This window comes from Leucoraja erinacea, chromosome 12 (assembly GCF_028641065.1).
Source record: "Leucoraja erinacea ecotype New England chromosome 12, Leri_hhj_1, whole genome shotgun sequence".
Classification (NCBI taxonomy): domain Eukaryota; kingdom Metazoa; phylum Chordata; class Chondrichthyes; order Rajiformes; family Rajidae; genus Leucoraja; species Leucoraja erinaceus.
Genome location: NC_073388.1, coordinates 2,784,531 through 2,856,619, shown reverse-complemented (window position 1 = coordinate 2,856,619; position 72,089 = coordinate 2,784,531). Strand labels below are relative to the sequence as shown.

Sequence of the window (72,089 nt, the reverse complement as noted above, 5' to 3'; positions counted from 1 at the left end):
TCCCCACCACCGCTGTCAGGCTAACTGGTCTATAATTCCCTGTTTTCTCTCTCCCGCCTTTCTTAAAAGTTTCCAAAGTACCTGTTCAACTCATCTGCCATTTCCTTGTTCCCCATAATAATGTCATTCATGATATGCTCCACGTTAGATTTCAGTCACAGAGCAGGTTCATCGGCCTATCAACTGCACCCTGACCATGAAGCAGTCAATTACACTAATCCTATTTTATTTTCCTCACATATCCTTCAACTCCCTTGGATTACACACCTCGCATATACACTGAGAAATTTACAGTCAACAATTGTGTAGGAAGAAACTAGTTTAAACTGAAGACACACACAAAATGCTGGAGTCACTCAGCGGGACAGGCAGCATCTCTGGAGAGAAGGAATGGGTGACATTCTTTCTCTCGAGAGATGCTGCCTGTCCCGCTGAGTTACTCCAGCATTTTGTGTCTGTCAACTATTAATCTACCAAACTGATGTATGACACAAAGTGCTAGAGTAACTCAACCGGTCAGGCAGCATTTCTGGAGAACATGGATGGATCATCTCTCTGGTCGGGACTCTTCTAAGCTGAAACTGCGCCTATGTAAATGAGATTGTGAAATGTTGATGTACAACGTCATCTGGTGTCCTTAAACATTATTGAATGCAATATGAAGGGGTAGTAAGAAGTTCAGAAGGAAGGTGATACGTTGGCCTTCATTACATGGGTATTGCACCTCTTATGATTGCAAGCAAAAGTGCCACGGGTGAGGGGGTGGGATAAACAAACCAGGGAGTTATGATGGGAATAGTTTGTACTGAAAATATCAGGGGTTGGGAGGGGAAGATGTGGCTGGTGGTAGGATCCCTTTGCACCTGGCAAATCCTCTCCACATCGATGAAACCAGGTGTATTCCATATGACTATAGAACACCTGCACTCAGCTACATTGGCCATCTCAAGTTCCCAGTTGCATACCATTCAAATTTCCCTGAGGATGAAGCCAAATGCAAACAAAAAGAAACACTACCTGGGTCGTGTACAACTTAATGCTATGAACATTGAATTTTCCAATTTCAGGTAACTCTTGCTACCTGTGTTCCTTTTTCTCTCCTTTTGATCCATTCAGGATGGACATGTCAGTGTGGGAATATGAAGTGAAGTTTAAATGGCGTACAACCAGTAGTTCAACCATAGTAGACACGGCTCGGGTGCTTCGGAAAGCAGTTGTTGAGTCCATGCTGATCATTCTGGTGTATAGGCTACAACAAGAGCACAGAATGCGTCAGACAAGGTTGGAGGAGGTCTGCGTAAATCATAGTGATAGTGTGGAAACAGCCCCTTCACCCCGACTTGCCTACAGCAGCCAGCATGTCCCAGGTACACTAGTCCCACCGGCCTGTGTTTAGGTCATGTCCCTCCGAACCTGTGCTATCCATGTACCTGTCTTAACTGGTTTTAAAATGTTGGGATAGTCCCAGCCTCAACTACTATGGCAGCTTGTTCCATGCACTCACTGGCCTTTGTATTTAAAAGGTTACCCCTCAGATTCCAATTAAATCTTTTCCCCTTCAACCTATGTCATCTGGTCCTCGATTCACCTGCTCTGGGCAATATATGTTACGATAGAACTTTATTTATCCCAGGAGAGAAAGTGGTCTGCCAACAGTCAAACAGTCGTCAAACGCAACAAGATACCCGAACCTTGAAATTAAAATGACGATTGGGAAGTCCAGGATTGGGGATGTGTAAAGATTGGAAAATGGTGGGGAGTCAGTCTATCCCACGACAGAAGGGGGTGAAGTTGTATAGTTTGATAGCCACAGGGAAAAAAGATCTCCTGTGGTGTTCTGTATGTCATCTTGGTGGAACCAGTCAGTTGCTGAAGGTGCTCCTCGGGTTGACCAGTGTGTTATGGAGGGGGTGAGCTGTATTGTCCAAGATGCTCCGCAGTTTGTGGAGCATCCTCCACTCCAAGCCCACCTCCCATGAATCCAACTCCGCCCCCAGAACATCGGCAGCCGTTGATCGGATGAGCTTGTTAATCCTGTGGGCATTCATGGCCCAGCATACGACAGAGAAGAAGATGGTACTGGCCACCACCGATTGGTAGAACATCTACAGAATCTTACTGCAAACGTTGAAGGAGCGGACCCTCTTCAGAAAGTACAGCCGGCTCTGTCCCTTCTTGTGCAGGGCCTCAGCATTCCTGCACCAGTCCAGTTTACTGTTCAGGTAAACACAAAGGTATTTGTACTCCTTGGTAATGTGCACATTCGCACCAAGAGTCAAGAGTCAAGAGTCAATTTAATTGTCATTTGGACCCCTGGAGGTCCAAACGAAATGCCGTTTCTGCAGCCATACATTACACACAAATAGACCCCAGACACAACATAATTACATTTAACATAAACATCCATCACATAGCTGTGATGGAAGGCCCAATAAACTTCTCTCTCCACTGCACTCTTCCCCCCCCCCCCCCCCCCCCCGATGTCAGAGTCAAAGTCATAGCCCCCGGCTGGCGATGGCGATTGTCCCGCGGCCATTAAAGCCACGCCGGGTGGTGCGAGGTCGCACACCGGGTCTTGATGTTGGAGCCCCCGGTGTGTGCTCGCAGAGTCCGCGGCCATTCCAGCCGCGCGGGGCAGTGGTGTCAGGCCCCGCTCCAGGAGCTCTTCGACCCCGCAACTCGGGCGGGAGAAGTCGCTGCTGCAGAAGCCCCGAAAAGCGGTCTCCCCCCAGGGAGCCGTGGGCTCCCGGCGCCGTCGTCCACAGACCTGTAGAGAGCCTTCGACTCTCCGGCAGCAGCAGCAGCAGCAGCAGCAGCAGCAGCAGCAGCAGCAGCGCTCCTCCACCGCTCCGGACTCGGCCAGCTCCGCGACGTCAACGGTGAGTCGACACCTGAATCCCCGGTCTCTTCCTGTTGGAGGCCGCTCCTCGTTGCGGCCTCAACGACGACTGAGACCCGACGAGAAAAGGTCGGGTCTCCAGTGCAGGGAGAGATTCAAAAAGTTTCCCCACCCCACCCCCACCCCCCCACACACACACCCCAACATAAAATAACAAACACTACATAAAAACACCGACAAAAATAATAAAAACGCGGACAGGCTGCAGAGGCCGCTGCTGGCCAGAGCCGCGCCACCTACCGGGAAAAAAAAAAAAAAAACATTGATGGAGGCAGGGGACAGGGGTGTTCCTCTCCTTTTAAAGTCCACCACTAATGCCTTAGTCTTGTCTGTGTTGAGTTGCAGGTGGTTCAGCCCACACCACTCAACAAAGTCGTGGACTACACCTCTGTATTCAGCTTCCCTCCCCTCCCGCCCACAATTGCAGAGTCATCCAAAAACCTCTGCAGGTGGCAGGAGTCTGAATTATAACTGAAGTCTGAGATGTAGATGGCGAACAGGAAGGGAGAGAGGACTGTCCCCTGTGGGGCCCCTGTGTTGCTCACTACCATGTCCGAGACACGGTTCCGTAGCCTGACATACTGTGATCATCCAGTCAGGTAGTTGGTGATCCAGGACACCAATGGAGCATGCACCCGTATCTTCGTCAGTTTGCTCCCTAGTAGTGCAGGCCGGATGGTGTTAAAAGCACAGGAGAAGTCATAAAACATGACTCTCACAATGCTTCCCGGCTTATCCAGTGTATCCATCTGATCTATACCTCTCATGTTTTTGTACACCTCTATAAGATCACCCCTCATCCTCCTGTGCTCCAGGGAGTAGAGACCCAGCCTTCTCAAATTCTTCCTATAGCTCAGATCCTCTAGTCCTAGCAACATCCTCGTAAACCTTCTCTGTACCCTTTTCAGAGTGACAACATCTTTCCTATAACATGATGCCCAGAACTGAACACAATACTCTAAATGCGGTCCCACCAACGTCTTACACAACTGCAACACGAACTCCCAACTTCTATACTCAATAGGTACACAAAAATGCTGGAGAAACTCAGCGGGTGCAGCAGCATCTATGGAGCGAAGGAAATAGGCAACGTTTCGGGCCGAAACCCCTCTTCAGACACTCAATACTCAAAACTCTGACTGATGAAGGCTAATGTACCAAAACCTTTTTTGACCACCGTATCTACCTCTGACTCCACCATGCACCTGTACTCCTAGGTATTCACAAAATGCTGGAGTAACTGAGCGGGTGAGGCAGCATCTCTGTAGAGAAAGAATGGGCGACGTTTCGGGTTGAGACCCTTCAGACTGAAGAAGAGTCTCGACCCAAAACGTCGCCCATTCCTTCTCTCCAGAGATGCTGCCTCACCCGCTGAGTTACTCCAGCTTTTTGTGTCTACCTTCAATTTAAATCAGCATTTGCTGTTCTTTCTTACACACCTGTTCTCCTAAATCCCTCTGCTCTACAACATTACCCAGAGCCCTATCATTCACTGTAGGTCCTGCCCATGTTCCAAATGCAACACCTCGCATTTCTCTGTATTAAATTCCATCAACCATTCCGCAGCCCACCTGGCCAATTGATCAAAATCATGCTGCAATTTTTCACAATCATCTTCACCATCTGTAAACACACCCACTTTTGTTTCATCTGTAAACATGCTACCCTTTGCAGAGGAAAGACCCAAGGGTCGGGGAGGAATGGGAGGTGAAGGATGAGTAAACTAGGGAGTTACAGAGAAAGTGGTTCTTGCAAAAAGGGGAAGGGAAATTGCGATTAGTGGTGGGATCCTGTTGCAACTGGTGGAAATGATGAAATTTATGTGGATGCTGGCAGGATGAACAGTAAGGACCCAGCGAACTCTATCTCTGTTCTGTCAGAGTGGGAGCACGAGTGTGGTAAAAGAAAAAGATGCAGGTGAGGGCTCCATCAAACACAGCAAAGGAGAAGCCACGTTGTGGAAGACTTTTCGGAGGTCCTGGAACTGAAAGGCTCAATTTCAATAACAGGGAAGTTGGGGTTGGGGAAACATTGAGCAAGGGATAGCATCCTTACAAGAGATGGGATTGGGGTTGTGATCGGAGACTAGGTAGCTGTGAGTATCAGTAGGTTTGTTGTGGAGAATTAGTCTCCTTGGATGGAGACGGAGGGAGTTAAAAAAGGGGGAGATATGTCAGAGTGGGCCAAGAGAATTTGAAGGCAGATGCACGTTTGTAGCGTAGGTGAGAAAATTGACCAGTTCCGCAGCAAAAGGTATTGTCAGTGTAGTGAAGAAAGACCTGGGCAATGATGCCAGAGTAGGCTACAAACAAAGACTGCTCCACATAGAGAATGAGCTAAGACCATGCAAATGGCCCTGGCTACTCCTTTCATTTGTAGAGACGTAAGAGTGTCAAATTGTCATATATACTGAACAATGAAATTCCTCAGAACAATTAAATTCTTACTTGCAGCAGCATGACAGGCCTCTAAATACAATTATTCGTAGATAACATAATAACCAAAACAATCAATAAATTAAAAAAATCCAAAGTGCAAAAATCTCAAAATCCTTAGAGCAACCAGGACCATCTGTCATTTATAGTTTAGTAAGTGTTCAAGTAAGTAAGTAAGTTTATTGGCCAAGTATTCACATACAAGGAGTTTGCCTTGGTGCTCCACCCACAAGTAACAACATGACATTCAGTGACAGTTACGAATGACTCAGAAAATACTAAACATTAATAATAATAAAACATTAATGATAAAACACCATTGATCAAGCATGTGAACCAACAAAATACCAGATCAAAGGGAGGCTACAGATTTTTGGCTGTTGAGTAGAGCAACTACTCGTGGATAAAAACTGCTTTTATGTCTGGCTGTGGCAGCTTTGATAGTCCGGAGTCACCTTCCAGAGGGAACTGATTCAAAGAGTTTGTGGCCAGGGTGAAAGGGGTCAGAGATGATCTTGCCCGCTCGCTTCCTGGCCCTTGCAGTGTACAGTTCGTCAATGGAGGGAAGGTTGCAGCCAATAACCTTCTCAGCTGATCGGACGATTCGCTGCAGCCTCCAGGTGTCGTGCTTGGTGGCTGAGCCAAACCAGACCATGATGGAGAAGGTGAGAACAGACTCTACGATGGGCGTATGGAATTGGACCATCATTGCCTGTGGCAGATTGTGCTTCCTCAGCTGCCATAGGAAGTACATCCCATGTTGTACCTTTTTGACTGTGGAGTCGATGGTAGCCCCCCACTTAAGGTCCTTGGAGATGATGGTTCCCGGGAACTTAAAAGACTCCACAGATATGACTTTGGTGTTGTTGATGGTGAGTGGGGTGAGGGGAGGGGGAGCTATCCTAAAGCATCAAGAGCCTGACGGTTGTTGGGAAGAAGGTGTTCTTGAACCTGGAGGTTTTCAGACTTGTATCATCTTCCCAAAGGGTGTGACCAGGTGCTGTGGGTCTTTGATGATGCTGGCTGCCTTTTTGAGGCAGTGCCTCCTATAGATCCTTTCAATAAGTAAGTAAGTTTATTGGCCAAGTATTCACATACAAGAAATTTGCCTTGGTGCTCCACCCACAAGTGGTCAATATCAGTATCGAAAGAGGTTGTTCACGGTGAGTAACAGGTTCTGCAGGTAGGTGAGAGGATTAGTGGAGGGGAACTAGTTGGATCTATGTTACAGAAAGAAGTGGCGGTGCCTTATCTTCTTAATGGTGGATAGAGGTGAATGAGTCCTGGTCACCCACAGTGAAGATGAGGGGAAAGAAATTCGAAGTTGTCAAATGAGTGGAAGGCACGTAAGGTGTCCTGGATGTAGGTAAGAAGGGACTGACAAGAGGGTCAAGGTTTGCAGACATAGGCTCAATGTGGCAAAAGCAATTTATGAACCCCTAAGATGTGAGGGGTTGTCCTTTGAGGAATAGAAAAATGCAACACACAAAATTTATGGAGCTTTTCATAATGCTCCTGAAATCCGGGGCAACATGGTAGCGCAGATGTAGAACCGATGCCTTACAGTACCAGAGACCCAGGTTAGATCCTGACCTCAACTGCTGCCTCTGTGGAGTTTGCAGGTTCACCTTGTGACCAGGTTAATTTTCTCTGAGGGCTGTGCCACATCCTAAAAACTTGTGAATTACTTGCAGCAAGTGAATTACTTCCACCTGCCGAGTCACTTGGAACAGTTTTTCTTCTTGGTCCAGAGTTCATCGTCTTCGATGCTCTAGAACTGCACCTTGAACCCTTACTTTCCAATATCTCCTTCTTTGATTTGGCCACTGCCATCTTTGTGTCTGGTTCCAGCTGTTCTTTTTGTCGCCTCATCTTTTCCTCTTGTCGCGTCATCTCTTCTTTCTGTCGCGTCCTCTCTTCTTTCATCTGTTCTACTTGTCGCTCAACTCGTGTTTCTTCTTCAAGGCATCCGCTTCTATTGAGAGAGCGGCTAGATCAGCCTCAACTCCCAATCGAGCAGAAGCCCTTAATACCGAACTGGCTATAGAACCAAATTTATGTCCTGATCTTCATGTAGATATGTTCGCGATACTATCTCGTGGTGTAATCTCATTTTCCAATCCAGCACCTTGTTGCATTGCACTTCTAGCTGTTAAGCACGTAAGTTGTGGTATAATTTCAGATAACCACTTCTCTGCTTCATCCATGAAAGCATTGAATATCTCCACCCTTGCTTCCCACCACTGGGTGTGTCTTTCGCATTCTTCCCGAGGCGGCTGTGAACACAGCAGCACATTTTGTTTCTTTCCAACCTCTTGGCAGAGGTTCCATAGTTGGCCCAGATTAGAATCTACTTTGATCGCGTTCTGAACAGATTCCATTAGTTTCTTCTATTTCTCAATTGATTTGGTAACCTGTTGCATAACTTGTTTCTCTCCTTCTCGGTTTCTTTCAGGTAGGCAGCTTGGGTATTATCTGCATCTTCTCGATACATGAGTTTTCTGTAGCTTTCAATTGACTTGTTAACTTGTTCCCATATCGAGTTTTCCTCCTTCTTAGTGTCTTTCAGTTAGGCAGCTTGTCCTTGACTGAGCTTGACCGCCACCTTGTGGTTCCTCAGACGTGGCTCTTTCTACATCTTCTTGCTCCATGGATTAAACAGGTCTTGGCAAATTGCCAAGTCTTTAAATTGAACGAACAAAGACTTCTTCAATTTTGCTCCAATTTTGTGTGAACATATTTTATCAGGAACAATAATAAATTGGATTTCCAGACAACAACCCTCAACATCCACTGTTAAAAATGACATTAGTTCAAAAGGAATGTGTCTTATCTTGACTTCAAAACAATCCAAGGTCGAACATCTGGATTTTTCCAGGTACGTGGAAAAACACTTTATTGGCTTTCTTCCAAGCCAGTGGCAAGCTTTCTTTAACCTTACAGAAGCCATTCAAAATTAACGCTTTTCTGCTTCAATTCAAAAAAACAATAGTCGATTTCAACTCACGATTTCTTGATAATGTCTTCAATCTTCAGATGTCATGTCACTGTTGATAAACCTCTAGGCCATCTCTGGCCGAGATCTATTGTCTTCAGTTCCTCTTCAGGCCAAAACCTCCTTTGAGATCCTAGCCAAGTCTTCTGTCCTACTCTCGGGGACCGGCTCTCACCTCCTGTCAGAGGTATCCTTCGACATTATATAGTGGCAGATTTTTATATCGTTCAAGAGATTAGATTCAGATTCAGATTCAGATTCAATTTTAATTGTCATTGTCAGTGTACAGTACAGAGACAACGAAATGCATTTAGCATCTCCCTTGAAGAGCGACATAGCAAACGATTTGAATAAAAAATAATAAGTGTCCGGGGGGGGGGGGGGGGTGATTGGCAGTCACCGAGGTACGTTGTTGAGTAGAGTGACAGCCGCCGGAAAGAAGCTGTTCCTTGACCTGCTGGTTCAGCAACGGAGAGACCTGTAGCACCTCCTGGATGGTAGGAGGGTAAACAGTCCATGGTTGGGGTGAGAGCAGTCCTTGGCGATGCTGAGCGCCCTCCGCAGACAGCGCTTGCTTTGGAGCGTGGAACCGGTGATGCGTTGGGCAATTTTCACCACCCTCTGCAATGCCTTCCGGTCGGAGACAGAGCAGTTGCCATACCATACTGTGATGCAGTTGGTAAGGATGCTCTCGATGGTGCAGCGGTAGAAGTTCACCAGGATCTGAGGAGACAGATGGACCTTCTTCAGTCTCCTCAGGAAGAAGAGACGCTGATGAGCCTTCTTGATCAGAGTAGAGGTATTGTGGGTCCAAGAGAGGTCATCGGAGATGTTGACTCCCAGGAACCTGAAGCTAGAAACACGTTCCACCTCCGTCCCGTTAATGTGGATGGGGGTGTGCGTGCCGCCTCTGGACTTCCTGAAGTCTACAATGAGCTCCTTGGTCTTCTTGGAGTTAAGGGCCAGGTTGTTGTCAGCGCACCATGCTGCTAAGTGCTGGACCTCCTCCCTGTAGGCCAGCTCATCGTTGTTGCTGATGAGGCCAATCACCGTTGTATCATCTGCATACTTGATGATGGTGTTAGTACCATGTACAGGTGTGCAGTCATAGGTGAAGAGGGAGTAGAGGAGGGGACTCAGCACACAGCCCTGAGGAACGCCGGTGTTCAGGGTGAGGGTTGAAGAGGTGTTCTTGTCTAACCTCACAGACTGGGGTCTGTTGGTTAGAAAGTCCAGTATCCAGTTGCAGAGGGAGGGGTCGATGCCCAGGTTACCGAGTTTGGTGATCAGTTTTGATGGAATAATGGTGTTGAATGCTGAGCTGTAATCGATGAACAGCATTCTTACGTAAGTGTCTCTGTTGTCGAGGTGGGAGAGGGCGGAGTGAAGTGCCGTTGAGATGGCATCCTCCGTACTCCTGTTCTTGCGGTAGGCAAACTGATAGGGATCCAGTGTGGGGGGTAGGCAGCTTTTGAGGTGTGCCAGGACCAGCCTCTCGAAGCACTTGGTGATGATGGGGGTAAGTGCAACTGGGCGGAAGTCGTTGAGGCTTGCCGCAGTGGAGTGTTTTGGCACTGGCACGATGGAGGTGGCTTTAAGGCAAGTGTGGACCACTGCTTGGGCAAGTGACAGGTTGAAGATGTCAGTCCAGACGTCTGTCAGCTGCGCAGCACAGGCCCTGAGCACGCGCCCGGGGATGCCGTCAGGGCCAGCAGCCTTACGTGCATTAGTCCTACTCAGTGCCACGTACACGTCGTAGGGGGTGAGTGTGAGGGGTTGGTGATCGGCAGGTAGCACAGCCTTGATGGCTGTCTCTAGATTGTCCCTGTCGAAGCGGCCATAGAAGTGATTAAGCTCCTCAAGGAAGGAGGCGTCGCTGGATGTGGGGGTGATGTTGGAGGGTCTGTAGTCCGTGATGGCCTGGATGCCTTGCCACATGCGTCGGGGGTCGGAGTTGTTGTTGAAGTGCTCCTCAATCCTGAGCTTATGGCAGTGCTTGGCCTTCCTGATGCCCCTCTTCAGGTTAGCCCTGGATGAACTGTAGGCTCGAGCATCGCCTGACCTGAAAGCGGTGTCCCGTGCTTTCAGCAGTAGCCTGACCTCGCTGTTCATCCATGGCTTCTGATTCGGGTATATGGTCACCTGTTTGAGGGAGGTGACACTATTGATGGTGGAGTTTATAAAGTCCAGAACAGAGGATGTGTAGGAATCAATGTCCGTGTGAGAGTCAAGGGTGGCCTGGGCTGCAAACGCCTTCCAGTCAGTGTTTCCAAAACACTGCTGAAGTGTGAAGTCCGCTTCCTCTGACCAGACTTTAACTGTCCTTACAGTTGGTTTAACCCGTCTGATGAGTGGGAAGTACTTAGGGAGCAGGAACAATGAGACGTGATCAGACTGACCAAGGTGGGGGAGGGGGTTATACAGAAAAACTGGAGAAACTCAGCGGGTGCAGCAGCATCTATGGAGCGAAGGAAATAGGCAACGTTTCGGGCCGAAACCCTTCTTCAGACTGATCGGGGGTGGGGGTGGGTCGGGACAAGAAAGGGAAAAGGAGGAGTAGCCAGAAGGCTGGAGGGTGGCTTTGTAAGCTTCAGCCATGTTGGTGTAGACTTTGTCCAGTGTCTTGTCTACTCTAGTGGGGAAGGATACATGATGGTGGAATTTGGGGAGTACAGTCTTCAGGTTGGAGTGATTGAAGTCACCCGCAACAATGAAGGCTGCGTCTGTTGTTTGCTAATGGCAGTATGCAGCTCTTTCATTGCAAGCTTGGCATTAGCATCAGGAGGGATATAGGCTGCAGCCACAACAGTGGAGGTGAACTCTCTGGGCAGATAGAACGGTCTGCATCTAACCAAGAGGAACTCAAGGTTAGCTGAGCAGTGACTCTCGATGATGGTGGAGTCCATGCACCATGCTTTGTTTACATAAATGCACAGACCCCCCCCTCTGGTCTTACCAGAGTCTGATGTCCTGTCCGCTCGGAGTAAATGACGCCCCGATAGCTGGATGGCGCTGTCAGGAACGTCAGTGTTGAGCCAAGTTTCAGTGAAGATCAAGATGTTGCAGTCCTTGATCCGGTTGTGGGAGGTGATCCTTAGCCGGAGTTCATCCATTTTGTTTGCCAGTGAGCGCACGTTGGCGAGGAAAAGGCTAGGAATCGCTGCCCTGTGTGGGGCTAGCTCTAACCTGGCCTTTAACCCACCTCTGCGTCCCCGGCGGTGTTTTCGTACCCGTCGCCGTCTGTTGGTGCTTCTGGTGCGCCGTCTGTTGGTGCTTCTGGTGGGCCGAGCTGGCTTGGTGCGCGCTGGTGTTCTGCCGCTCCGTTGCTCCGCGTCTGCGTTACTCCGCAGGCGGTCTTCAGCCCCGCGGCTCTGCTGATGGTCTCCAGCCCCGGGGCTTACCTGGCATTCTCCAGCCCAGCGGGTCGGGTGGCGTTCTCCAGCTCCACGGGTCGGGTGGCGGTCTCCAGCTCCACGGGTCGGGTGGCGTTCTCCAGCTCCATGGGTCGGGTGGCATTCTCCAGCTCCCCTGGTCGGGTGGCGTTCTCCAGCTCCATGGGTCGGGTGGCATTCTCCAGCTCCCCTGGTCGGGTGGCGTTCTCCAGCTCCATGGGTCGGGGGGCATTCTCCAGCTCCCCTGGTCGGGTGGCGTTCTCCAGCTCCATGGGTCGGGTGGCATTCTCCAGCTCCCCTGGTCGGGTGGCGTTCTCCAGCTCCATGGGTCGGGTGGCATTCTCCAGCTCCCCTGGTCGGGTGGCGTTCTCCAGCTCCATGGGTCGGGTGGCCTTCTCCAGCTCCACGGGTCGGGTGGCGTTCTCCAGCTCCACGGGTCGGGTGGCGTTCTCCAGCTCCTGGTCGGGTGGCGTTCTCCAGCTCCGGGGTGTTCTCCAGCTCCACGGGTCGGGTGGCGGTCTCCCTCTAGCCACTAAAGAGATTACATGGTTTAAGGAGAATGTCCTAATATGCATGTGAGCTCTCTGAGAAACCTTCAGAGCTTCTTCACAGATACATCTTCATAATACCTGTACTGTCTTTTGATTAATAGTTTCTTTTTTGTTGAAGAAAAACAATAAGATCCAACCTTCTTCTCTGACTCATACACTTTAATCTTGTTCAAACTCCAGCATATTGCTTTAAACGTTAGAAAACTCCTTGTGTCTCGGTTAAACTTCACAGGGTTGAAGGGTATTCCTTCCCCATGTAGCTCCGAGCTAAGCAACTGCTTAGTTCAGCACCAAACCCGCCCTTGACTACGTAAGAAATCCCACCCACGTAGTCTAAAATTTAAAGGCTAATGCCATAATTAATGACACACAAAATAAGCCAAATGGCCACGACACAAAATGCTGGAGTAACTCAGTGGAGTAACGTTTAGATGAGTTATTCCAGCACTCGTGTAGAAAGGGACAGCAGATGCTGCTTTTCACCGAAGATAGACACAACGTGCTGGAGTAGCTCATCGGGACAGGCAGCATCTCTGAAGAAAAGGAATAGGTGATGTTTCGGTTGAGACCCTTCTCCAGAGATGCTGCCTGTCCCAATGAGTTACTCCAGCACGTTGTGTCTATCTTCGGTGAAAAGCAGCATCTGCTGTCCCTTTCTACACGAGTGCTGGAATAACTCATCTAAACGTTATTCCCTTATCATGTATATATATATATATAGAGTGTAAATGGCTTTATTGTAATCACATATTATCTTTCTACTGACTGGATAACAGGCAACTAAAGCTTCTCACTGTACCTCGGTGCATGTGACAATAAACCAAACTTCTGTGGAGGGAAGAGAGCAAAGCTCCTCCAGTATCTTTGGAAGAGAGAGTGCGCCGGCCCCGCGCGCGCGCACTGGCGACGTTGCCGGCCGCCTCCGCGCGTGCGCACTGGCGATAGCGCCGACCGCCCGCCCGCCTCCGCGCACGCGCATTGGCTGTTGCTGGGGCGGCAGCGGCGGACGGACGGACGGACTGACTGACGGACGGCAGCCTGAGGTCTAGGGCCCGGCGAGCGGCCTGAGGGGCAGAGCAGACCGGAGACTGGCAAGAGGCAGCCGGTAGTGGGGAGAATCACCGGCAGCAGCGAACGGTGCGAGACAGCTGGGTGTGTGGTTCGGTCGGGGCTGGGGCCTGGGCCTACTCTACCCTGGGCCTGACCCGCGCCCACGCACGAGCCGGCGGGGACCGGGGACCGGGGCTGCTCTGGGCCACAGGTGGCTTTCGAGCCGATGTCCGTGTCGCTGCGTATTCAGACTGGTGGGGGGGGGGTCCCTCCCGTAAATATCCGGCCCCAACTCCAATTCCTTCCCCACGACCACCCTCACCCTCACGCTCCTTCGACCCCACCCCCCAATTAAATTGGGACCCACTGTCCGCCATCCCCCACCACATTAACTCGACCCCCCCCCCCCCCCATTCCCATTTAACGCCCCCCAGCATTCACCGCCTCACCCGCATCCTCATTCACCCCCTCGCATCTCCATTTACCCCTCCCCTCCGGCATCCCTATTCACCTCGCATCCCCATTCACCACCCCCCCCCCCCCCCCATCCCCACTGAAGAATAGCTCATGGAATTTAATGCAGATAAGTATGAGATGTTGCATTGCGGGGAGTCAAAACTTGGCAGGACCATCCCTGAATAGTAAGGCCCTGAGGAGTGTTGTAAAGCAGACCCATTTAGGAGTACAACAACAAATAGACAGTTCCCTGAGCGTGGCGTCATAGCTGGATAGAGTGGTAAAAAATACTTTTGGTACTTTGGCCTTCGTCAGTCAGGGTACTTGAGAATAGAGTTTTGTCGGAAGGAACTGCAGATGCTGGTTTAAATGGAAGACATACAAAAAGCTGGACTAACTCAGCAGGTCAGACAGCATCTCTGGAGAAAAGGAATAGGTGACATTTTGGGTCGAGACCCTTCCTTCAGATAGTCTGAAGAAGAATTTCGACCTGAAACGTCACCTATTCCCATTCTCCAGAGATGCTGTCTGACCTGCAGACTTACTCCAGCTTTTTGTGTCTGCTTGAGTATAGTAGGCCCTTCGAGCCAGCACCGCCATTCAATGTGTTAATTCCCAATCAGTACCCAGTTCCTGCCTTCTCCCATATCCCCTGACTCCGCTATTTTTAAGAGCCCTATCTAGCTCTCTCTTGAAAGCATCCCGAGAACCTGCCTCCACCGTCCTCTGAGGCAGAGAATTCCACAGACTCACCACTCTGTGAGAAAAAGTGTTTCCTCGTCTCCGTTCTAAATGGCTTAATCCTTATTCTTAAACTGTGGCCCTGGTTCTGGATTCCCCCAACATCAGGAACATGTTTCCTGCCTCTAGCGTTTCCAAACCCTTAATAATCTTATATGTTTCAATAAGATATCCTCTCATCCTTCTAAACTCCAGAGTGTACAAGTCCAGTCGCTCCATTCTCTCAGCATATGACAGTCCCCCATCCCGGGAATTAACATTGTAAACCTACGCATTATTGTAGAGTTGTACAAGAGGCTGCATTTGTAGTGTTGTGTTCAGTTTTAGTCGATGTCAAAGGAAGGATGTCGTTAAGCTGGAAAGTGCAGAGAAGATTTACCAGGACATTGCCAAGACTCGAGGGCCTGAGCTACCGGGAGAGATTAGGCGAGATAGGATTTTATTCCTTTGAGCGCAGCAGGCTAATTAGTGATTTTATAGGGATGTAATGTTGAGGCTCTATAAGGCGCTGGTAAGGCCGCATTTGGAATATTGTGAGCAATTTTGGGCACCATATCTGAGGAAGGATGTGCTGGCTCTGGAGAGGGTCCAGAGGAGGTTTACAAGAATGATCCCAGGAATGAGTAGGTTAACCTATGAGTGTTTGTCGGCAGTGGGCCTGTACTCGCTGGGACCTCATTGAAACATACAGAATAGTGGTGGTGAATTTGTGGAATTCTTTGCCACAGAAGGCTGCGGAGGCCAAGTCAGTGGATATTTTTTAGGCAGAGACAGATAGATTCTTGATTAGTACAGATGTCAGACATCATAGGGAGAAGGCAGGAGAATAGGGTTAGGAGGGAGATATCGATCAGCCATGATTGAATAGTGGAGTAGACTTTATGGACCGGATGGCCTTATTCTACTCCTATTCCATATGAGGTGTTTAAAATCATGATGGAAATAGATGGGGTGAATACACAGAGTCTACCCAGGGTAGGGGAATCAAGAACTATAGGACATGGGTTTAAGGTGAGAGGAGAAAGATTTAATAAAAACCTGAGGTGAAAGTTTTTCCTCAGGATGGTGTGTATATGGAATGAGTTGCCAGAGGAGGTAGTTGAGGCAGTTGCAATAACAACATTCAAAAGACACTTGGACAAGTACACAAATAGGAGATACTAGACCAAGTGGGACCTGTTGGGTCCCTTCCCCTCAACTCGCGGTGCGGGGGGGGGAGGGGGGGGGGGGGAGAGGGGGGGGGGGGGAGAGAGGGGGGGGGGAGAGAGGAGGGGGGGGGAGATATTCAGAGGGATATAGGCCAAATTGTGTAAATGAAACTGGTTTAGATGGTGCATCTTGGTTGGCATGGATGAGTTGAGCTGAAGGAGCTCCATGATGTATTTCTCTTTGATTATCTGGCTCGTGTCTTTATGAAGAGGAACTATACAATTAATCCCAATCCTTTTTCTACAATTTCCTTGAAATTTTAAATATTTCCATCTGGTTATTGATATTTCTGCTACTGGAAAAAATGTCTCCATATTTATACTACCAAAACTATTTACAATGTTGAAAATCCCTCAATTTTATCCTTTGACTGCTTCTACTCTAAGGAGAACAATCCACGATAGTCATGCTCCCATGAAGTAAAAGCCTTTCATCTCTGAAAACATTCCACGTATTACTGTGACACTGACCTCTTGGACATAATGGACAAAATATTTTAAGTGGTGGTTTATAAGGGTTTAGCATTACCTTTTGCATTTGTTTGATTTTATGCCCTTTCAGTGAAGCCAAAACCAAGGTTTTGAATGATTCTTTAATGTGCCTCCAAACTCGATCTATCACTTTCAATTTCTATATTTATTGAAGATGTTACATCTTCTGCCTTCTAATTAAGTATTTCTGAACCAGATCGGCCCTCCTTTCCTTTGTAATTATTTATGTTGATAATAAACCTTGGAGTTACTTTACAGATCCATTCTAATTCCTTTCCTCTTCTTGCTTCTTTTTTGATTTTGCCATTGTACTTTATGCATTCTCATCTGAATTACAAACTTGATGCTTGTATTTAGTGTTTTTGTCTGTTTCACTTTAATCTCTATCCTTGGCTTTTGAACGCCCTTCCTTTCCTCTTCATAAGATTTTTTATTTTATGCATCTGAACTATACCTTAAAAGCCTCCCTCCCCACCCAAAGTTATTCTTTTAACAGCCAGCCTTCCAAGACCACTGGAACTTTCAACTGCAGTTCATTATTTCTTGTCATTTCCATAAATTCACCAAACACAATCATTATCAGCATAGATTCTCAATTTCATTCCACTTTTTCCCCAAACTAAACGTAGACTAGGCTGCCACTTTGTTGAACAGTTGCTCTGTCTGCCAGAGTCAAATGGAGCTCCTGATTCCAGCCACTTTAGTTCCCATTTCCATACCAAGCTGCCTGTCCTTGGCCTCCTCCATTGCCAGCATGAGTCCACAAGCAGACTGGGAGATCGGCACCTTATATTCTGCTTGGATAGCCTTCAACCCAAGGCCATGAACATTAAATTCTCCAATTTTCCCCCTCTCTTCTCTTTCCTTCGAACCCACTCAGGTTCGCTCATCGCACATCTGCCTTTCCATTCCCCTCCTGCCCCCCCCCTTACCCTGCTACCTTTTCCCTCCTGCTCTCCACCCATCCCTATCTCCTGCAGGTCCTCTATTTCATCCCTTCCCATTCCCATCTGTCCACTAAACCTCCCTCTGGTTTTATATTTCACCCCTCACGCTTCTTTCTTATCATATTCCATAAATTCACAAGTAATTGCAGAATTAGGCCATTCAGCCTATCGAATCTACTCCGCCACTCAATGATATCTGCCTCATATTCTCATTTTCCTGCCTTCTCCCCATAACCCTTGACACCCATTCTAATCAAGAATTTGTCTATCTCTGCCATAAAAACATCCACTGACTTGGCCTCCACAGCCTTCTGTGGCAATGAGTTCCACAGATTAACTACCCTCTGACTAAAGAAGTTCCTCCTCACCTCCTTTCTAAAAGAGCACCCTTTAATTCTGAGGCTATGACGTCTGGTCCTAGACTCTCCCGCCAATGGAAACATCCTTTCCACATCCACTCTATCTACGCCTCTTATTATTCTGTAAGTTTCAATGAGGTCCTCCCTCAACCTTCTAAACGCCAGCGAGTAGAAGCCCAGTGCTTTCAAACACTCATCATATGCTAATCCACTCATTCCTGGAATTATTCTTGTAAACTTCCTCTGGGCCCTCTTCAGAGCCAGCACATGCTTCCTCAGATATGCAGCCCAAATGTTCTCACAGTACTCCAAATGTGGCCTGCACAGCGCCTTATAGAGCCTCAGCATTACATCTCTGTTTTTGTATCCCAGTCCTCTTGATATAAATGCGAGCATTGAATTTGCATTCCTTACTACCGATTCGACTTGCAGATTCCACCATCTGCAGCCCCTTGACTATTGCCACTCTTCTCACTCGCCCTGACACATATCCTTTACTGGATCACTTGTCAACTCCTGCCGCACCCTATCCCCTCACCTCTTCCTGCCAGCTTCTCCCCTCTACTCCAGTCCTGAAGAGTCCTTACCCAAAACCTCATCTGTTCAGTTTTCCTCCATAGATGTCTGACCCACTGAGTTCCTCTAAAGGGCCTGTCCCACTTAAGCGACTTTTTAAGCGAGTGCAGGAGACTCATGGTCGCCACATGTTCGCTGTTGGTTTCTGGAGAGTCTCCTTCATGGTTGAGAGGAGTTCCCGCTTTCTGGGAACTAGTTGCGGCCTCAGTATGGTCGCACAAACTTTTTCAACATGTTGAACATTTTTCTGCGACCAACAAATTGGTCGCCATGGAGAAAATCGATACTTTTGTAGTCGTAGGTGCAGTGGTAGTGGGGCTGCCATGTTGTTGTAGGTAGTCGAATAGCCGTAGATAGTTTTAGTTAATCTCCTTTGCTGACCGGGCATTTTCATTGGCTCATTGGGGAAAAAAACGTTAGCATGAGTTTTCAGAACCAAGGAAAACCGCCCGGTAATGTTAAATGCCCGCTGAACTTCACAGCTATGTCGTTGTGGCTTATTAAAAGTTGTCTGGCTTCTTAAAAGTGTCTCCACTCCTTCTCCCCCTCTTGTCCTCCCTTCTCCCCACCTCCCCCTTTGTCCCCTTCTCTCTCCCCCCCCCCCCCCCCCCCCCCCCCCCCGCGCTCTTTTAAAGGACTTACCGTACACTGTGCTAGCTGTCTTTAACCTTCCTGTTCATCGCGGTGTGCGTCTGTATCACCTTGGCTTTGCACCGTGTGAATTTCAGACAGCGCTCCCTCGCTTTCTCTGTCCCCCCCCGTGTGTTCCACTCTGACGGTTGCCGTTCCAGTTCGCTTTTTTTCAGGCGAGTGCCGCGAGCTTGAAGGTTGCAGGCAGTCCGCTGAAAAGTCACCTAAATGGGACAAGCCCTTAACAGTTTGTTCTTTGATCAAAATTCAATACAGCTCCTGTTCATGTAGGGCTGGCAGTGTACAATCAAGATTTTCTCTTAAAAATATTGAAGGTTTTCTTGTCATTCTGTCCTTTACTCTATCCCTACCCTTATTTACAGTAGATTTGAATTGTTTCCCATCATCTCTATAAATTCTTATATTTATTTTGCAATTTCCTGCAGATTAAGACCTCTAGCTTTTATCAACTGATCAATGACTTACTCTCACCATTTCCTCAGTTTTTCCCCTTTCATGAATATATTGTACCCAGAAATTTGAATTGCCCATTCCATTATTTTGAATCAGTGCCTTGTTTCTGCCACGGTGTGCTAATTCCTTGTGGCTACTTTTGTTTTCAGATATCCAACCTTATTTACCACACATCGTTTGTCGAAGGCATTTAATTTTAGCCTTACCTGAATTTCAAGTGTCCAATCTCCAGGTTAGGTGATGCGTATTCTAATTCTGTGTCTCTTACTATTTGTGTGTCATATATTCTTCCCTTGATCCGTCATCCTGCTTTTTCTTAATCTGCCAATATAATTTAAAATCTAACCATTAACATAGTGGTGTTTACGTTTCATCAGAGATTTGAATATAGTGCCAGTACCTCATATTATCTGAGACAGTTTCATCAGTTGAAATGTGCTTTTAGTTTGGCTTTCCCAGTTGTATAATTAAATTTGCCACCGGGCATGAGACAAAACAGATTGCGTCTAATTCCTAGTCTGAGTTGAGCTGACATTACTTAATTGGGTAGGAAGGAACTGCAGATGCTGGTTTAAACTGAAGATAGATACAAAAAGCTGAAGTAACTCAGCGGGGCAGGCGGCATCTCTGGAGAGAAGGAATGGGTGACGTTTCGAGTCGAGACCCTTCTCCAGTCTGAAGAAGGGTCCCGACCCAAAACATCACCCATTCCTTGTCTCCAGAGATGCTGCCTGTCCCGCAAAGTTACTCCAGCTTTTTGTATCTATTGCTCAATTGTGCTGGACTTGCATAGTTGTACTGTTTTTGATTTTATGGACATGCATCTGCTTAGTAAATTGGTGAGTAATAGGTTAAATTCGCTCTACCGACTACGAATGTACTACTTGTTGTTGATGCTGCAAAGGCACCTGTGAAGTACCTCACCCAGAGTACATTCTGTGCCCTTACCATTGTGTGCTTTTCAATATTGTTCAACATGATCGAGCACTGATTCATGCACTAATGGGCAGAGAGAGGCTGGTAACTTAACAGGTAATCAATAGGGCGATGTTTCCCTGCCCATGTCTGACCTTCGGCCATAAGAATCCATGAGGTCTAGAATTGATCTTGAGGACGCCAAGGATTCCTATCGATATACCATCATGCTGCCACTTCTGTTGGTCCTGTTCTACCAGTGGGAACAAGTGGTACCTACCGTTTGTAATGGAGGAGTCTGGCACATTACCTGGAAGGAATGATTCGGTGAGTGCAACAATATCAGGCGGCCAAAAACATAATAGATATCTAGCTCTCTCATCCTTCAAACTTTTGCCAGTAGAATCTAGTGCCTCTGAAATCCTGAAATCTCCATGAATACCGACATTAAACCAACTTTCCAAAATATCCTGGCCCATTTCTCCAGGTTTTAATTCATAATTGGATATCAAGCTGATGGGAGGAGATGACATACAAAATCTGACTTGGGGATGGATTTAAAGAGAATGATAAAAGAAGGAAGATTTGGGGCAACCACCCCAGATCCTGGTGCTTCAGTGTTGAAGGAATGGCCATCAACAAAGATGCAAAGATAAGACAAGGCTCACAAAAGATCCAGTCTAGCTGAATGGAAAACAAAAAAGCTGGAGGAGGAGGATTTCATAAAGGATGAAGTTGGATGAGATTTGTTAATTGAAAAGTAAGGAGAACAGGTGCTATAAATAGGTGAACCTGATTTTAGATGATGGAGGATGTGGTATTAACGACAAAATAGTTTATTGTTCTATGCTATGCTGAGGGAAATCTATACAATTTGTTAAATGCACTGAGCAAAACACAAAGTGTTAATAGACAATAGGTGCAGGAGTAGACCATTTGGCCCTTCGAGCTAGCACTGCCATTCACTGATCATGGCTGATCATCCACAATCAGTACCCCGTTCCTGTCTTCTCCCCATATTCCTTGACTCCGCTATCTTATAGCGCTCTATCTAACTCTCTCTTGAAAGAATTAAGAGAATCGGCCTCCACTGCCTTCTGAGGCGGATAATTCCACAGATTCACAACTCTCTGGGTGAAAAAGTTTTTGCTCATCTCCATTCTAAATGGCCTACCCCTTACTCTTAAACTGTGGCCCCTGATTCTGGATTCTCCCAACATGCTTCCTGCCTCTAGCGTGTCCAATCCCTTAATAATCTTATATGTTTCAATCAGATTGCCTCTCATCCTTCTAAATTGCAGTGTATACAAGCCCAGCCGCTCCATTCTTTCAACACATGGCAGTCCCGCCATCCCGGGAATTAACGTGGTGAACCTACGCTGCACTCCCTCAATAACGAGAATGTCCTTTCTCAAATTTGGAGACCAAAACTGCACACAATACTCCAGGTCTGGTCTCACCAGGGCGCTGTACAACTGCAGAAGGACCTCTTTGCTCCTATACTCAACTCATCTTGTTATGACGATCAACATGCCATTAACTTTCATTACCGCCTGCTTTACCTGCATGCTTACTTTCAGTGACTCATGTACAAGGACACCCAGATCTCGTTGTACTTCCCCTTTTCCTAACTTGACACCATTCAGATAATAATCTGCCTTCCTGTTCTTGCCACCATATCAGCCAGCATCTATAGAGAGAATAGACAGGGTCCTTCAACCCTGTCCTGAGACATGGTCTGTCCACTCCCTCCACAGATGCTGCCTGACCAGCTGAGTTCCTCTAGCACTTTGGGTTTTGCTCAAGATTCCAGCATCTGCAGTTCCTTGTGTCTCCTCTATAAGTGCACTGACTAATACCAACTACTTAGCCAGAAAGGAAATATTAAAATTTGTGGCAGATGTAAGGTAAAGTCATTAGGTCAGACACTAATAATTCAAGCTATTGCATAAAAGTTCAAGTTTGCACAGCATCTGCTTCTCCATGTTGCAAATTATGTCTGGAGAGGAATGTGTCAGTGTAAGTGATGTGAAAATCTGTTTGCTCATGGTGTGTTGATGTCATAGATATAATAATGTATTTTTGCTACTAAAACTGAGATTTTTTTTCTTGTGCTGTTAACTATATAGAGACCAAATTTAGTGATTTATTGCTGGTATTCTACTTTTTTAAAGTAACTTTTTTTTCATCAGTAAAAATATGCCTAACTTATAGAAATGATTCCTTTAAATTTTATTCCATACTGGTTCTCTTGGAAGAAATGTACATTCTTGGCAAGAGTCGACCTTTCATCTAATCTTCTTATGCAAAAAAATATATGTAAATCGTTTGAGAAAAGGATATCTTAAATTCTGTGCATTTAGAATCAACATTGAAGGAGAACACTTAGCACATCATTACTGTCGAAAGTTGGGAATAGTGTAACTTTTTCCCTCAAACTTGGATTACCATAAAATAACCATTAAAATCAGCTGTTTTTTGATCAAAAAGTTTCCTGGCAATTCTTTTTTTTGAGTCACATGCACCAGGTCTGCGTTTTTTCTCGGGACTCCATTGGGGGCAGTTGCAGTATTTTGCGTGATGTTTTCTTTAACCACTAGTGTCCAGTCATGACCTACGTAGGAACTACATTAGAGCCTCCAATCATTTACCAAGTTTCGTAATTTGCATTCTTGATGTTAAATCAAGTGTTTAACCGTTTTAAATGATGCTTTAATTTGACTGTAGAAAATGGCAGAAAACAAGCTGAAAAACTTGGCTTCAAAGAGGACCCTAAGTAAAAAGGGACAGGAGGAACTAAGAAAGAAGGTTTGTGCTGCTTTTTCAATTTGATAGTATTTTGTGTAATCTTTCTATCAGTTCAAGATTGTGATGTGATGAAAAGTAAATCAGATGTGCTCCAAATAATTAGTAGTGAATGTATTATAAATTTGATTGATGTACAATAACGAAGAATTGTAATTTGTAGAAAATATCTACATTGAACTTGTAAATTAGGGAAATACGTAACGTTGATCACAATTAATGTCAGGCATCACAGGTACACAAATATAGGTACACAAATAGTATTTCTCATAAGGGCATAAGCAATAGAATAAGAAGTGGTCTATGCAGCCCTTCAAATTAGCTCCATTATCCATCAAGATCATATTTGATCTTTTATCTCAATTAGTATTTACCTACACTATTCCTGGATCGCTTGACTGCCTTAATTTCCAGAGAGCTATTAACTTCTGCTATCGGAGTATAGAATTCCAAAACTCTGCTCTAAGTGAAGACATTTCTTCAAATCAAAAATTTTCAAATGCTTATCGCCTGAGACAGTGATCCTCAACTCTACACTCTTCAACAGGAGAAAACATCTTCCCTGTAACCAGACTAAGAATTCCTGTAAAGTCAATTTTATGACTTTAAATGAATAGATCCATTTTGCAAAACTCTAGATGGTATATGGCTGGTCACTCGACCACTCCTCATGCACTAAAGCAGCCATCCTTAGAACCAGCTTCATCAGACTGATGAAGGGTCCTGACCCGAAACGTCACCTCTCTATTTTCTCCAGAGATGATGTCTGACCCGCTGAGTTACTCCAGCATTTTGTGTCTGTCTTTCGTGAATCTTTGCTGGATTCCCTCTATGGCAAGAGCATTCTTACTGGGGTAAGGGGACTGAAACAGTGATTAATACCCGAGTGCTCACTAAGGCCAAAAACGTTTATAGTAAGATTCCTTACTTTTGTGTTCAAGTCGCATATCATAAGGTTACCGAATCATGAAGCTTCCTAATTACATCTTGTGCCAGATGTTAATTGACAGTGAACTGTGCATATGCATACCTTGGTCCCCAACATTATCTAGTCTTTTTCTACTTTAAAATGTCTGTTTTATCCCAAATATATAACGTTCCACAATAATTCAGTTTTCAATCGTCATGCTCAACAGACTACTAATGGGATAAGGAAATATGTGGTTAGTTAGAATTTTTGAGTTGGCTTTATTGAAATTCAAAATCAATGGAAGTACTTTACTTTGGGGGGGAGGGGGGTGTAATGGGACAAGCCTCGTTTGAAAATGTTACTGTTCAGTTAAAGAATGGAAACTTGGAGAGTAAATGGATATATTGAATGCCTTCAAGTTCATTCTTTGGTTTAAATGTAGTAAAGTGTAAAGAATGTTATTCATCCACCAACCATTTTTTTCAGCTGTAAAAATGGTTTAGATCAGTAGAATGCAGGGATTTTAATTGCATGCCTATTAGAAAACTGTTCGACTGTTCCTTTATGATGAGGAAATGATATTTGGAAGATAATATATAAATTACTCTTTTTCCAGGAAGAGGAGCTAAAAGCAGCTGAAATCTATGAAGAGTTTTTAGCCTCGTTTGACTCTGGTGGTACAGGCAATGTAAAAACTTTTGTGAGGGGTGGCATTGTAAATGCTGCTAAAGGTAATATTTTTATATTTTAAATTGGTCGTGTTAAAATACGGCAACAATGTTTTGGTTACAAGAATTAAATAATTGTATTGACTATTGAAATAAATTGCAAGTAAGAGACATGGTCAGGTTATCAGTGATTTTACAGACTAGGTCTTGTTAATTTTTGCATTGTCAGGTTTAATATTAAACAGTTTTCTCCTGTTCTCTCTGATAACACTACTTGATCTCATCTAGCATTTCTACGTTAGTCAAATCAAATGTTGACTTGTTAGTTTCTGGTCATTAATGTTCTATATCCTTGGAACAATTTAATCTTTATTCTAGGTAGTTATTTCAGCTTCAGAATTAGTTCTTAATATATTTGGATGTTCTTTCTCTAAATCATAGCTTATTGCTGTTCTTTTTGAATCCTAAATAAATGGAGACACAAGGGACTGCAGATGATGATTTACAAAAAAAAAAGTAATTCAGCAGGTCAGGCAGCACCCCTGGAGTACATTAATAGCCTTTTTGGTTGTTTCGCACCAGAGAGCAAATTGGCTCCGTCAAAAAATAGAGTTGTGTTGATTGTGTCCCAAGAAATGTTTATGCTTAGCAAGAGGTTCACGAGTAGAATGTCAACATATATTTAAGCTTGCACATTGAGAGTTTTTCACCGATTAGATATCATAGAAAAAGTGCTATAACTTATTTCTGTCCCATTGAATTACTAAAGGAACATAACGTTTGGGATTTTATTTGCAAGATTACTGTAGCATTCAACTTGACTGCCACTGAATGTTTGGACATTCTGCATATTTGGTAAATCTGCATTTTTCAAATTCAATTTTTTAATTTTTCAGATGAAAACGAAAGGAGTGAAAGACGAGCAAAACTCTATAAACCTAAGGCTAAGTTTGGTGAAATAAAAACTTCACAGCAAGAAGTACCTTGTGCACCACCTGCTGTTTCTGCTGAAGCAAAGAAACCTGTAAGTTTATGTAGGAAAGAACTGCAGATGCTGGTTTACATCGAAGAGAGAAGGGATGAGTGATGTTTTGGGTTGAGACCCTTCTCCAGGCTGATGTCAGTGGAGGGGGTGGACAGAGATAGAATGTAGTCGGCGACAGTAAGACTGGATCTAGGGAGACAGAGGAACAGAAATAAATTAACATTAGGCGAGAAATAGTATTGGGTAAACTGATGGGACGAAAGGCTGATAAATCCCCAGGGCCTGATGGTCTGAATCCCAGGGTACTCAAGGAGATGGTTCTAGAAATTGTGGACACATTGGTGATCATTTTCCAATGTTCTATAGATTCAGGATCGTTTTTTGTGGATTGGAGGTTAGCTAATGTTATCCCACTTTTCAAGAAAGGAGCGAGGAGAGTAAACGGGGAATTACAGACCAATTAGCCTGACATCGGTGGTGGGGAAGATGCTGGAGTCAATTATTAAAGAAGTAATAACGGCGCATTTGGATAGCAGTAAAAGGATTAGTCCAAGTCAGCATGGATTTATGAAGGGGAATTCCTGCATGACTAATCTTCTGGAATATTTTGAGGATATGACAAGTAAAATGGATGAAGGAGAGCCAGTGGACATAGTGTATCTGGACTTTCAGAAAGCCTTTGATAAGGTCCCACACAGGAGATGAGTAAGCAAAATTAGAGCACATTGTATTGGGGGTAGGGCATTGACATGGATAGAGAATTGGTTGGCAGACGGGAAACAAGGAGTAGGAATAAACGGGTCCCTGTCAGAATGGCAGGCAGTGGCGGGTGGAGTGCCGCAAGTCTCGGTGCTGGGGCCGCAACTATTCACAATATATATTAATGATTTAGATGTATTCTGCCAAAACAGAAACTGGAGGAGCAACAAAGTTTGATCAAATAGGTACTTTTTAAAGGCGAAAGGAGTAATGGATTAATTCCTGAATATACTGATTAGAAGCCAGTACTGGGATGAAGGGAGTGATGAACAAGAGGATAGCGCTGGTATTAGTTATTTGAGTAATATTATTTAATTAGTATTCTGTTTTTGATGTAGGGAGGTAATGCTTCGGTTATAGAAGGTATTGCTAGAACAACATCTGGAGTTCTAACTCCTACTGGTGGTTTCATTTGAGTATATAAGACTTGCTCGATTAATGCCTGGACTAGGCAGATTGTCTTTGAAAGAAAGGTTCAATCCCTTAAATTTTTGGGGAAATATTCCCCTCCCCTTACACCACTTGAAAGAGATTGTGATATTGACTTCCTGGTCCACCCTTGCTTCTCACCTATCATTCCCTGTCATATGCCACTTTCTTAAACAACTGCAAAACGTGCAAATCTTCACCTCTTTCCCCCACAGTCCAGGGGTCAAACAATCTTTCCAGGTAGAGCAGTTAGTTACTTACACTTCTTCCAATCTAGTATACTGTATTTGGTGTGCACAATATGGCCTCCATTGGAAAACCAAAGGTAGATTGGATGATTGTTTTCTGAAGCACGTGAGCTAAGCTTGCAGAGGTGATCCTTAGCCACTTTGAATCATCATCCCAGTCCCAGCCTGAGTTTTATATCTGTGGCTTCCAGCAATGTTGCAACAAGCCCAATGCGTGCTTATGGGACAGCGTGTTCTGTCTGAGCATGCTGCAGCCTGCAGGGCTCAATATCAAATATCACGTTAACTTTACATAACTCACACTTTCTATCTATTTGTACAAGAACTGGCCCATCCTTTTTTTTTGTAGAGTCTGGCAAGCTCATGAGGTGGGGTGGCATTATTTAACCCTATTGGGGTGAATCCTTTGTTCCCCCCATTACTTTTCCACACCTTCTTTGCTAGATTAACTTGTTTTCTCTTTTTCTTGGTTCTGATGAAGAATCCCAAGCCTGTATGGTTAATTGTGAATCAGTTTGAAGAAGGGTCTTGACTCGATTCTTTCTCTCATTCCTTCTCTCCAGAGGTGCTGCCTGTCCTGCTGAGTTACTCCAGCATTTTGTGTCTACCTAAGGTTAATTGTTTCTCTTTCCACAGATGCTGTCTGACCTGATGAATTTTTCCAGCATTTTCTTGTTTATTTCAAATTTGCAGTACCTGATTGATGTTTGATTTCCGTTTACTTTGAGTATATTTAATTGTAATTCTGTACATGAGTGACTTATTTTCTTTTGTTCATTTAGATTGTCAAAAAAGTAAAAGATGAAAAAAAGAAGAGTAATTTGGAAATATTCAAAGAAGAGCTCAAGCAGTAAGTCAAATGAAATGTGTATTTAGTCATATTCTCATAACGACGGGGCAATCCCCAGATTGTGTAAAGGGCCTGTCCCACTACGGCGACCTAATTGGCGAGTTTAGAAGAGTTTTCCCTCGACTCGTACTCGCAGCATGGTTGACACGAGGTCCTAGGAGATCTTTGTAACTCTCCTTCATGCTTGAGAGTAGTCCCCACGTACTCGAGACCTCAGCTAGGTCGCCGTGTTTTTTTCAACATGTTGAAAAATGCCCGCGATGAAAAAAAAGTCACCATGGAAAAAATTGATATTTTTTACTCGTAGGTTTAGTCGAGGTAGGTCATAGTAGGTCGTAATGATATCGTTGGTAATCAAAGGCAAGCAAAGCTAATCGAAGGTGGTCGAAGGTAAAGCTCGTTGAGGAAAAAAAGGTAAGTAAACCGACCGGTAATGTTAAATGCATGGCTTCTTAAAAGTGTCTCCACTCCCTTCCCCCCCCCCCCCCCCCCCCCTCTCCCCTTCTTCTCTCCACCCTTGCGCCCTTTAAAGCACTTACCGTTACTGTGCCAGCCGTCTTTTATCTTCCTGTTCATCGTGGATGTGAATTTCAAACTGTGCTCCCCCGATTTCCCTGGTCCCCGCCTTTGCAATGTGTTTGTGTGTGTGTGCGCAGACGGTCGATCCGGCTCGCAGTTTCATCGTTGACGGTCAATCCAGCTCAAGGTTTTTCAGGCGAGTGCCCTCGAGCTTCAAGGTCGAAGACAGTCGCTGGAAAGTCGCATTAGTGGGACAGGCCCTTAAGTGATGTATTATTGAGAAATATCTGTAAGCTGTTTTTTCCTTGTGAGAAACTTTGTTTTCTGTAGCTACCCATATCGTACTGCTTCACATACATATTAATTCTTTCCCTTCTTTGAATAATCATCCTACATCTTCCTAAAATTAAACTATATCCAGTCATTAATGGATACCATGAAAAATGCTATAGAAATATATGGAAAAATTATATTACAATCGGATTTCTGTAAGTAAAGTTCTGTGCTTCGAGAGCCCATACTATATTAATAGAAATGTTTTTAACAGATGTAGAATTGAGTATTGATAACACATTATTTAGAGTGGTTTCTTTAATTACCCACAGGATTCAAGAAGAGCGTGAAGAGAGACATAAAAATAAGAGGAAGGTGAAGGAAGGAAATTTAAGACCAAGTAGATTTGAGCCAATGCCTGCTGAAGTTGAACAACAAATGAACAGACGTGTCTGTAAGCACTCACCTGACTATTTTGATTCACAATAGACTGTTAATGGTATAATTTGTCAAAAGCAAAGTTAATTGTAGTGTGACATTGATTTGAATACCAATTATCAAAAGAATTACCCTCTTTTTTTAATTTGTGTTTATGTATCCAAACTAAGTTACATATTTTAATCAGGGTATGAAATATCTTGTAATTTAAGCAACTTTAGCATCGTAACACATCTTAGGCACAAGAAAAGCACTTGTACATTGCATAAATAAAAATACTGTTCTGAGTTTAATTTTTACCATTGCATCTAGTGCTCGATGAGACTCCAGGATCATATGATTCAGGGGATCCCCATACTACAAACCTGTATGTTGGCAACATAAACCCACAGGTATCGTCAAAATTCTATTACAGTTTGTAATGCATAATATACCTGACTAGTGAAAATCCATTTCTTTTAACAACGTAGTTTTAAGTTTTCTGTTTCGCTGTTAGATGGACGAAGAGATGCTTTGCAAGGAGTTTGGTAAATATGGACCTTTGGCAAGTGTAAAAATTATGTGGCCTAGAACCGAGGAGGAGCGAGCTCGACTACGAAATTGTGGTTTTGTTGCCTTTATGAACAGAAAGCATGCGGATAAAGCCCTTAAATCTCTCAATGGTGAGTAAAATACATTTGGAAGTTCATCTGTACTAATTAGAGTATTGAAATTAAACATGCATTTACAGCAGGCAGTGAAGAAAGCTAATGGCATGTTGGCCTTCATAACGAGAGGATTTGAGTTTCGGAGTAAAGAGGTCCTTCTGCAGTTGTACAGGGCCCTGGCGAGACCACATCTGGAGTATTGTGTGCAGTTTTGGTTCTCCTAATTTGAGGAAGGACATCCTTGCTATTGAGGTAGTGCAACATAGATTCACGAGGTTAATCCCCGGGATGGCGGGACTGTCATGAGGAAAGATTGGAAAGACTGGGCTTGTACTCACTGGATGTGAGGGGATCTTATAGAAATATATAAAATTATAAAAGGACTGGACAGGCTAGATGCAGGAAAAATGTTCCCAATGTTGGGGGAGTCCAGAACCAGGGGCTACAGTCTAAGAATAAAGGGGAAGCCATTTAAAACTGAGATGAGAAAAAGCATTTTCTCCCAGATACTTGTGAATTTGTGGAATTCTCTGCCACAGAAGGCAGTAGAGGCCAATTCACTGGATGAATTTAAAAGAGAGTTAGATAGAGCTCTAGGGGCTAGCGGAATCAGGAGATATGGGAAGAAGAAGGCAGGCACGTGTTACTGATTGTGGATGATCAGCCATGATCACAATGAATGACGGTGCTGGCTCGAAGGGCCAAATGGTCACCTGCACCTATTGTCTATGTATCTATGGATATGGTACTTGGGAGTATTACAAGATTGAGTGATCTTTTCTAAATTATGTTCAATTTGTGGTGAAGACGTACTTTGATTTAAATATCACAGGATTTTTAAGTGTGACTGATCGTAATTTTATTTTAAGTCAGAAAATGCCCTTGTGAATTTGGCAAAATAGTAGGTGAGCGGTGGTCTAGAAATTGCTGGAGTGCACCATCTGACAAAGACTGGTGGGAAATGGACATTTACCTTGTTTCCGGGTTGTATTATTTTTTTCACTCATTTATTGGAAATGGTAATGGGAAGATGATTGGTCATCTGTGATCTCATGAACGCTTGTCCAATTTCCTTAACTAAGTAAAGGTTTGAAAAGGAAATGAGAAAATGAAAACGGAACTGGAGTAAATTAGAGCTAATTTAGATTCAGATGAATAGAGGGAGTAAGAACAAAGTCAAAAGAAAGTTAACAGGTGCAACTTAGTGTTTGGCGTGAGAGTTTAGTTTAATTGTTCACTTTTTGTTTGTGCCATAAACCATTAATGACATTTTTATGTTGCGTATCCGATCCAGATATCTGCTGAGATCTGCATTAGTTTCTATGGCATAAATTCTAACACTTTGTGAGGAGGTTATGGAGTAGCTTTCTTCTTTGCAAAGGTAACAGCTGAGTTGTGAAAACGATCATCAAATTGTCCATGGCAATTCACACATTTCATGACATTATTCTTACTTCAATTAGCTGGGATGTTTCTGCACTAACAGTGGCAGGCACTGAGAACTTGACGTGATATTTCCAGCAATTTCTGACGCAGAATGTTTTGTGTATCTGATCTTTTTTAATTTAATGGAACATTTAAAGAAAAACAATAATTGGCTGACAGCAATTTAAGACTAGCTTTCTTTGATGTGATGGATTGAAATTACATTTGTTTGGGCATTTGTGGTGATTTTTCTGTTAAAGGTTTAAAATTAATACTTAAAAGGGAATCTAAACTCTCTGATGTGCTAAAGATCAAGTGTGGTCATGTTTGCAGGGAAATTTATAATGGGTTATGAAATGAAGCTGGGTTGGGGGAAGGCAGTGCCCACCCCTCCATACCCTATATACATTCCACCAGCTATGATGGAATTGACTCTTCCTCCTCCTCCATCGGGTTTACCTTTTAATGCACAGCCTAGAGCGAGGCTGAGGAACCCTGATATGCCACTCCCACCATCAAACTCCAAGGAGGAATTTGAGAAGGTAAAAAGATGTGAATGACTTATGTGCATGCTAGAGAATCAAAAGTTAAATACGTGTATAAAGATGTTACTGGCGTTGTAAGTATTTCATTTGTTTGAATGTTGACTTTCATTACTTGTTCTCTGCTTTTTGTAGTTATAGATTACAGTAGTTTTTGGAGTGTCTACAATGCGAAATGTCAAACTAGAAAGAAACTTGGGATTTATTGTATCTTCATAAGTCATAGTAGTAGAAGTGGGCTATTTGGCCCATCGAGTCTACTCCACCATTCAATCATGGCCAATCTATCTTTCCCTCTCAACCCCATTCAATTGCCTTCTCCCCATAATCCTTGACACCCTTACTGATCAAGTATTTGTCAATCTCTGCCTTAAAAATACCCAATGACTTGGCCTCCACAGCCATCTGTGGCAATGAATTCCACAGATTCACCACCCTTATTTAATTGTAAGTTTTGAAATTTGCCATCAGCAATTCATTTCAACTCAAAGTTAACACTTCTATAATGGAACACGGCTTTGCCAAGATTATAAACACCTTTGAACAAGTTGGATTTACAGTCATTTATCAGTTTTTCTTGGAGGCACTTTTCTGACAGGGTTATTTAGCAGCCATTGGTTATGAGAATAATACTTTGTGAGTTCCATGTTGATCTCCTAAGGTAGATGGAAATATTCCTCCAGTCTGTTGATCCTCAGGGATGTCTTTAACATATAAAGTTAATGGACCGATCAATAATTAGACATGAAAACAATTAGCATCTGTCCCCTTAGCATTTTCTGTTGGACATTAAAATTCTTAACTCAAGTACTCATCAGACTTCTCAAAAAGCAGTTCTACATCTTAAGCCCATCTGAAATATGTAATGTTTTTGTATGTTTTTATTCTTAAAAACAATAGACGATAGACAATAGGTGCAGGAGTAGGCCATTTGGCCCTTCGAGCCAGCACCGACATTCAATGTGATCATGGCTGATCATCCCCAATCAGTACCCCGTTCCTGCCTTCTCCCCGTATCCCCTGACTCCGCTATTTTTAAGAGCCCCGTCTAGCTCTCTCTTGAAAGCATCCAGAGAACCGGCTTCCACCGCTCTCTGAGGCAGAGAATTACACAGACTCCGCAAAAAGTTGGCCTTCAGAATCATTACTAGTCAATCCAACTGATTTTGTTATAATCCAATATTATTATATACTTTTAATTACAGAAACATGTCTTTGGGCTTAGTTGGTGTGTTCTAAAACTAATACTTAACACAAGCCACCTCCCATATACTTCATCTCAGTTCTACCTCCATTTGAAAGCAGCTTTGCTATTTAACTTCCTCATAGAAATTATTATATCGTCTTGTGTTAATGGACTCTAGATTAAAACGCTACACAGGTCCTCTCCAATTTGTATCATCAAATTACTTTTAATTTTAATGTCCTCTGACTAATCAACTTTTTAAATAAGGATGTAAACCTTTATATTGTTCTCTAAGTTCTCAAAACAACCATGTCATTTTCTTTTTGCATTTTCCCTTCTGCTTTGTATCCCTATTCTAATAGAGTGACAGTAATTGCGGTATTTTCAAGATTTACAGTTACTAACTAAATGCCCACACTCTTTATAAAGACACTTTTTTTAGTGTAAAATTTGAGCTCTACGACTAATGGTCAACTTTCACTGTACATAAGAACTAAAATACGACAAAGATGCACATTTTGCAGCGTTACAGTTTTTGTGATTATTTAAATTATTTCTGTGATGAAGAGAGAGAGATGATGTTTTCTCAGCACCAACCTTTTAATTAGATGCTAATCCTGACATATTGTTCCACCATTAACTCAGTTACAAATCCAATCAAAAATATCACATACAGAACATGATGAATACATTCTTTGCAGATTACTCTTTCCCAGTATTATGTGAACATGATCTTGTATTATTATTGCATAATAGTTTAAAACAAAATAGTTTTTTGTTTGATCTTCTGGGGTGCTATTGACCATATTGTTAAAAGAAATCTGCAATATTGCTGGACAATGTTGATCATAACCGTTATCATTTCTATCATTTTTCACATCCTGATTCCCACGATTCCAAGGTTATTTTAGTTTGTATTCTGATCCTCTGCATACATCCATATAGTGATATTTTAGAAATATTTCATGTGAGACCCAGCAACTGATGGTTGAATCCAGCAATACTCTGTAGAGTAAATATGTGCTGCTGAACAAGCAAGGGAACAGCAAGCTTTTTATCAGAATCCAGATGTATAGATTTTATGTTAGGCCAAATGCCCTGGTGAGTAAGCTGTTTTGGAATATTTGCTGCTGTACGTCTGTTTTGTTTTATATTAAACGTCAGCTAAACATAGCATTTAAATATCAACTGTTGTTTTTATTTTGTTCTTGATGCTGTATGTCCTGCAGTGTTTCACCAGCCAATACTCACATTCTTTATATTTTTACTATTTGATGTGACTTCATGTGCAGACTCTGTCCGAAGCCGTAGTCAAAGTGGTTATCCCAACAGAAAGGTACACTTTCAGTTCATTCTTACTACTACTGCTACTACGACTAAGCAGCCTATTTGCAACAAGACATTTAGTTAAACAAAAGGACTTTTTTTCTACACGTGCTTACGTGCCCTAAAAGATGAACCCCATTTCTGCGAGCAACAATAGAAATGTTCCTTTAATTCATGATCTGAAAGTGGAATTAATAATACATAGGGATGGCTTTTCTAAAATAACTCTTTAGAGTTAACTATTACAATTGTACAGTATTTACATAGTTTCATTAATTATAGTTAGGTTTTTTATACTAATATTAGTCGAGGTTTTAGAAGCTAATATGTTGTTGCAGAGGAGACCTATGCTTTGCTGTTGCTACGTAATTGGTTGAGTTTGTGCTGTGTTGTCTTGCTCAGAGGAATGGGGACTCTTGGTGCGTAATAGCTTTAAATCAAAACTCAGGGAATAGATTTCTGGATAGAGTGTGCCGTAATCACAGCGCAATGAATGGACCAGAGGAACAGGGGCTTGAAGTGGTGGCTTGCTGGTGCCTCAGAACGCTGAAATGAGTGGAGTCTGGTGCTGGTTTTCACTGTCCGTGCCAACAACCAAGGCTTCGTGGGATAACAAGGATGCACAAGCACGGTTTGAGCCTGTTAGCTCCTCACAGTTGGGTAGCCTTTACTGTTAGTAATCAACTCGGCCACATGAATTTATGGACACTTGATACTTTCAGGTAATACACTATAAATTACACCTATACTTATGTAGCAACTACATTGGATTTATGAAACCAACTTATAACATTAATCTGTTATTTTCAGATATTGTTATATTTTGTTATAACATTCTAAAAGGTTGTAAATATAAGAGCAATTTTGTTTTAAAGCTGCAATATAAGATGGTAAAACACCAAGAACATCCAGTATGCGAGCAAAATGTTTTGTCCTGAATATGTACAGCAGGAATAAAATGCATTTAACTCTAGTTAATTTTAGAGCTTCCATCCATTGTCTACATGTTCCTTCAATAGTATTATCTCTATAATAGCAAGTAATCATTGAGTAGTGTTTATGAAAGTCAGAACATTAAGCAATAGTTATCAGCAACAATTGACTCAATTGAAGTTTCCATTCTGCAAATGTATCCATATTTTCACTTTGCATGTGCACCAGGACACTATATCTAACCAAGTTACTGCCAAATAAATCACAGCTGTATATTGTGGCTTTAAAAGGTTTCATCAAGCGCTGAATGGTGTTAATATTTGACATTGTTCCTGATTTTCTACACAATGATTTCTCAGTTTTTTGGTTCTTGATATAAATAAGTGAAAATAAGCAAATGACCAAGAGAATTTGCCAAAAAAAAGTTCTGACATATTTGTTAGGCGAAACATTGAGTTTACAATTATCAGAGGGGAAGGTTGAGTAGTATAGTGAAAAATTCCATCATCATCAGGGACAAGAATTTAATTCCAGATCAATCAGTTTTGCCTGCTGGTGCAAGGTGGTGAGGTTTGGACAATCGTAACATGTTTCCCAGTGGGTTTGAGACAAAAGTAGTGAACTGGAATTTCAACTGGCAATAAAAATCCTACAATAGAAATTGCTGATGAATATTTGAATGAATAAGTTTATTGGCCAAGTATTCGCATACAAGGAAATTGCCTTGGTGCTCCGCTCGCAAGTGACAACATGACATAGTGACAGTTAAGAATAATACATAAAACATTAAACATTAATAATAAAACATTATTGATTAAACATGTGAATTAAATATAATACCAGAGCAAAAGGAGGCTACAGATTTTTGGTTATTGTGCAGAGCTACTACTCGTGGAAAAAAAAGCTGTTTTTATGTCTGGCTGTGGCAGCTTTAACAGTCCGGAGTCACCTTCCAGAGGGAAGTGATTCAAAGAGTTTGTGGCCAGGGTGAGAGGGGTCAGAGATGATCTTACCCACTCGCTTCCTGGCCCTTGCAGTGTACAGTTCGTCAATGGAGGGAAGGTTGCAGCCAATAACCTTCTCAGCTTTGGATGAGTCCTATCGTTTGAGCAGAACAGAGAAGCCGAACTTTACTCCATCTTTCCTATACTTACCCGGTGCTTATCCTGAGTGCCAAAAATAGAAATTGGTTCCATTCCCCAGAAATAGTGTCTTTCACACCAATATATACAAAATTAGTGCAACATAATTTTTTTTAATTAATCTTCTCAATGCAATTGCAAGAATATTGACTGTAGTAGCTGATAGTAGTAAGCAATGCAGTAAAAATATAGTTGGTTGTAGTTGTTGAAGTTTTCTGTTGGACTGTTGATCTGATTTATATATTTTGGAACATAGCCCCAATTGTTTTAAGATTGTGGATTACACTGAGAAAGGGAACAGCATCAACATCGAACCTTGTCTTATTTCTGTTGATTGAAATGTCAAAAGGACTCCACTTTTAAAAGTACCTCGTCATTTGCTTGTTTTGAGGATATATTTAACTGACTATTTTTGAACAGTGTTTAATTTTCTTTTATTCTATTAGGAATCTTTTGTGCCTAATTCATCGAATGATTGAATTTGTAGTTCGTGAAGGTCCAGCCTTTGAAGCTATAATTATGAATAGAGAAATCAATAACCCCCAGTTTAGGTAAATATGAATAATATTTTTTCGAATTTCTATGTGTATTAATGTGATGACATTTCTGACTCTTTCCTTTCAACAATTTCATCAGATTCCTTTTCAAGAACAAGGACCCAGCACACGTTTATTATAGGTGGAAGCTGTTTTCTATTCTTCAGGTAAAAAATAATGTATTTTAATTATTTTACATCAATATTATGCAAGCAATAAGCTTAATTAGTTTTCACGTATGAGGTGCTTATGCTATTTTGGTATTTAGGGTGATTCCCCAACAAAATGGCGACTGGAGGATTTCCGGATATTTAAGTGTGGTTCAATGTGGCATCCTCCACCCATGAATCCTTATTTGCAAGGCATGCCAGAGGACGGAGAAGGAGAAGTGCCTGTGGAACCAGAGGAGCCAGTGAAGAAAGGGCAACTGAAAGATGAGTAAGTTGATAACTGGATTTCCAATTGACTGTCTGAAGGAATTTCAACGTAACTGACTGTAGGAAGCTGTTAAAGGTATCTTATTAGGTAAAGGTAGACAAAAATGCTGGAGAAACTCAGCAGGTGAGGCAGCATCTATGGAGCGAATGAATAGGTGATGTTTCAGGTCAAGACCCCTCTTCAGACTGATGTGGGGGTGGGGAGGTGGGGTTGGGAAGAAGAAAGGAAGAGCAGCAGTCAGTGGAGGTGCAGTCATTGGTGTAAGGGTAGAGGAGAGGGGAGAGTACGCAACCTTGCGGTGCTCCCATGCTGAGGGTTTGCGGGTCCGAGATGTGCTTTCCCAGCCTCACATGCTGCTTCCTGTCTGTCAGGAAGCTGGTGATCCACCGACAGAGGGGTTCAGGCACAGTCAACTCAGACAGTTTGGACTGTAGTAGCTCTGGCACAATGGTGTTGAATGCAGAGCTAAAATCAATAAACAAAATTCTTGCATATGTCCTCTGAGGGTCTGAGGGTGAAATGCAGGCCCAGATTGACTGCGTCATCCACAGATCTATTGGCCCGATATGCAAACTGCAGAGGGTCCAGCAGGGGGTTTGTGATATTTTTCAACTTGGCCAGCACAAACCTTTCAAGGGTCTTCATGACTACAGATGTCAGTGCGACAGGGCTGTAGTCATTAAGACCAGTAATCCTTGCCTTTTTGGGTACAGGAACAATAGTAGAAATGGGGTGAGAATCCAGAAATCGGAGGGGCAAAGGGACTTGGGAGTACTGGTGCAGGATTCCCAAAAAATTAATCTGCAAGTCAAATCAGTAGTAAAGAAAGCAAATTCCATGCTAGCATTTATTTCAAGATGGCTTGTTTACATAAACAGGGTCGTAATGTTGAGGCTCTGTAAGGCGCTGGTACGGCCACATTTGGAATATTGTGAGCAGTTTTGGGCACCATATCTGAGGAAGGATGTGCTGGCTCTGGAGAGGGTCCAGGGGAGGTTTACAAGAATGATCCCAGGAATGAGTAGGATACCCTATGATTAGCATTTGTCAGCACTGGGCCTGTACTCGCTGGAGTTTAGAAGAATGAGGGGGGGAACTCATTGAAACATACAGAATAATGAAAGGGTTGGATAGAGTGGATGTGAAGTGTATGTTTTCACTAGTTGGAGAGTCTAGGACTAGAGATCGTAGCCTCAGAATTACCTTCTTTTAGGAAGGAGATGATACATTTCTTTAGTCAGAGGGTTGTGAATCTATGGAATTCTTTGCCACAGAAGACTGGAGGCCAAGTCAATGGATATTTTTAAGGCAGCTAGATAGATTCTCAATTAGTACAGGTGTCAAAAGTTATGGGGAGAAGGCAGGAGAATGGGGTTAGGAGGGAGAGATAGATCAGCCATGATTGAATGGCAGAGTGGATTTGATGAGCAAAATGGCCTAATTCTACTATCCTATGACCGTATGAAATGACAAATCTGGTGTCGGTTTCACAATGGCAGTGCATACTAAACTTTTTGCAGTGATTACAACTTGGCAGATTTGGCAAAATTATCAACATGTGTTTCTTTCATACAAAGGAGAAAACAGTGTTGACAATTAATAAGCAATTTGGCAATTAATTACATAACATGTTCTCATCACGTTACTGGCCGTTTTGCACAATATTCATAAGATAAATGATAGCAGAATTAGGCCATTTGGCTGATCAAGTCTATTCTGCTATTTAATCATGGCTGATCTACCTCTTCCTCCTAACCCCATTCTCCTGCCTTCTCCCCATAATCTCTGATACCACGTGTAATGATACACCACATTCTAACACCATTGTTTGCAACAAAATATGGATTATATTTTTGTATGATATTCATAAGAATATCAGTTGCAATCTGAATTTTACTCTGCAATTTTTAGTCATTTGTTAGATTATTGGGGTAAAGTCCAATTTATCATTCGAGGTTCTTGTCTTAATTACATTATAAATATCTTGCCAATTAATATATATTTTTACATCATTGTTCCAGTTTATAGTCTTTAAGCTAACAAACAGTGATAGGTCACAATGCTGGAGTAACTCATCGGGTCACACATGCTCTCTGGAGAAAATGATTAGGTGATGTTTCACGTTGGAACCCTTCCACAGACTTAACATAATATGTTTGTTTTAGGTTACACAATAGTAAACTAGGGATTTATTTCATGTTATAATTATTGTTTGTTTTGAAAATTGAGGTCAAGATTAAGCATATTTGAGTAAAGTTATAACATGTAGCTAACACACTCTAAAACTTGCAGGCAAAGAGATAAATTGGAGAATGTCTTGAGAGGTTTGGCACCTCATCGCAATGACATTGGTGATGCGATGGTCTTCTGTTTGAATAATGCAGAGGCTGCAGAGGAAATAGTGGATTGTATTGCAGAATCTCTGTCCATTTTACAAACTCCTCTGCAGAAAAAGGTAAACGTTAAAAAGTTTATTATCCATATATTGTTAAAGTATGTTAGAACTTAGCAGTTATTTAGAGCAGACGGTAGGTATGTTACCAATTGTATGAGAAAATATTGTCAATTTTGTGTGGTTAAAGTGGTGTAGTAAAATTTGCTTTTGACAAATCTGTTTTTGTGGATATGTTTAGTAATTTAGACAATGACATTTATTTTGTATCTTATTTGGCAATGGCCGATAATAAATGAGAGCTTTTGAAGTTTAAAAAAAAACTAACACTATGACATTTCAATTTCCATTGCAGATAGCAAGACTGTACTTGGTGTCTGACATCCTGTATAATTCCTGTGCAAAAGTTGCCAATGCGTCTTATTATAGGAAATAGTGAGTTTCATCTTCTTTATGTAAATTATTTTTGAGAAGCCATTGCTCATGTAACTTGGGGTTTTCTTCTTTCATTAGTTTTGAAACCAAGCTGCCTCAGATATTTACAGATTTACACGAAGCCCACAAAGTGATACAAGCGAGGCTTCAAGCAGAACAGTTCAAGGTATGGTTTTGGAACAGTCAAAACATTTAAATTGAAGGAAAGTACAGAGCAAAATTGGTGAAAACAATGCTAAAGCATAGGTTGAAATTATGTTTTTGGCTAACATATCTTATGGGAGTCGGGTGGGTAAGGGAGGGGGTTGTGATAAACCTTCGCAAGTTGTGACGACAACAATTTCCTTTCACTGAACTAAAGCTGTTGTGCCAATATCAGTGTTTTAAAACCTCATAAGTTCCCAAATAGCCCACCATTTAAGGTATCTGGCATAGTCATACAGCGTGGAAATAGGCCCTTCGGCACAACTTTCCATGCTGACCAATATGCCCCATCTACACTAGTCCCACCTGCCCGCGTTCGGCCCATATCCCTCTCAAGCTGTCCCATCCATGTACCTGTCCAATTATTGCTTGCAAAGTTGTGCCAAAGTGCATTGTCTTTCTGAACAATTAGAAACTGGGCTCAGTGATTAAAAATAAAAACAAAATGGTGGAACTACTAGTGCTGATGAAGGGCCATTGACCTGAGGGATTAACTTTGTTTCTCTCTCCGCACGCTACACGATCTGACTAATTCCAGCACACTACTTTTTTTTCAGATTTCCAACATCTGCAGTTCGATTTCCCATATGCTCAAATTTATTTGTCACAATATCCTTACAACATCTATGAAGGAGAAGCCCTTTTTTGTTAGGTTTCTGTCTCCTGTCATTAATTCCAGCTGGTTTTAATATCTTGTTGAGATTCATTTCCAGCTTTGATAGGTGTAACAGTACTGTATTATCTGTCCAGTCTGGCTGCATTTTAAAATATTTCTATTTCTCATTATATGAGGGATTTTAATAGGTTCTAAGTCAATTTACGGTATAGTTACAGAAATATTTGTAAAGGGCCTATCCATTCATAAGAGCAGCTATTTCTTAATTTGTATCTGAATTTTCCTTTGAGTCAATGGCAATGACTGCTCACTGGTTGGAACAGTGTTTTTGCTGGCATATTATGCTTTGTAAATAACTTGTTTCTCCACAGCTCGTATTTGTATACCAATATTTGACCCACCCTCCTTGGCAGTACTCATTTATAAGTATATTTAGGACAAAAATATTGATCTTGTAAATTTTAATTTTGTTTCTCTTTAGCAAAAGATAATGACGTGTTTTCGAGCATGGGAAGACTGGGCTGTTTATCCAGAGCCTTTTCTCATTAGGCTACAGAATATATTTCTTGGACTAATGAAACAGGATGAGGATGCAATGGAAAGGCCACTGGTATGTGCTGATGTTCCTTACTTTTTTATAATGCTGTTAAATGAAGAATGAGCATATTTACGAGGTTTATTTCACGTTTTTGCTCTTCACTGGAGACCACATTGTCGTTACTGAGTTAGAACATCAATAATTGGTGATTGTTGTACATCAGCCAAGTCTGATTTCCCTGTACCGACTCAAGCCAATTGTACATCCATTGCTGAGGGTCAGCCTTAATCTGATATTGATTCTTGAAATAACTGGTTCTATTATCCGTGTAACTATGAACTCGAGCCTTTATCTGATAGTTTACTTGCACAGTTATTATTTGCCATCAGTGATGGGAGACATTCGAAACATTTTGTTTATTAATAGAAATATTGATTTTCTTTTTCTTTAACCAAGATATTTTGTTCAGAAAATAACATCAGTGATAAGAAAATGACAATGGGTCACTGAAGCTTAACCTTGCAATATAATCTTACTCCTGTTGGCAGTCGTGTTTGTATTCTGCATATACCTATCTTCTTGCCTTTTCTCCAGCTTGGTATTCCAAAATTGATGGGTGTTTCCTGATACTTGTTCAGAAAGATACGTTCTTTGTTCCTATACACTGCACTCCCTCAATAGCAAGAATGTCCTTCCTCAAATTAGGAGACCAAAACTGCACACAATACTGCAGGAGTGGACTCACTAGGGCCCTGTACAACTGCAAAAGGACCTCTTCGCTCATATATTCAACTCCTCTTGTTATCAAGGCCAACATGCCATTCGCTTTCTTAACTGCCTGCTGTACCTGCATGCTTACTTTCATTGACAGATGAACAAAGATCCCCAGATCCCATTGTACTTCCCCTTTTCCCAACTTGACACCATTTAGATAATAATCTGCCTTCCTGTTTTTGCTACCAAAGTGGATAACCTCACATTTATATGCATTAAACTACACCTGCCATGCATCTGCCCATTCACCCAACCTGTCCAAGTCAACCTGCATTCTCATAGCATCCTCACAGTTCACACTGCCACCCAGCTTTGTGTCATCTGCAAATTTGCTAATGTTACTTTGAATCCCTTCAAATAAATAATTGATGTATATTGTAAATAGCTGCAGTCCCAGCACCGAGCCTTGCGGTACCCCACTAGTCACTGCCTGCCATTCTGAAAGGGACCCGTTAATGCCTACTCTTTGTTTCCTGTCTGGCAACTAATTTTCTATCCATGTCAGCACTCTACCCCCAATACCATGTGCCCTAATTTTGCCCACTAATCTCCTATGTGGGACCTTATCAAATGCTTTCTGAAAGTCCAGGTACACTACATCCACTGGCTCTCCCTTGTCCATTTCCCTAGTTACATCCTCAAAAAATTCCAGAAGATTAGTCAAGCATGATTTCCCCTTCGTAAATCATGCTGGCTCGGACCGATGCAGCTTTCTGCTTTCCAAATGTGCAGCTATTTCATCTTTTATGATTGATTCCAGCATCTTCCCCACCACCGATGTCAGGCTAACTGGTCTATAATTTCCTGTTTTCTCCTGCCTTTCTTAAAAAGTGGGATAACATTAGCTACCCTCCAATCCACAGAAACTGATCCTGAATCTATAGAACATTGGAAAATGAACACAAATGCGTCCACGATTTCTAGAGCCACTTCCTTAAATACCCTGGGCCGCAGACCATCAGGCCCTGGGGATTTATCAGCCTTCAGTCCCATCAGTCTACCCAACACCATTTCCTGCCTAATGTGGATTTCCTTCAGTTCCTCCGTCAACCCAGATCCTCTGGCCACTAGTTCATTAGGAAGATTGTTTGTGTCCTCCTTAGTGAAGACAGATCCAAAATTCAGAGGCAAATAAATAAATGATGTGTCTTTGTCCCAAACATATCTGAACCTCGTTTGTAGTACAGGTGCACAACCTTTTATCCGAAAGCCTTGGGACCAGACACTTGTCGGATTTCGGACATTTTCGGATTTCAGAATGGAAGATTTTTAGCGTAGATTAGGTAGGTAGCGCGGGCGGCTTGAAAAGTCTGGAGCAGCTGCCTCCTCCCCGGAGACCGGGAGAATCATTGCATAAATGTTAGTCAGTTAGTTTGGAGGGATTTTATGTGGTGGTGGTGGTGGTGTAGGGGTGAAGGGGGAAACTTTAATTCTTAGTCCCCTACCTACCTGGTCGGCGACTCCCAACCTCGCGGAGCTGGGGGCTCCGTCCGGCCGCGGGCGGCGCCGGTTGGAGCTCCGACCCCGGCAACTCTACCCCTGGCTGCGAGGCGCTCCAAATCCAGCGCGGCCCGCGGCCGGACGTCCCAGCTCCGAGAATGTCGGGAGTCGGCGGCGTCGCGAGCAATGCCTTACCGGGTCGCCGTGCGGCAAGCTCCGGAGCGCTGTGGCTGCCTTCTTCCAACATTCGCGGAGCGTCGCAGGATTTGGAGCCGTGGAGCTGGGGGCTCCGTCCGGCCGCGGGCGGCGCCGGTTGGAGCTCCGACCCCGGCAACTCTACCCCTGGCTGCGCGGCTCCAAATCCAGCGACGCTCAGCGATGTTGTGTGTCGGCGGCCACAGCGCTCCGGAGCTTGCCGCACGGCGACCCGGTAAGGCATTGCTCGCGACGCCGCCGACTCCCGACATTCTCGGAGCTGGGACGTCCGGCCGCGGGCCGCGCTGGATTTGGAGCGCCTCGCAGCCAGGGGTAGAGTTGCCGGGGTCGGAGCTACAACCGGCGCCGCCCGCGGCCAGACCGGCCACAGCGCTGCGGAGCTTACTGCACAGCGACCCGGTAAGGCATTGACCGCTCCCCGCCTCTCCGACCAGGTAGGGGACTAAGAATTAAAGTTTACCCCCTTCACCCCCCTTCACATAAAAGCCCTCCAAACTAACTGACTAACATTTAAGCAATGATTTACAGATGTTTAAGCGTCTCCCGGTCTCCAGGGAGGAGGCAGCCGCTACAGTAGTACAGACCTGGGTTGACCGTGGGTCATTTTGGGTCAAGTTTGGCGCCAAACGCGAGCTTTGGTGCGCAGACGACATCTGGAAAAAATGGCCGGTTTTCGGAGCTTTTCGGTTTCTGGAACACCGGATAAAAGGTTGTGCACCTGTATTTCAAAACTATAATTATAGGTCTGTGGGAACAAACCAATGACTGGTGTTTCCACGACCAAGAATCCTATACATAATTATTATCACACCACTTATTACCCCAGCTTCTCTTCCCCATCTAGATGTTAAATGTTTATTGTCGCAAGTGAACATACAAGTTTAAATGCTACTTCTTTAATAGGAATAATTTCTAATGTCCTGGCCAATATTTATCCCTGTCAATATTATTAAAATAAGTTATCTGGTTACTTACTGCTCTTTGTTAGATCTTGCTATGTGCAAATGGGAACACATTTTTCCAACTTTATAATACTGACTATACTTGAGAAATACTTCATTGCTTCTGAAATACTCTGGGACATTTTCAAAGATGGGAAACACACTGTATAAATGCAATTTATTTTTTCCTGCCTCTCTAGTTCCCTTTTACTCTTTACATGAATATATCGGTATTCAGACATTTGCTAATTGCTGTCCCTATATACTTGCATCGCTCCAGGGCCCTCTCTCAGCATCCTTGCCTCCCCAACCCCTGCCCCAGTACCCATAAATCTCCAGCATAACCAAACACCAACCCATTGAGTGCTCATGCACAGAACCATTCTCTGCCATCAAAGCTCTGATTGGAACCACTAAAATAAAGTTAAAACATAAAATTGAAACCGAGTAAATAAATAAACGTGTCTTTCATGACGGCATGGATTTTATAATGCTCGTGAATCAGGTTTGGGTATATAATATCAATCCTAAGAAATTGTATGCTTTGCTTTATAATTCAGTAAAAACGGAACAATTCAGATTTATAAATTGGTAATTACCAGTCTATGTCAGATCCAGACAGTACACGAGAGTACGAGCTGGCAGTGGAAGTCTTGGTAGCCATGGTCAAGAGCGTCATGTACCTTATGCCTAGAATCACAAAATGTATTTTTTAACAAAATCTTATCGACCGTGCATTTAACCAAATCAGTGTTCATAATTCCACAATCTCTTCCTTCAAAAATGACACCACCTATGTCTTCATTCAAGTAAAACCTGGAATATTTATCTGTATTTCCAGTCAATGATTTATCATTTATTCCTTGTGTTGCTGTAATGTGTTTTCATTAAGGTGCATGATGATGTGGATGGTGCACCGATTATGGATGGCCACATTTCTCCATTAGACGATGTTGATGGATTGCCAATTGATGGAATTCCACTAGATGGAGTACTTCTAGATGATATTGACGGGATTCCTTTGAAATCAGTTGATGATGACCTTGATGGCATGCCAAGTAAGCACATTGACAATATTGACACATCTGACTTACTGTGGTTAGAATTTGTCATATCATAAAATGTTGTGGCCCCTGTGCCAATTGAAGTAATTCTTTTTAAAAAAATGTAATATTGCTAAAACTTCAAGGTTGTTATGTGATTTGAACCATTGACTTGAATTCCTTTTCACTGTACATTGTAAGACAATAAGCGAGTTTGGTATTCCGACGGCGCATGCCCAGGTCATAGGTCACTAGCTATAAATCAGTCTCAGCAGCAGTGATGCTACACTGTGTGCAGGCTTGCGTTTCGTCCGTGGTTGGGCTCTGCTCTGGCTCTCCGTCGCTGCGGGTGCTGTTGGGCCGTCCCCATCCCGTAGGTGTCCGGGGTGGCCCTGGGCTGGTGGGGCGGCCCGGGACTTGCAGCCGCTGGCTCCAGCTCGGCTCTGATGTCCCGCCGGGTTGGCCGGCAGCCCTCCATCACCACCCCCGCTCCCCTCAGTCCGAAACCGATATCTTGCTGAAGATGGGCAGGCGCAGCCCCTTCTCGAAGATGGGCGATTCAGAGCCGATGCTGCTGGAGTCGTCCTGGTGGGAGAGAGAGTCAGCGGACGGGCTTCTGCCGGCCATGGGCAGGCCGAGCACCCGCTGGGGGTACTGTTGGTGATGGTGGTGCTGGCGGCAGCAGCAACCTCCTCCCCCTCCCATCTCCAAGCCCAGGGTCCGGGCCAACCCTAACTCCAGGTTGGGGCTGAAGGTCGCCCACAGAGCAGCACAGTCGAGCGCCGGGCCGATGGAGGCTGAGCCCAGGCTGGCGCTGTGGCGCAGGCCGGGGTCCATGTTCCTCCGCGGGGTTGTGGATGAAGTGGCAGCGGTGGTGTGCAAGGTTCGGCACGGCTCCGTCTTGTACTTGGGGTTGCGGCTGAACCCGTGGGCGAACTGTCACTTGTCGCCGTTGCGGCCCATCAGGCAGCGGATTCCTCTGGAGTTGGTGCGGGGTTGGGCTGGAGTCGACGCTGGCTGTGGGCCTGGGGCTGCTGGTATTGTCGGTCCGGGCTGGTGGTTGGCCCAGTGGGAGAGACGGAGGTGAGCTGGGGGTTGGCGCATCTCCGTGCTGGAGGCCGGTGTCCCGTCGGTCCGGACGCCCCTAGGGCGGGGATGGGACCTTCGAGTGGTGGGGGGGAGAACCGGGATTGGTCCAGTGGTGGTTCGGCAGTGCGTGCGGGTCTCGCCCCCCCCCCCCACCAGTCCGGCCTCCCCCCCCCCCCCCCCCCCCCCCCCCCCCCCCCGCCGCCTGGTCTCCCACTGAAAAAAGATTAAAAATCGGACCCAAACTATACTCGCTGAATCTAATGCGCTTCGTTCGATTTTTATTTGTAGCGTTTGACCTTTTACAAATCCCATGATTCGCTGCGTTTTTTCGGAATACCGAACTTGCTTATTCATTTGCAATTGGCATCATATTTACCAGCGTTCACTGCACAGTTTTAATGCATCCCTGATATTTGCTGATCTGTTATGGAATAGTTTCTGGAAAGAACAGTTGGATCATGCTAAATCCAACAGACCTCCCAAACTCTCTGCTGCTGTACCCACCTGCTGTACTAACCTGATCCAGAGGGTTATCATCTAAACTAGAGTGTGCCGGGAATGGGGACTGGGCCTCAGGTGGAATATCTCACTCACCCTGACATTTTGCCAAAAGCCTTTAAATCATCCCATATATCTCTGATAACAGATATTTAAATACATGCAAATCGTTCAATCATTTTTAGAAATGTGAAGTATTAATTACGCTAAAGGTAGTTCAAATCCTAACATGAATTAAAAGTAGCGTGAAACCTGAAAAAGGGTTGTCACCCAAAATGTCACCTATTCGCTCTTCAGAGATGCTGCCTGAACAGTCTGTCCTCAGCAGAGGCCACACCTTTGTTCCCCTCTGTCCCCACCTCAACGAGTTCTGGGTCGGCTACGAGGTGGAGCTTTTCTTCCATCGCCTCCGTGCCTTTTTATAGGCAATAGATATTCGGTGCAGGAGCAGGCCATTCGGCCATTCGAGCCAGCATCATGATGGCTGATAATCCTCAATTGGTACCCCGTTCCTGCCTTCTCCCCATGTCCTATGACTCAGCTATCTTTAAGAGCTCTATCTAACTCTCTCTTGAAAGCATCAAGAGAATTGGCCTCCACTGCCTTCTGAGAATTCCACAGATTCACAACTGGGTGAAAAAGCTTTTCCTCATCTCTGTTCTAAATGGCCTACCCCTTATTTTTAAATAGACCCCTAGTTCTGGACTCCCCCAAAATCGGAAACATGTTTCCTGCCTCTAGCGCGTCCAATCCCTTAATAATCTTATATGTTTTAATAAGATATCCTCTCATCCTTCTAAATTCCAGTGTGTACAATCACAATCACAATAATACTTTATTAGCCAAGTATGTTTTGCAACATATGAGGAATTTTATTCTCTCAGCATATGGCAGTCCCGACATCCCCGAAATTAACCCGGTGAACCTACGCTGCACTCCCTCGATGGCTGGAATGTCCTTCCTCAAATTGAGGATGTTCTGAAGTCGCTTTGTGACATCTTGAACCCTGGCACCAGGGAGGCAACAGACCATCCTCGAGTCCCGTCTGCCTCCACAGAATCTCGGACAATGGAGTCACCCACCACTATGACTCTGCCTGATGTCGGTCTCACCGGTTTTCTATGGGAAGGAGTCCTCACCACCCAGTGATGACCTCTTCTCCCGTCTCCACCGGTTCCCCTCCTTCTAGATCTCATCGTCTCCATCAGAGGAGACCGCGACTATCGACTGACATCTATTACAAACCCACTGACTCCCATAGCTATCTAGACTACACTTTTTCCCACCCTGCTTCCTGTAAAGACACAATCCCCTACTCTCTATGCCGCATCTGTGCCCAGGATTAGGTCATCGGAGAAGTCCTTATTCTTTAGGGGTTCACCTCTTCCATTATAAATGATGCTCTCACTAGGGGCTCCTCCATATCCTGCGGCTCCACTTTTGCTCCCCCTATTCGTAACAAGGACAGAGTCCCCCTTGTCCTCGCCTTTCATCCCATCAGTCGTCGCATACAGCACATAATCCTCCAACATTTTCCCTACCTCCAACGGGATCCCACTACTAGCCACATCTTCCCATCTACACCTCTTTCTGCTTTCTGCAAAGACCGTTTCCTCCGCAACTCCCCAGTCAACTCGTCCCTTCCCTCCCAAACCACCTCCTCCCCATGTACTTTCCCCTGCAACCACAGGAGATGCAACACCTGTCCCTTTACCTCCCCCCTCGACTTCGTCCACGGACCCCGACAGTCTTTTCAGGTGAGGCTGAGGTTCACTTGCACCTCCTCCAACCTCATCTACTGTATCTGCTGTTCCAGGTGTGGACTCCAGTACATCGGCAAGACCAAGCACAGGTTCGGCGATTGTTTCGCTGAACACCTTCGCTCAGTCCGCCTAAATCTCCCTGATCTCCCGGTTGCTCAGCACTTTAACTCCCTCTCCCATTCCTACACTGATCTTTCTGTCCTGGGTCTCCTCCATTGTCAGTGTGAGGCCCAGCACCTCATATTTCGCTTGGGTAGTTTATGAACATTGACTTCTCTAACTTCAAGTAGCCCATGCTTTCTCTCTCTCTCTCTCCATCCCCTCCACCTTCCCAGTTCTCCTACCAGTCTTACTGTCCCCGACTACATTTTATCTCTGTACCCCCTGACATCAGTCTGAAGAAGGGTCTCGACCCGAAACATCACCCATTCCTTCTCTCCAGAGGTGCTGCCTGACCTGCTGAGTTACTCCAGCATTTTGTGTCTACCTTTGGTGTAAACCATCATCTGCAGTTCTTTCCTACACACTACTTAAAAAATGTTAAGACGTGGCAAAATAAAGATAGATAAGTATGTTGATTGTGTGGAATTTATTTTGATATGGCTAAGCGAGTGGGGTCTCTCTAGTTACACCAAACATAATTGGTGTTCAGGTGAGAGGACAGGTACAAAGAGCGTTCACCCTCTACACTAAGAACATTTGTGCTCTCTCGATTCATTGTACAGTAGAATTGGCGATTGAGTTGAACAGCACGGTGGAAGTAGTCAGCATTTCCCTGCAAAACTGCTATTAGGGATTAACACAGTCTAACTTTTCTCCCAAACGTGGTGACTTTCTGGATTTCTTAACAATCCAAAGTGCTTTATAGCGAATGAAGAATTAAAAAACTTAACTGACTGTCACGGGGTAAGTAGTATTCTGTTGCCTGGGTTTCAACAACTAAGTTACAGAGATAGGTTGAATAAGTTAGGTCTTTATTCTCTGGAGCGCAGAAGGTTAAGGGGGGACTTGATAGAGGTCTTTAAAATTATGAAAGGGATACTCCAATCAATTTGATTTGGACAAGCTTTTCCCTTTGAGAATAATTTAGATTCAAACAAGAGGACAATGAGTTCAGAAAAAAGGGATAGAATTGCTTTCAAAGGGGTAATATGAATCGGGGGGACTTCATGGTTAATTTTTGAGTGGTAGCTTGGTGTGGAATGAGCATTCTACTCTGGAAGTGGTGGAGGCAGGTTCATTGGTATCATTTATTAGATTACTTTATGGATCTTGATGTGAGTTTTATAGAAACATAATCATTAAAAGCCTGAAGCTTAATAAAACTAGGATATATGGATGAGAAGGGAATGGAGGGTTCGGATGGTATGAGTGCAGGCAAAGTGGGACTAAGAAAACAAAAAAAGTTGTGCAGGGCAGGGACTTGTAGGGCCGAGATGGCCTGTTTCCGTGCTGTAATTCCTTATACCTTGGTTATAGCCCTTATAGTATTCAATATTTCCATATCAGGGTTCTAAAAACTGAAATTAGAAAAAATTCTGATAATAGATTGTCAATTCAATGCCACTGAGGGTAAATGGTACGGAAACGAATATTGGATTTATTTCACATCATGGAAACACTTTTCTCAATTCCACCCAAAACCAAGATACTCCAATCAATTTGATCTTTTGGTGATAGTTTTAAAATAGTTTTAATTTAATTTCACAGTGGAAGACAATCTAGTTCAGAAAAAGGAAGAACCATTCTTAAAAATTGCTCCTTCAAAATGGGAAACTGTGGATGAATCGGAGTTGGAAGCTCATGGTATGAATTTTTAATTGATCACAATTGATGTTGTTTTAATCATTCTACTCTACCACAAACCACTGTGAATTCTGCTACTTTTAATGACTACTTAATTATTACTTTTATTAAACCTGGCTAGAATTAAAGTGTTAGAGTAAAGCTCTCGGATCTTGATGTGATTTCTATTTGCAAAGTTTTATAGAAACATATAAATTAGGTGCAGGAGTAGGCCATTCTGCCCTTCACCATCATGAAATAGGCATGGCTGAGCAATGAAGAAAAAATGGTAGATTCATCCCCATAAGGATTTCATTCAGGGTTAGCCCTACAGAGTCTATAGACTACACTGGAGTATTGCGTACAGTTTTGGTCTCCCATCTGAGGAAGGCCATCCATTGCCTTGAGGGTGGCAGAGAAGGAATTCCAGACTGATTCCACAACTGTCTCTGAAGAAAGCGGAAGAAAGTTTTTCCTCATCTCAATTAGGAGAAATGGATCTTATAGACCCCTTACAAAATTCTTAAAGGGGTTGGACCCCTGGTTCAGGGATTGCCCCCAACACTGGGGAAGAGGACATTTTTTCTGCATCTAGCCTAAGGGGGAAATCCTTTAAGAATTTTATACTTTGTTTCCATACTCTCTGCGCAGAGGGTAGCAGAAGAAAGTCCCTCGCATCCTTCTGAAATATGTTTGCACTTGGTTGATTGCTCAAAGATACTATATATCTAAATATTGTGGGATATTGCAGCTTTGAGTCGGGTATGGGCTTAAATGCTTAAAATGGGTTAGGTTGCTAAAACAATTAATCTTCAACTTGAGATGCTGAAATTAAAGAAGTATAGTTTATGGTATTGGAATCTATTGAGGGATCCGTGATTTATAGTCAGTTAATGAGTCTTTGGCTTTGATATTTAACTATGAATAATTGGAATAATATTTGTAGCTTAAATTGTTGTTATAAAATGAAATGATTACAATGCACAGATTGTGGTAATGTATAGTAATGGTGTTATACTTTCAACAATTCTAGTTTGCATATGAAATGTAAAAATCAATTTTTATTTTTGTAGCAATTACCACATCAAAGTGGGACCTTCTTGATCACACAGAATCAGAAGAAAAGGGTGAGATTAAGTAAGTTGTTTCAAAAAATATTTTGGATCATTAACCATTTCAAATGAAGTGCAGATTCTTAGCTGCAAAATTTGATATTCTTTCTCACTTGCTTTTGTAACTTTGCTCTACAAATAATGTTCTAATTTAACTGCACACAGTACCTGCTGATTTTGAATTGAATTAATAAAACTAAGTCTATCAAGAACTCTACAAGTATTTCCAGTGTTCCGTTGGCCTGTAATTTATAAGCTGTCTTGTATGTTGTCATCAACCTGCTAAGCTGATTAGTTACGGTTTATAATTTTTATATATATGATGTTTACATATTCCCTTTTAAGGTCATATTTATGCTCTAGAGGAAAATACGTTGTAGCTAGAAATTCTGCATTTATGGTTTGCATCAGAACTGAGAAGTGTAGGAAAACTGATAAAGAATTTTAATTGTGGCCTGTTCGCAGGATTTGGAGAAATAGTCCACATAGCAAAGTGACCAGTTTACATCACACGAGCCAAAAAGGAGGTTCCTGCAGGTTAGAAATTGAAACTATTTTGTCTGTCTAGCATTACGAGCTTTTCCTATTGCAGTTCCTATTGCAGACCTGTGATCGGCAGATAACGATTTTGAGAATTTAAGATGTTATTCAATCCTGATATTTATTTTGCCAGTGCATTAGTTGTGATACACCTTTGCAATCTCTGAAACAAAATGAAGTAATTCAAAAATTGTGAATTTAACAGACGAGTGAGACATCTACAGACATTGGCACTTCTCTTTTGTCAGTCTTGATCTTGATGCAAACTCTTGCATGTTTGTAATAGATTTTCTCATAGATTCATCTAAAAAAGGCTAAATAAATATATATTTCTCTTAAATGTATTGCTGGAAAATAAATCTTCCTGCAAACCAATGGTTTACCTAAAATGAATGGATTTATAGGACTATTGTAAACTTCAGTTATCTGTTTGTGTTTTGTAGAGAGGAAATAAGAGAGGAGGAGGAGGAGGAGGAGGAGGAAGAAGGAGAGGAAGAAGTGGATGGTTGCGAGATGGAAGACGAGGTAGTTCTGAAGGAAGAGCCCTTTGATTCCAAATGTCAAAAAATGTTGGACTTGTCTGAGGAGAAACGAGCCAGACTGCGGGAAATTGAAGTAAGTGTGCCTCCTCTCTCTGGGAGCAATGTGAATTCACACTGCTCCCCCTCAGTGATTCCTGCTGCTCTCTTGCTCTGCACTACCTCGGTACACGTAACAGTAAACTAAACATAAACTCTTCGACTATGTTCTGACCCAGACACTCTACCAGCACTGGCACCTCTAGCCCTTTTCATTTAGTCCTCGTATTTACCCCACCCCACCCTCTCACCTGTATCTGCAGTTACTTGTGCGGCCAAGTGCTGAACTGCAAACAAAACACAAAGTCAGTGGTTCAGGCAGCATCCGTGGACAGAAAGGACAGGCGAGGTTTTGGGTCAGCACTTCCGCTGAAGTATGTTTGTTTTAGATCTTGGGTATAGTTCAATCATTCACATTTTTGCAGCTAGACAATTAAATGTCATATTAAATTACTGTTGGCTTGGAGAACCAGTTAAAAAATGATATATCACTGTACCATTGTTTTAAAAAAAGAATAGAAGAAAGGACGGAAGATTATGAGCATTGAGGCCAATATTGGGGCAAATTTGGGGTGCAGTATTTTGCTGCTTATGATGTTTCTTCATAACCAGCTCAAGGTGCAGGTGTGTTATGCACAGAACTGTTACCGTCACGGGTGATGCACTTTCAAAGATCCCTTTTAATAAACCAGCACAGCGCCAGTGTTCAGTAAGATTCTTTGAACTGCCATCTGTGCCACAGCCTGCCTGCCAGAATTTAGCCTCATTACCTGTGGGGAGCAGTGCTTGTACGTCAAGCATGGTGGATTTAGAGGGTGGCACTGTGTTCAGCTTCTTGACTGTTGGCAGTGGAAGATGTCAGTCATGTAGCACGGGAAACAGGTCCTTCAGCCCATCTCGTCCATGCTGACCAAGATGTCCCATCTAAGCTAGTCTAATTTGCCTGTGTTTGACCCATATCCCTCCAATCCATTCCTCTCCATGTACCTGTTCAATTGTCTTTTAAATACTTGTATTGTACCTGGCTCAACTACCTCCTCTGGCAGCTCATTCCAAATATCCACCCTCTGCATGAATAGGTTGCCCCTCGGGTTCCTTTTAAATTTTGCCCATCTCACCTTAAAACTCTAGTTTTAGATTCCCCTACCCTGGGTAAAGTATTCTGTGCTTTCACCCAATTAATTCCCATCATGATTTTATACATGTCAATAAGATCACCCCTCGTCCTCCTGCATTCCAAGGAATACAATCCTAGTCCACCCGACCTCTCCTTATAGCTCACCCCTTCTAGATCGGCAGCATCCTCGTAAAACTTCTCTGCACTCTTTATGGTTTCTTTCTGAAAAGACAGCAGGAAGAGCCAATTTTCTTTTTTTTTAAGTTTTAAAAATCGTTTTATGCAATTGTCTGAAAAATAAATAATTCTCACTCTCTCCCTGCAAAAACATTGTGCATTGTTGCATTTTTTCCAAGTCAATCTCCCCTGCGCAGAGAGCATTGCCCCTCAACTGCCTGCTCGTTTACATGGTTTATCATCACTGACAATTTTCATACCATGTTGGCTTCTGCCTGTTTCACCTATGCACATTTTGTTAGTATAAATGTTATTGTATTGATGACAGGATGTAAAGAGATAGAATCATTCTCCATTACACTATTACGTTCAGTTTGGCAATATTAAATACATGCATTTGCTCATTTCTGACTTTTTCAAATTGTTTAAATTCAGAGCTTTTTAATCTCTCTCCTTCTAGCTTAAAGTAATGAAATTTCAGGATGAATTGGAATCTGGTAAAAGGACTAAGAAGTCAGGAATGACCTTTCAACAACAGGTTGAGCATTATAGGAGTAAACTATTGCAGAAGGTAAGATTGTAAGCTGCAGCTGGTTGGTTTCCTGGGTATTAATGCAGTCGGCAACTGGCATTTAATAAGTTTTGATATTGTACAGGTTTGAAAAACTGTAAATGACAAAGAGATAGCCACTGGTCTCTATCAGTGTAGTAATCCTCAATTTCATATGTAACAACTAAATGATATTTCTTAATCTTAATATTTGTTATTTCTTAAGGGTCTTTAAGAGACCTTTCGATAGGCACATGGATATGCAAAGAATGGAGGGATATGGAATATCTATAGGCAGATAAGAGATGGTCTTGGCATCATGTTTTGGCACAGACATTGTGGGCTAAAGGGCTTGTTCCTGTGCTGTATTATGTTATATCTGGAAACATTATTAATAACTACATTCCAAATACCTGCTGGTTGGTTAATTGGTTACTATGCATTGCCCTCGCGTGTTGCTGAGTTGTGGAATCTGGGGGGAAATTATGAGAATGGGGAGAATTAAAACAATGAGATAAATGTACAATAGATGGTTAGATGGGGCTTGATGGGCTGAAGGTGCTGCATCACCCAAGTATTTGCATTAAGGGGTCAAAAGTGCCATGTTTTCTGTTTAGGGAAAGGAAAAAGACCAAGATAAAGACCTGGAGAAAGAGGTTTGTGATACAGAGAGAATAAGAGAAACGTACAAAGAAAAAGACAGAAAAGAGAAAGATAGAACTGAAGAAAAGATCAAGGAGAAGGATAAAATAAAAGGCAAAGAAAAAGACAAGAACAAGCTGAAAATCAAAGAAAAGGAACGCAATAAAGATCGATCACGGGCAAAAGAGAAGCACAGAGATAAAGGAAATTCCTTGTCACCTTCCAGGTGAGTAAAATAAAAGTGTGAAGTAATAAAGATGCAAGTGTCCCTGGAATTCTAATAGCATCTGAAAGTAAAGTTGTCTCCAAGTCATCAGATGATTGTGGAGCTACTAATGATGTAAAGTTCCTGATGCAGCGGTAGAGTTGCTGCCTTACAGCGCCAGAGACTCGGGTCTGATCCTGACTACAGGTGCTTGTCTGTATGGAGTTTGTAAGTTCTCCCCATGGGTTTTCTCTGAGATCTTTGGTTTCCTCCCACACGCCAAAGACGCACACATTTGTTGGTTAATTAGCTTGATATAAAGGCAAATTGTCCCTAGTGTGTGTTGGATAGTGTTAATGTGCAGGGGTCACTGGTAGGCATGGACTTGGTGGGCCGAAGGGCGTGTTTCCGTGCTGTGTCTCTAAACTAATTGAAAGGAGGAAGGGATGGACCAAGTAATTGCAAGGCAGTTTGGTAAATTTCAGTAGTGGAGGGAATACCATCATGGGCTATACGCCATAATTGGGGGTGATCTCTGGCAATAACACATCTCTAATGGATGAGCTCAATGCCTTTTACACCTGCTTTAAACATACAAAGTTCCAGCAAGGTACGTTCCCCCATCTCCTGCTGGTTGTGCCTCACACATTTCATTGGCAGAGATCAGGTCTGTTTTAAACTGTCGGAAAATACTGGGTTGGGTTGAGGCTGGATGGATTCCGAAATTGTACACAATCATCTGGCCAGCAAAATAGCTGCTCCTGAACCTGGTGGTGTGAGAATTCAGATTCAGATTCAGATTCAGATTCAACTTTAATTGTCATTGTGCAGTGCACAGTACAGAGACAACGAAATGCAGTTAGCATCTCCCTAGAAGAGCGACATAGAGCGACGTAGACATCTCCTCAAATGTATCCAGGAAAGTGGCTTTGTTAAATTTCTATTTACCTTGTTCATGGAAGAGAGGATTACTGATTGACATTGTCACAGATATTTTGCAACCTTTGGGGAAAGAAATGGCATCTGTATATATTTAGTAAGTAAGAATTTAATTGTTCCGTTTTGGCACACATGACAATAAAACAACAATGTTTACAATGTGTTGCAGGAGAAGGAGATGTACGAGCTCACCAAGTCCCTCCAGAAGCATCCGATGTGAAATATCCATGTCACCTTGGTCTGAGAGATCACTGCTAAAAGAAAACACCCTGTCTAGGTCACCGTCTCCAGTGTACAAGGAGTCTCCGAGGCACAGTAGCAAACGGAAAAAAAGGTGGGTACATTTATCAACGAAGGACAACTAATTTGTCTCACAATAGATACAAAATGCTGGAGTAACTCAGTGGGACAAGCAGAATCTCTGGAGAGAAGGAATGGGTGATGCTTTGGTCGAGACTGATGTCAGGGGAGTGGGAGGTACATAGATAAGGAAGTGTAAGGTGTGAAAACAGGACAAAGGGAATGGAGATTAAGGAAAATGTAGAATAGATCATTGCTTGGTCTCGACCCGAAACATCACCCATTCCCTCTCCAGAAATGCTGCCTGTCCTGCCGAGTTACTCCAGCACTTTGTGTCTACCATAGATCACTGTTAGTTGGGAGAAGGTAACAACAAACCAAACAGATAAAATGTAGCGGAAACAATAAGACTGGTCAGAGAACTGAGAAGGGGGAGGGATGGAGAGAGAAAGAGGGGGGGAGAGCAAGGGTTACTTGAAGTTAGAGAAGTCAATGTTCATACCGCTGGGGTGTAAGCTGTCCAAGCGAAATATGAGGTGCTGTTCCTCCAATTTGTGCTGGGCCTAACTCTGATAATGGAGGAGGCCCAGGACAGAAAGGTCAGTGTGGGAATTTTAGATCAGAGGGGGAGTTAAAGTGTTTAGCAACCAGGAGATCAGGTAGGTTTAGGTGAACTGAGCAAAGGCGTTCAGCGAAACGATCGCCAAGCACGCGTTTGGTCTTGGCGATATATGAGAGTCCACACCTGGAACAGCGGATACAGTGGATGAGGTTGGAGGAGGTGCAAGTGAACCTCTGCCTCCCCTGAAAAGACTGTCTGGGTCCTTGGACGGGGTCGAGGGGGGAAGTATAGGGACATGTGTTGCATCTCCTGTGGTTGCAGGTGAAAGTACCTGGGAGGGGATGGTTTGGGTGGGAAGGGACTAGTTGACCCAAGGAGTTGCAGGGGAACGGTCTCTGTGGAAAGGTATGGAGATGGGAAGATGTGGCTAGTAGTGGGATCCCGTTGGAGGTGGCAAAAATATCGGAGGATTATGTACTGTATGCGACCGCTGATGGGGTAGAAGGTGAGGACGTGGCAGACTGTCCCTGTTACGATTGGGAGGAGGGGGAGCAAGTGTGGAGCTATGGAATATTGAGGAGACCCCAGTGAGGGCCTCATCTATAATGGAAGAGTTGAACCCCCGTTCCTTAATGAAAGAGGAAATTGTAGCGGCAGATTATCATATCTTTCAGGTAATTAGCACCCTAGCTGTTATTTGGATGAGCATGGTTGAAGGGGGTGTCTTCTAAACGCATGCAAGCTCACTCACAGACCTTAAGAGCTTCTTCTCAGATATGACTTAAAAACACTGTCTATTGATGAATAAATGCTTTATTGTTGCTAGAAAACAGTAAGATACAGTCAAGTTTCTTCCGACTCGTTACTACAATCTTCTTCGAACTCAAGCTTATTACTTTAGACATTAATAAACTCGTGTCTCCGTAACACTGGCAAGATCTGGCATGATCTCCTTTAGATCTCCCATGGACTCCGCATGGCCCGCATATTCTTACATGTTCTTACATATTCTTACATGTTCTTACATGGTAGAAGGGTTAACCTTCCCCATGGCTCTCCAAACTAATCTAAAAACTAAACTCCTGCCAAAGCATCTAAGCTCCAAACACGCCCAAAAACACGTCATAAATCCCACCCACAATATAACGGGTAGTCTAAAATTTAAAGGCACATGCCATCCTCAATGACATGCGAAACAGGTCAAATGGCCACTACATACCGGCCCCTAATTGTTCCGATTACATGATGAGGCAATTACCAATAAACATCAAAAAAGTGGCCACAAAGGCTTAACATACATCAAAATTAAAAGGTCAGGGAATAAAACCCTGTGGCTCCTCATCGGGAAATTGAACCCCGGTCTAACGCGTGACAGGCGGGGATACTAATCACTATACTAACGAGGAAAAAATAGCATGCACTATATATCTGCAATCCGAATTCTTCATCAACTCTTCCATCTTCACTTTCATCTTCTAGAAGCAAGCACAACTTAGTTATTAATCTTATTACAACAGTGGTTTAATTCAAAGTCATATCGTGCATACCAGTCAGGCATGATACCCAGCATATAGTCCAAAAGACATGGTCCAAAGCTTTGACAGCACGAAACGTCTTCCTCCATGTCCGATCAACTCATTGATGTGTTGTAACAGCAATGTTGAAGTATGAAAATCCTTCAAAAGAATAACAGGATCTTTAACAATAAAGTTCACCGTTAAGTTTAATTTAATGTCCGAATCTTTAGCATGGATTTCCATTCCCAGCTCAAGCTTTGGCAACTCTCTGTCTGGCTTGCAGAGAGATTTTAGTTCATCGATCCATTTCTTCTCGCTTAAGAAACGGTTCAGTGTCAGTTCTCTGGAAACTTCATACGCAGAATTTTCTTCTGTCAACGTATTTCAGTTATACCACATTAGTAACTCTCAATGCTCTCTCCATTGGCAGATCGTCTCTGTCCAAATCCAACTCTCTGGTTTCTTTGGCTCTGTCATCTAGTGGAATGCTTTCACAATTCTCGTTGTCCCACTTCGAAAGTATAAATCCTCCCTTATTGCAAAGAGAAGTCAGATGTTCTACTGGTAGAATTGCTTCCTGCTCAGTAGACCTAGATTTTAAGCAATCATCTTTGTAGAAATTATTCTTCAAAGAGATTCTTCTTTCATGAAATTTTCTCTTCTTGCCCAACTTGCGTTTCAAAGTCTGGGTACCTTGCTCTGCCATACTATGATTCTTTTGTAGATTAACACTTTCTTGTTTGAAAGGTAAGTCTCCACAACAGTGTCCATCAAGGCACATTTAAAGGCACATGCCATCCTCAATGACATGCGAAACAGGCCAAATGGCCACTGCAGACATCTCCAGTGACCTGATATGGAACACCTCATCCTGGGCGCAGTTGCGGCGTAGATGGAGGAATTGGGAGTAGGGGGATTCAGTCTTTATCGGAAGCAGGGTGGGAAGAAGTGTAAGGTACACAAAAATGCTGGAGAAACTCAGCGGGTGCAGCAACATTTATGGAGCGAAGGAAATAGGTAACGTTTCGGGCCGAAACCCTTCTTCAGACGAAGTGTAGTCTTGATAGCTATTGGAGTCAGTGGGTTTATAATAGATGTTATCATATTTCGCTTGGGCAGCTTATATCCCAGCAGTATGAACATTGACTTATCTAACTTCAAGTAACCCTTGCTTTCACCTTCTCTCCATCCCCTCCCCCTTCCCAGTTCTCCGACCAGTCTTACTGTCCCGGACTACTTTTTATCTCTGCTTTGTTTTTTACCTTCTCCCAACTAACAATGATCTATTCTACCATGTTCCTTGAACTACATTCCCTTTGTCCAGTTTTCACACTTTACACTTCCTTATCTATACACGTCCTTATCAACCTAAACGTTACCTATCCGTGTTCGCCAGAGATGATGCCTGACCCACAAAAATACACCGCCACTTGGTGTCTTTGTCTGTAAACCATTTTAGGTGCTTTAACATGTGGGATTTTAACTGGGTTCAAATCTCAGGAGTAGGTTTACATTTTCGTCAATTTATTTCTATCTATTTTTGGTAGATCCTGGTCCAGATCAAAATCTCCTAAAAAGTCAAAGCATTCTCGCTCAAGTTCTCCAAAGAAATCAAGACGATCGCGGTCACGCTCCAGAACTCCTCATCGGTCTCACAAAAAGTCAAAGAAGAGCAAACGCTGACAATCCATGAGGTTTGTTTTATGTACATAAAAGATGATGCAGCATTTTTTTGTACTTTGTTTTGCTCTTTGTTACTCTCTTCCATTTGTTTTATAGATGGAATAAATACTTTCTTTTGTATTTGGATGACTGCAACTCATGTTTAAAATGGGAATGTGATTCAGATCTGAAAATAATCAGTTAGAAACCATCTCTGTAACTGTTGTCAACTCCACTGTAAAGAATTCACCTCTGTACCCTTAGTTTTGCTTTGGCTTCAATTCGAGCATTGTGATTTTAAATATAATATAGAGATAGAGTTACAGGGCCAGTATTTTTCTTTATGACCCATCAAAGCATCTCTGTTCCATAATTATCACAACATTTAAATAAAGTTTTGTGGCTCCTTTGTCAGTGGCTTTTTTCACTCTGTACTCAAATAATCGCATTGCAGTAAGTGTCTGCATTTCCTGTACATCATTTTATGGGCCTGCAGTTTTATATTCTGTATCTGAGCAGGTCTTGATGCCTGCTGTTTTGCCTCCCTGGTGCAGTTTGAAAAGGTATTTAAGATCAGGCGGGAGGAACAATGAATAATGGCCACATCTGCTAACTAAAATGTTTTTTTGTTAAGTTTATTGTTACGTGCACTGAGGTACAGTGAAAAGCTTTTTTGTTGTGTGATATCCAGTCAGCGGAAGGACTATACATGTTTATATTCAAGCCACCTACAGCGTACAGATACAAGATAAAGGGAATAAAATTTAGTGCAAGGTAAAGTCCAATTAAAGATAGAAGATAGTCTGAGGGTTTCCAATGAGATAGATGGAAGGTTAGGACTGCTCTGTAGTTGGTGATTAGGATGGTTCAGTTGCCTATCACATCTTTGGTGATGAAGGGGAATGATTTTTTGCACGTTTACTTGATACCCAAAACATGGGAGCAAGGTGGCTTTTAGAATTACAATTCCAACTATTCTTCCATTGCTCCGGTTGGAACGAGGTATTTAATTGCCATGGAAGAACAGTTAACAGAAAAAGTTTACTATAATTATGTCGCTATATTACGTAAACATTCCGCCGTTTCTGAGGTAACAGCCATCCTTCCATTGCTGTTTGGACATGTGCCTCCAGTTTTATATAGCTTGTGTCAGTAAATTAGTGTATTAAAATATATTTTTCCCCAGTGAGCAATGGGACATTTGTTTACTTCAGTAAAACCTTGGACAGAGAGCTTTTTAAATTGCTGGGTAAGAGTTATAAGTGAAATTCAGTCCGGTACAATATCATTTTTGTTTCAGATGATCAGTTCCAGAACTAGTGTCATCTCCTAGCTGTATCTAAATTTGTTCTTGGATTTGAGTTTAAAATTCAAGCAAGAGTCAAGTGTTTAATTATCATGTGGAGCAGCAATGGTGCATTGGAATTCTTACCTGTTGTAGCTTTACAACAATAATGCAAATAAATACATAATAATCAACAATATAATAAATTAATAATTATAATACAAGGTAATCATAATAGAGCAAAACTGAAATCTAGTGCAACCAAAGACACAGTCCGTAAAATATAATAATTGCTGAGGTTATTGTTGGAAAGTGTTCAAGACCCGATGGTTGCTGGGAAGAAGCTGCTCCTGAACCCAGTGGTCACGTTTTTCAGCCTTCTGTACCACCTTGAAATGAGAGAGCGGCCATAGTGTGGGTCTTTGATGATATTGGCTGCCTGTTTGAGGCAGCACCTCCCGTAGATCCCTTTGATAGTGGGGAGGTCAGTGTTTACTGTTCTCTGCAGCCTCCTTCCTTCCTGGGCATTCGAGTTACTGAACCAGACCACGATGCAACCAGTCAGTATACTCTTACCACACACCAGTAGAAGTTTGATAGAGTATTTGTTGACATACCAAATCTCCTCAATCTGCTAAGGGAGTAGAGGCATTGATGAGCTTTCTTTGTGATTAGATCAGTGCTTAATTTTCTGTTGTACAGTTTCACATAAATTATCTTTGTCACAATTTATGTATTTATCTTGCAAGTAATAGGTAACATTCTCTTCCAGAATGTGTTCAATCTTGTCTGCCTTTGGTGATGTTCATTTTAATTGCATGCTCCTTTATCATAAAGCGATTTCTCACCGATTTGCTGCTTTTTCTGTTTGACTTTCTTGTCACAAGGACCTGAAAGACAGGCAAGTAATCTGAAAGGGCCAGTTAGATCACTCAGCAGCTTCCCTGCAGATTGAATTGTGCTTTGCAGTTCTGCGATCGAGTGTTTTAGTAAAATGTATATACAAATATGAATGAGGACATTTGATCAGTGCCTAGGTATTAACCCTTTGATCACATCCATAGACTGACTGCCCTAGGATGTTTTGAGACGGGTTCTGCACATAATAACCACATAAGCATTGTCCCCATCTAGTAATCACTGCCTGCCTCACTGGGCAGCCAGCCAAGGTGCTCCCCTCACCCCCTCCTATGCAGCCAGGTTCTTCTCGATCTGGTCAAATCATACCATTTATGACCTTCCATCAAAGATACAATAGTGATGTTTAAGAGGCTTTTCAATAGGGACATGGAAATGTAGAGAATATAGGGATATGCATCATGTACAGGCAGATGAGATCTGTTATACTTGGCATCATGTACGGCACAAACATTGTGGACCGAAGGGCCTGTTCCTGTGCTGTTCTATGTCCTGGTTTGCACAATACAATTGGTTGTGTTCAGAAATCAAGGAGCTGCTGGGGGAGAACCTTGTGGATAAGTTTAAACAATCAATTTATTGTAATTGTAAAATCACAAAGTAGACTGAGTGAAAAGAGAATTGTAGATAAAAACAAAAGGTTGGAAACACTCAGCAACCCAGGCAAATGAAGAAACGGAGTTAGTGCTCCAAGCTGATGAGCTATCAAGCACCGATGAAGGGTTGAGTTGAGTTTAGTTTATTGTCATGTGTACCGAGGAATAGTGAAAAGCTTTTGGCGTGTGCTAACCAGTCAGCGGAAAGACAATACATGTTTACAATCGAGCCACCCACAATGTACAGATACATGATAAAGGGAATAACGTTTAGTGCAAGATAAAACCAGTAAAGTCCAATCAAAGATAGTTTAATGAGGTTTTTATGAGAGTATTGCTTGAGGAATGAGTGCATAAAGAATGGTTCCATCTTCAACCTCACTTCAGTGGATAAAGAGTTAATTGAGGCAATAAGGTGCCTAATGTTAGTGGTTTCACCAGAGGGAAGACAGTGTATCACATATCAAAAAACATCAAAAGCTAAGTTGTCAAAGGTCTTCAGTATAATTCTCCAATACAAGGATTGATAGAAAACTATTTAAATGGAGGTATTGCCTGAACCATGACAAACTTGATGTAAAATGAGTGGACACGCAGGAGCCTCTGCGGAGATCATCATTATTCTGCCACATAATTCTCAGGGTTCTTACTACATTTGGATTCCCATTTATTTATATAATGGTATTTTGTGGTCTTCATGGACATTTTTCACAAACTTTCCCAGGATAAAAATAATGTTTATTATATAAATGTGTTTTCAGTGACCTTGTGATCACAGGGCATTTGGCTACATCTCTGTGGGACTGCATGCAAATGTGATAGGAAATGCATGGATTATGTGAAATTCTCTACAATGTTAACATGGGATAAGAATACATCTGTATATCAGCAATTTGTGGAATACCTGCTGCCTAAAGTCCCATGATTACTGTTTGACCCCTTGGGACAACTTATGATGCCTTGTTGTCTCAATGTACTGAAGCCAAATGAATAAAGCCTTTCAAGTGGTAACGTGAGGAACATAACAGTCTGTGCAGTGTTCCCACATAACTCAACAATAAAGACACCAAAACTAGGAATGTACAGATGGTTCTAGAAATCACTAGAGCAGATTGATTCCCAAATTTTGACAAATTAGAAATGATAGCGGGCCAATGAGACTGGACTATCCAAGTGTACTGAACATCAAACGTGCACAGAAGATCAATCGATGTGGAGAGGATGTTTCCACTAGTGGGAGAGTCTAAGACTAGAGGTCATAGCCTCAGAATTAAACAACGTTCTTTTAGGAATGAGACTAGGAGAAATGTATTTAGTCAGAGGGTGGTGAATCTGTGGAATTCTTTGTGACAGAGGCTGTGGAGGCCAAGTCAGTGGGTATATTTAAGGCAGAGATAGATGGATTCTTGATTAGTACTGGTGTCAGAGGTTATGAGGAGAAGGCAGGAGATTGGGGTTAGGAGGGAGAGACAGATCAGCCATAGTTGAATGGCGAAGTAGACTTGAAGAGCCAAATTGCCTAATTCTGCTCCTATTACATAATCTAATGATCAAAGATTTAATGGAATACTACACAATATATCTCTAAATCAACCTGACTGTAGGGCAGTGGTAGCGGAATTTGGGTGGATTTGATGGGCAAACGTGAAAGAATAGGTTAGAAAGGAAATAATTTGTGGGATTGGGATTGCTTGCATTGCCGGTGTGGAATTGATGGGCTGAATGGTCTGGGGGGTAGTTATGACCATAAGGACTAAGGTTCATATTACAGAGAACCATTTATTTGGCTACAGCAATGTTAAATGCCATTCTGGGCACCACAAATAATATGCCTTGGAACAAATGCAGTGTAGATTTACTTGAATGAGGCTCACCTCCCAATGACTCAAATGGAAGAAGCAACTTTAATTCTATTCTGTGGCTGAGCTGATCTCCCCCCCGCATGCGGGAGAGCTGACGCGGAGGGCCCAAATGTCGCCGGCTAAGGGAGTCAAGATCATCCTGTCAACTGAAGGCTCGAGGCCCCCGACTGCGGGAGAACAAAGAAGGGAAGAGATTGAACTTTTTTTGCCTTCCATCAGTGAGGAGTCACTGTGGTAGATATGTTAAAATGTATTGTGTGTGTTCCATTGCTTTTTATTTGTATGACTGACTTGACAAATTAAATTCCTCATATTATGCAAAACATACTTGGCTAATAAAGTATTATTGTATTGTATAATAGTGGCATAGCTAGTAGAGCTGCTGCCTTGCAGTGCCAGAGATCTAGGTTCAATCCTGACCTTGGGTGCTGTCTCAATCTCCCGGTGACTGGATTTCTTCCGGGTGCACCGGTTTCATCCCACATCCCAGACACAGTTAATTGGCCACATTAAGTTGTTCCTTGGAATATCATTCCTGTAAGTTGTCTTGATTTCCATCTATGCATTTGTTCTCTAAATCTTTGTCAGTTTGGCATGCCTGATCTGTGTATACAAACAGATATGTAACAATACATATGAAAAAATAACTGATAGATGATACTGCAGCCCTCCCCCAGTATTGCAAGGACATATCAGTCTGGATTTTGTGCTGTGATGGGCCTTGAGCCAACAACTTGAGGCTTCAGGTAAATGGACCACCATTGAGTCAGGACTGAAGGTAAATCAACTTGCGTAAGGCCAGAGTGGCTATGTTTGCTGACTTGTTCTGAGTATTTAACTTGTGGATGCAGATCGTGATATCACCAAGGGTCAATGAAGAGCATTTGTTATATGTTAAAGTAAAACTCACCACATGACTTCCTGCTGCTATTTTATTTCTACTATAAATAAACCTTGATGTTACCAGTATCTGGTAAAGTACCCACAGCAGGTAAATATTCATCTTAACATTTGCTTTATGATGGCAAGCATTGTCAAAACACCAACATGTGATGCACACCTTTGAAACTGCGATCCTATGTACAGTACTTATTTTGTATTGAGTCGATTTTCTGAATTACTGACGGAAACATGGCAAATATCAATTGACTGAGTGATAAATGTGGGAATCCTGAAGATAGACATATAAAGCTGAAGTAACTCAGCGGGTCAGGCAGCATCTCTGGAGAAAAGGAATATGTGAAAAGGAATATGTGACCTATTTCATCTGCAGTTCCTCTCTACACAATGTGGGAGCCCTGCAGTTTAAAAAAAAAGTGCAAACATCATTGCAACATGAAAAGCAAGTCACCATGTGCTTGCATAATACAAATTCTTTGTCATTTCAACGTGGATCAGTTTGAGTCAGTTGGTTTTAATGATGCTCATGTCAGCAGTAAGTTCAGGCAATGGTTTTATCGTGTGAGTTTTCTCAAGCAGATTAAATATTTGTATTCATTGTAAAAATTCCTATATACTGCAAAGAATAATTGTGTATGTCACATTTTGGAACCTTGCTTGGATTAGGCTTTTACCATGCATTGTATGAACAGAAGTCAAACAATTGAACTGAAGACTGCACAAATTCCAGTGTTTTGGCTGCCTGGCTCTTTTCTAAACTAATGGCTCGTTTTCACGGGGCGACTTGACGCAAGATGTAGCCAGAGTGGAGTGGTCGTGGTCTAGCACGATATCACACGATATAACGGGGGTAGAGTAAAGAGTTCCCACGGTACTCGGCAATTCTGTCATTTGTGCGAGTGACTTGTCCGTCTCCCGATCTTTCCCGAATGAACATCGTGGACTGTAGTGTAGTTAATCACATGGCACAAATGATGTTACTTTGTTGTCACACACTCTATTCGTTTTTTTCACCCGAGCTCTTTAATGAGCTGAAGAATAATCTGTTTTTTTAGACAAATGTTGTTTGGTGTGATGCACCTTCTCTCAATATGTGCAAGAAGTCGTCTTTTTATTTTGTCAAATATGAATAAAGACTGTATCTCACATTGACCGTGATTATTGTGTTATTTTATGATCTACTGAGAGGTGAAACTTTCAGTCTGAAGAAACTTTCAGCCCGAAACGCCACCCGTTCCTTCTCTCCAGAGATGCTGCCCGTCCCGCTGAGTTGCTCCAAGCAACTGGTGTCTATCTTCAAAGGACTGACCAGGACTGCCTCTCTCTCTCTCTCTATCTCTCTCTCTCTCTCTCCCTCCCTCTCCCTCTCTCTCTCCCTCCCTCTCTCTCACACAGGCATGAATGGATGAACTCCGCGGGCCAGGCAGCATCTACGGAGAGAAATGGACAGCGACCCATTCTTCAGGCTGCCTTATGTCTCTCCCCCCACCCCCCACCCCAACTCCCACCTACACACACGAATGCTGGAGAAACTCAGCGGGTGCAGCGGGGCCGAAACGTTGTCTATTTCCTTCGCTCCATAGATGCTGCTGCACCCGCTGAGTTTCTCCTGCATTCGCGTGTGTGGGTGGGAGTTGGGGGGGGGGGACATAAGGCAGCCTGAAGAATGGGTCGTCTGTCCATTTCCCTCCGTAAATGCTGTCTGGCCCGCGGAGTTCATCCATTCACGCCTGTGTGAGAGGGAGGGAGAGAGAGAGAGAGAGAGAGAGACGCACACACAAGGTGGATGCGAAATCTTACCTGCCTGTTTCAGTGACAGACACCCACCGCCAGTAAATGAAGACACCCCCATCTTTCAGACAAAAAGAGACACACTGACATTAATGAAATGCTTAGCTAGTTTTATTAGATTTGTATGTAAATAGCAAACTGGCTGGATTCACTATCCAACTTCCGGGTTCACCGTTGGCAGGAGTTCCCACGGTGACCGCAAGAGTTACTACGGATATCGCACGGGACACTTCGTTCATACAATGTTGCAATGCTCAACCACAAGTGCACAAGACACTCTTGGACAAATTCAAACATGTTTGAATTTTCTCCCGAGTACCCAAGGTACACGATTACCTGCCGTTAGCGCCACGGTGGTCCACGAATGCCGTATTGTTACCGCACGAGGTTCCCACGATGTCAAACTCTGGTTACCTCTTGCTTCAAGTCTCACCGTGAAAAGGGGGTTTAAGCTGAAACTGGTTCCCATATTTTCCGACATGATCTTTAGGGTGGGAGATTGCAACCTTCATGTTTGAATGAATGCGATCAACCTGGCATGCACAATCAAATAAGATTAAATAGAACACGTTGTCCTACAACTTTAGGCTGTGCACGCTATACGCAAGAAGAAAAAGGCATGATCTTTAAATTTAAACTCTGAACTGCCGACCAGGTCAAATATAGCCAATGTGCATGAGCAGATATCTTGTGGCATTATGCCAATGAATGATGCTGCCGAGGTGGGAATTTGTGAGATGGCTTGTCCCTTCAGCATTGCCAGATGTTGTTTTAAACAGATGCAATTGAATTAATTACAGTTTGACTGATTCTGGGTAAGTCAAAGCGAAATGGAGAATATTTTGTTTTTGAGGTTTCTCTGCTGAACATATTAATCATGAGAAAATCATTCTTGCACTTTTATGTACTGATAATTGTGTGGGTGTGACAACTGAGGTGGCATTGATGTAGAAGGCTCCAATAGTCTGGCAGCCTGTTGGTTTGGGATAACTATGTTTGGCATCTGGCTGACTCGTTAATCTGCATGTGATCTATGGAGCCGGACTGTGAGTGGGATGTGTGGCAAAAGGCACAGTTCCACAGTGCAGTTTGGACCAGACTTGGGGTCGGGAATACCCGGGGTAAATCTGAAACATCCCGGTGGAAACTGGTAGCTAAAACTCACCCAATTCTATTTCATGCTCCCTTTAAACTTACCAAGTTCACCATAAAAATTCTAATACTACTGTGTAGCAAGTTAAACATATAAGTATCTGTGGTATTAATATAAATAACATCCAATAGTCCAGAAAATGGGAATTTTATATTTGTAGAGTGACAGACTGCCAACAATTGACCAAAGGTTTCAAGTTCAAGTTCACATTTATTGTCACATGCAGCAATTGGTACAGTGAAATTTGAGTTACCATACAACTATACAAATAAAAAGAACACACGATCGAATTTAACATGAACATCCCCACACAGTGGAATCAACGTTTCCCATTGTGAGGGAAGGCAATAAAGTCCAGTCAACTTCCTCTTTGTTCACCCGTGGTCGGGGCCTTTTGAGCCCTCCGCAGTCCTATGGCGGCCCGATGTTCAGGCCCTCTCTTAGTCAGATCAACAACTGAACAGTTGAACAGAAGTTTCCCTGAATTTTTCTGTAGTTTTCCAACCTGGCCAGGCTCCCCTGACGGACAAGCTGACTCCACAGTAGCCTTGCAGGGGCATCCAGATTCCTCTGCATCTCTTGTCACTTTGAAACACTAAAAGCAAAGTATATTATCTATTAAAATAGTACTTGTTACATTTTATTACATTCTGCCCCATTTCCCATTCACCATCTTTCTAAATTCACTTGACAGTCTCCTTGGGTCCTCCATCATGACTTACATTTCTATTTATACCTCTGTCAACAATAATTTTAGCAACTCTCCCTTTGATGCATTTATCAAAATCATTATATAAATAGGCTGTTTCATGTAGACAAAACATACAACAGCCAAATCACACATTTTTCCAAATTATAAGGGAGCCAGGCATTGCGGCATTGGTGTGGCACTCTCTGGGGGCTGGCTTCAATTGTGACCTCCAGTATTGTGTGTGGATTTTGCATGTTCTCCCTCTGACTGGGACTCTACTGGATTTACTCTTATTTCTCAAAGATGTATTGTAGGGTTAACTGGCTGTTGTACATTACTCCTTGGTGTAGGTAAGTGGCAAAACGTTCAAAAGTTGCCAAGCAGATTCAGATTCAGATTCAGATTCAGATTCAATTTTAATTGTCATTGTCAGTGTACAGTACAGAGACAACGAAATGCATTTAGCATCTCCCTTGAAGAGCGACATAGCAAACGATTTGAATAAAAAAAAAAAATAATAAGCAATGTGAGAAAGAATGACAGGTCTCAACAGATCGATTACAATTGTGGGAACAATGTCGGTGAGAGAACAGAAACTTTAGATTATCACAATGTGTCTCAAAAAAACAATTTCCACAACTGATAAAATCCTGAATTCAATGCCACTTGTCACTGTTGAAACTCTACGAGTTACCTTTAAAGCCAGTTCAACAATTACTGGGTACTTGAAAATTGAATGGTTAATGAGATGGCTAATAATTAGATTGGTTGACATTGTAAAAACACTCTAGGATGTACTAGATGGGCAACTAACTTTGTTGCTTTTGGGATAATGTGTTAAAATTCATTATTGTGTTATCGCTAAACCAAGGTGAACAAGCTCCTAACTTAGTTGTGAAATATTTGGGGAGTCCTATTTTTTGCAGGCTGATTATCGCATGGTTATCCAGCACTGGGCAGGAAGGGTTTGTTGAGTACTGATGGCACATTCTTCCAATGCATTTGGTAATTTGATGTAATAATCAAAAGTATTCTGCTTTTAATTTTCCCTGGAGTTCAATGTACAGTGTCTTTACTTGCTTTGGGTAAAGATATTACAGTTGGCTTAAACACAAACAGTTGAAATAAGTTTCATCCCGTGAGAAAATTTGAAGTAGGTTGGCTCTCAGACTAAAAAGGTTTACGAGTTGTAAACCAATACTTTTTTTTTGGAAGTTCAGAAATGTTCGCTTGCCATAGGGTTAAGGTTCAAGAGGAACATAATAACAAAGTTATTTCTCTGTCAATACAAATGCTGCCAAAGATTCTGTCCCATGTGAGTTAAAATCCCATCTGGATGCAAGGACTCCACGTGATTTCTCTGTGAGATTATAAAAAGGACCACAAGTACTCTGCTGGACATCTGGAACCAAATCTGCACTGAGATACAAAATCACTTCAACAAGCCCATCTCGTCTGCCGGTAAGCTATAGCAGTATAAATTAAAGAGACTTTGTAATGAGTAAACTAGAATGTATGGATACTTAAAATAAATTTAACTTTGAAAGCAATTAGGCTTGATTTTTTAAATATAAAGATGTCTAAGAACTAAATTTGGGGCAAATAAAGACAAATGAGCTTTGGAGTGTAAATGTTTACTAATCAGAGATTGCCTATAGCGCTGCCCTTGAAAACCTCACAAAGTAAAAAGCACAAGAAAAATATCTGAGGGAGGGCTGGCTTCAATTAAACAACAGACATCAAAGTAATAGAAACCAAAAATGCTGAAAAATACGATTGGGAAGAACTAGAATGAAAGTATTCAGTAGAGCATTTGGAAGTTGATTGTGCTAAACGAGGTTCTGGGTTTGTTAAATGTAATCTCCGATTTATATCGACTTTACTGGACTGATTTTTGTTTTTGACACCTTTTGTGGAGTTCTAATTTAAACAGTGGAAATACAATGTATAGCAAGGATGAAAAATGTAAATGTTGCAAGAGGAAGTTGGGAACTAAAAATGTTAGATTTAGATTTATTATTGCCACAGGTACCAAGGTACAGTGGAAAGCTTTGCTTTACATGCTCCAATCAAACCAGA

The 72,089-nt window shown here is 42.8% G+C and overlaps 2 protein-coding genes across 8 annotated transcripts in view; both read left to right on the top strand.

The window, feature by feature from the left end:
* Window positions 1-13,219: 13,219 nt before the first annotated feature.
* On the top strand, window positions 13,220-61,223 carry LOC129701999 (U2 snRNP-associated SURP motif-containing protein-like). Of its 7 annotated transcripts, none has more exons than XM_055643464.1 (27): window positions 13,220-13,409; window positions 19,355-19,437; window positions 22,848-22,928; window positions 24,452-24,566; window positions 25,400-25,527; window positions 27,707-27,774; window positions 28,899-29,020; window positions 29,317-29,396; window positions 29,501-29,666; window positions 31,410-31,618; window positions 34,097-34,140; window positions 36,652-36,756; window positions 36,842-36,908; window positions 37,010-37,179; window positions 39,472-39,634; window positions 39,927-40,006; window positions 40,085-40,172; window positions 41,308-41,436; window positions 45,628-45,793; window positions 50,839-50,934; window positions 51,987-52,050; window positions 52,491-52,562; window positions 53,009-53,180; window positions 54,898-55,008; window positions 55,605-55,855; window positions 56,943-57,107; window positions 60,700-61,223. In XM_055643464.1, exons 3-27 carry the CDS (start codon window positions 22,851-22,853, stop codon window positions 60,833-60,835), a joined length of 3,045 nt encoding a protein of 1,014 aa, XP_055499439.1. In that variant the 5' UTR covers window positions 13,220-13,409; window positions 19,355-19,437; window positions 22,848-22,850; the 3' UTR covers window positions 60,836-61,223. The 7 variants fall into 7 exon arrangements, with proteins under 7 accessions (XP_055499439.1, XP_055499437.1, XP_055499440.1 ...); XM_055643462.1 differs by lacking the exon at window positions 19,355-19,437 and adding an exon at window positions 20,249-20,447 and having other exon boundaries at window positions 13,220-13,424; XM_055643465.1 differs by having other exon boundaries at window positions 13,220-13,424.
* Window positions 61,224-71,423: 10,200 nt separating this feature from the next.
* LOC129701998 (type-2 angiotensin II receptor-like) overlaps window positions 71,424-72,089 on the top strand; it is a 2,849-nt gene continuing 2,183 nt past the window's right edge. Inside the window, exon 1 of the mRNA XM_055643461.1 lies at window positions 71,424-71,471. The gene's annotated coding sequence lies outside the window, so the exon portion shown is untranslated. The remainder of the gene's footprint in view (window positions 71,472-72,089) is intronic.

Bases quoted from the DNA above. Each gene is read 5' to 3' on its own strand.
- LOC129701999 (XM_055643462.1), top strand. From the start codon at position 20,409: ATGGAGGAGTCTGGCACATTACCTGGAAGGAATGATTCG. The intron at 50,935-51,986 runs GTATGAATTTTT...TTATTTTTGTAG, and splicing joins ATCGGAGTTGGAAGCTCATG to CAATTACCACATCAAAGTGG. The intron at 57,108-60,699 runs GTGGGTACATTT...TATTTTTGGTAG, and splicing joins AGTAGCAAACGGAAAAAAAG to ATCCTGGTCCAGATCAAAAT.